Source organism: Saccostrea cucullata, unplaced genomic scaffold (genome assembly GCF_032062105.1).
Source record: "Saccostrea cucullata isolate Sc308-1 unplaced genomic scaffold, CSIRO_AGI_Scuc_v1 ctg525, whole genome shotgun sequence".
NCBI lineage: Eukaryota > Metazoa > Mollusca > Bivalvia > Ostreida > Ostreidae > Saccostrea > Saccostrea cuccullata.
The window spans coordinates 409,202-481,290 of NW_026932767.1; the positions used below are offsets into that span (position 1 = coordinate 409,202).

General features: G+C 32.5%; 2 protein-coding genes and 1 long non-coding RNA gene across 3 annotated transcripts; all 3 read left to right on the top strand.

The window, feature by feature from the left end:
* The first annotated feature begins 13,476 nt into the window (after positions 1 to 13,476).
* On the top strand, positions 13,477 to 15,672 carry LOC134236088 (uncharacterized). The gene is made up of 3 exons (XR_009985537.1): positions 13,477 to 13,801; positions 15,017 to 15,079; positions 15,444 to 15,672. It is a non-coding gene; the product is annotated as an uncharacterized LOC134236088 (long non-coding RNA).
* A 299-nt stretch (positions 15,673 to 15,971) lies between these two features.
* Positions 15,972 to 32,307, top strand: LOC134236071 (uncharacterized). The gene is made up of 12 exons (XM_062718248.1): positions 15,972 to 16,221; positions 16,586 to 16,785; positions 17,753 to 17,951; positions 18,264 to 18,428; positions 18,575 to 18,781; positions 19,320 to 19,451; positions 19,707 to 19,742; positions 19,965 to 20,093; positions 20,337 to 20,445; positions 28,236 to 28,312; positions 29,275 to 29,469; positions 31,879 to 32,307. Exons 1-12 carry the CDS (start codon positions 15,972 to 15,974, stop codon positions 31,956 to 31,958), a joined length of 1,779 nt encoding a protein of 592 aa, XP_062574232.1. The 3' UTR covers positions 31,959 to 32,307.
* A 2,518-nt stretch (positions 32,308 to 34,825) lies between these two features.
* Positions 34,826 to 36,596, top strand: LOC134236089 (uncharacterized). The gene has a single exon (XM_062718272.1). It carries the CDS (start codon positions 35,002 to 35,004, stop codon positions 36,049 to 36,051), a length of 1,050 nt encoding a protein of 349 aa, XP_062574256.1. The 5' UTR covers positions 34,826 to 35,001; the 3' UTR covers positions 36,052 to 36,596.
* The last annotated feature ends 35,493 nt before the right edge of the window (positions 36,597 to 72,089 follow it).

The following is a 72,089-nucleotide window of genomic DNA, read 5'->3' on the forward strand; positions in this document are numbered from 1 at the left end:
TTCATAGGAAGGAAGGTTATGACCAAAAAATCCTGAAATACTGTCAGGGTCTGCATGATAATACTTATTCTGAGTTCTAACCATGCATCATACATGTAGTGCAGATTGTCACTTAGGACCATGGCATGCCTCTTGTGGTTTTTAGGACTTTATTCATGCTTTCGCAGCTGACATTCATGTTTTTTCAGTTTGTCGGAGACTGTTTTTTGTTATTTTTTCATTTATATGTAGGTGTTGACTGTCACTTTTGAATTAAGTCTCAGTCAGTGATGCTTATATGAACATGATCTATTAAGTATATCATTGTACTGAAATATTAATAAATTCCAAATTGAACTGATGAAGAAATTTGGCATATTTACATAATTAAAATATCAGAATAACTAAAATTCAGCTAATAAGGTGTACCTTTCTTCTCAGATCACTTCCTATAGATTTTATCAGCAGTTTTTGTACACCCACCCACCTCAAAGAATTATGGAGGATGTCCTGAATCTGGTCTCTGTGATGCATTTTGTCACATAGAAAAGTGTTCAAACTCATAAAAATGTTTAATATTTATATTTTAAAATTTAAATGTTTATTTTTTTATGTAAATTTGTTGAACCAAAAAGATATAATCTTGCATAAATCATGGAAATTCCTTAAACACCTTTGGAATTCCTGAGTAAATCCATGAAATGAGAATAATTATGCATGTTAAATTGAAATTTCATGGCTAATTTGTGTCTTAAGAGAAAGCCAGTTGCATAAATCACAACAATAAATTACATCTGAATTGTTGTCTCCAGTTTCTTATCATCAAAGCCAGTTTAATGGAGTGTGGGAGCTGTGAAGAACCTCCCTAGATGCTGATATCATTTTGACTGCCCTGAGTTACAACACAGCATTTAGATAAACTTCTGCACAGCAGCTTGTAGACACATACCTAGGCTTTATTTGGAACATAAATTGACCAGATACAGTTTTCATTATCAACCCAGTATTTAACAATTTCTGTATTTTTGTTCATTCTTTGAAGGAGAAAATGCAACTTTGTTATGTAATAATTACATAATGGTCTTAGACTTGTAAACTCTTTTCTGTTTGTGGTGAAGAACAAAGCATATACTCTCCACAGATAAAAAATTGGTTGGCAAGCTTATTCTTTTAATGATGAAATTCTGCTTCAAAAGATGCACAAAAAACTGCTTCCAGAGTGCTCTGTGTGTTATTCTTGACTGCTCTGGAGTAAGGGAGATAAATGCTTCATGTCTTCAGAAATAAGGGGATTTAGATCACCAGACTTAAGGATGTTGAGGACAATTATTTAATGAATCTCAGGTGCAAAAATGGAAAAAATCGAACACCTTCAAAGGTCCTTCAAGGTATCACACCGGTAATTGACCAATCAAAATGAACTTAGTCAAATGTAGGTCCATATATATAAAATTGATTTTCTTTTCTTTTGAGACGTTTTTCTATTTTCTTTCATGCCATTTTTACAACTTTGGTACCTGTGCCTAGTAAAATTTATGTACTTTGTGAATAAATAACTGTTTTTGACAGGAACTATTTTTTTCATGGCATAGGAGGCTACTTCCTGTAGTGCACTCGAGGTGTTTATAAACACAGTGAAAACACGTGGATTTGAGGGTAGCCCTGTTTGCAGATGGAAAAAGTCCGAAAATGCCGTGTGGGTACCCTGTTTTTTGGTGTCAGCTAATGTGACAGGTAATGTTTAACACCTCCTGCTAAATATTTTTTCATGTAAACAAATACCTGATTTTTAACGATTTTTTATTCTATATAGAATTATATATTGAAAACTATTACCGGTGTGATACCTATACCCATTTTCATTTAGACCCCCCCCCCCTTAATTTTCAACAGTTTTTATTTTGTTTCATATATGAAAATCAGTGCTGGATAAAAATGATTACAACATGGAAGCGTTTTCACTACAGTAAAATATATTTTTATAGCCACCTTGTGTTGGGGGGGGGGGGGGGTTAAGACTTCAAACATTAAAAAATTACTCATATCACAAGAACAAGAAATATACTTTTATACAAACATGTACATTTTGAATAATTAAGTTTTAACTAATGTCTTAAAATTGTTTTCCGTGCAATTTGGTATTCTCCAAATCTCAAAAGTTTAAACTTGAATTAACAATACACTCCATCTCCATAATTTACAATTAGAAATTTGAAAAGAAGTGAAGTTTATCATAAAACTGCCCGAATTCTGAGTTTTGTCTCATATTCATACTAGACTTGAAAAATGTTCTATCATTTAATTTCATCGAAGAATGAGGGATAACCCTCACCGGCTAAAAAGACTTCTTTCTGAGTAAAATTCTTACTATATTGAAAATTGAATTAATTTCTATTTCTGTCAAATTTTGCCTATAGATGTATTTTGAATCTGAATGGAGTTTAAATTATCATATTTTTTTATCTAAAAAGGTTAAAAGCAATTTATGAATAAACAAAGGGACGGATTAGTAAGCCTAAATTATTTCATAACACTATTGGATGTGAAGGTCATGATGACTAAAATAGTCCAGGAAAGTTCGAATTTATTTCTGCATACGATAAAAACTGAAAGCTGCTGCATACGATAAAAACTGAAAGCTGAGACCCTGACTGTATAAAGCAAATCTTAGACTTTGGAAAAAAAACCTTCCAGAAACCTATCATAATAAAAATTGCAGTAAATATAAGAATGAAACAAATTTTATGAGTTTGCAGTTTTAGTCTGTCAAAAGATAACGAACGCGAGCATGACAGATAAAAGTAATTAAAGAGGCTGATCAATAGGAATTAAACTTTTAAATCGGACGGTCCCACGAAATAGATCATGGGAATGCAGCTGCTACTTGCTTGTTTATGAAAATATGGATTTGGTAAGGGTGAATAAGGAACCAATGGTATTGAAGTGACCAGAGGTCAGATATTTAAATAAATTAGCTACAACACATAATATTTAAGGATTATGCAAACGATTGGAAATTATTTTAAAAGTGCATTAGAAATTTTAAAAGTACTCAAGGTCAGAATAATAGTAATTAAAATTCAAATAAAAATTTAAAGTAATTATTGTAAATTTTGAAGGAGTTACAAATATGGAGATATAAATCGACAAAGGTACACCTAGTATAAAATGACTGGCCGGGATAGACAGGACTTCAGTGGAAAGCTGAATCTTGACTGTCTTGGTAGCATTTTATACAGGTGAAATTATTTTGTAGACTTGCGCACGTTTTAATCAAAATTATTTCAATTTTCACATGGCTTATTATATTTACAAGTTAAACTTTTTATATTTTAAGTAGTCATATTTCTAATAAGGTTTAGTATATTTTGTAAAATTATTTATTGTAATTATAAATATGAGAAATAGATTGTTTACTTTAATAAAGAGTGGAAAGCTGAATCTTGACTGTCTTGGTTGCATTTTATACAGGTTGGGTAACATCTCCACTCCCCAACCATGGCAGCCGCTCTGGTCAACAAATTTAAAAGGAATTATAGAATAAAAGAGAGAGCGCAATTGAGCCATCCCGGTACCTCCACAAGCCAAGCGAGTTTACGCAATTAAGTTCGAGTCAATGAAATAATCTGATTATGGAAAAAAAGAAACAAGAACAGAATAGCTTTTATTTTTTTTATAATAAATGGTGGAGAAATGGGGTCAGATTCAGAAGGATGGAAATAGCCTTTAACAGTTCTCTAAGTCACCCCCCCAGACGAGGATTAGTGCACAATCCCGCTGGATTTTCGAACAGAGGACTTGAAAACAGGCGAGACACAGACCAGAGCCGTCAGACGATCGACGAGGCCTGACGCTCCCTGGGCAGGACCAACTAGGACTAAGACGTTTTAACAAATTTGTGCCGACCGCGAGTCCATTGAAACAGACGAAAAGAACTAAAAACTCTAAAAACTTGAGCAAATAGGACATTCGATACGACTACTACCATCCCGTCCTTTGGTGGCCGAAAAAAGAAACAATTTCATATACGTATTTTAAAATAACGACTATAATTCTGTGCCGGAACCCCTCCTTCCGAATCCAAGTGCCGATGTGAAGACGAATTATCCAATTGTTGGACAATTTAATTTTCAGTCCTACGAGTAAGACTTTGAAAAAAAAAATTAAGTACAGGTAGGATAGCATTTTTTTTTAAAATGTCTACCTTTGTGATGCAAGAAAATTTTTTACGACGACGGTATTTAGAATGTTGTCACATTGTTGATAATTTTTTTTTACATGGGCAATGTTTTATGAATTACCTGATAATAAGATTGTTGACGCTTATAAGCAAATATAAAGCGACTTGCATAATAAGAGATGAAGTGTTCTTAAAGTTAAATATATGAGACGAAATCAAGAGAAAAAAAACCTATCAATGGGAAGGGTCTTAAAAGTAAATGAAACCCCGTTGACCATTTGTGTAGGTAAAGCACGTTACAAAAATAAATCCTAAATGGGAAGGGCCTTGAACGATAGTAAAGGAAAACCATGTTTCCATTCATTTAGGTTGAAAGTAAAGTCACAAACTCTTGCGAGAGGATCTAATTAAAACCTAAAATGGTAATTTTAAGGGCCTTGAAAGATAGTAAAGGGAAACCCTTATACCATTCATTTAGGTTAAAGGTTAAGTCGGGACTTTATAATAGTCAACCAAACATGAGGTTTGGTGAGAAAAAATTGAAGGAAAATGGTCGTAATGGAAGGGATAAAGTTATTTCCATTCTTCCGAAATAATTACGAGAATCATTCCTCCTTTCATAAAGACTTAACTTTTAAAGATTTTTTTTCAAAGCAGACAAAAGAGCAGAGTATGCGTCAGATGTAGGATTATTATGCATGTAAATGGAAAAGTGTATACCTTTCGGTACTGTGAAAAACATATTTTTGTCAATTGTGAAAAAGGGGTTCATTCAACGAAAATGATATTTTTGTGAAAAGTGTCTCAATCCATACATCGAGTGTTTATATTCCATGAATTGTCAAAACATTTTTTTTTGTGTATCAAGATTTTTTTTACGTTTGTTATCACTACTGTGAATTTCTGAAAAAAAGGTGCCACCACTGCCCAGAGAGAAAGAAAAAACCAAGACAATTGTACATAGTGTTTTTCGTATCTTTTGTTTAATTTTTATTTAGAAAGTGTATTTTGTAATTCTGTACCTTTATGTGTGCATTTAGATAACATAATATTTAGTAATATGCGTCTATGTATTTCATTTGTTAAAGCCATCTGAAAATACGTTGATTTTAAATAAATTTCAAATAAAGATTAAGTCAGTGCGATGATATCAATTAATATCACTTTGAAAATTCAGTTTTATGTGAAATTCGCAGCAAGACAGATTATTTCGTATCATAATCTCTTTAAACAAATCTTGGGGACAAGATTTTCGACAGTAGGGGGATTTATCATAATAAAAATTGCAGTAAATATAAGAATGAAACAAATTTTATGAGTTTGCAGTTTTAGTCTGTCAAAAGATAACGAACGCGAGCATGACAGATAAAAGTAATTAAAGAGGCTGATCAATAGGAATTAAACTTTTAAATCGGACGGTCCCACGAAATAGATCATGGGAATGCAGCTGCTACTTGCTTGTTTATGAAAATATGGATTTGGTAAGGGTGAATAAGGAACCAATGGTATTGAAGTGACCAGAGGTCAGATATTTAAATAAATTAGCTACAACACATAATATTTAAGGATTATGCAAACGATTGGAAATTATTTTAAAAGTGCATTAGAAATTTTAAAAGTACTCAAGGTCAGAATAATAGTAATTAAAATTCAAATAAAAATTTAAAGTAATTATTGTAAATTTTGAAGGAGTTACAAATATGGAGATATAAATCGACAAAGGTACACCTAGTATAAAATGACTGGCCGGGATAGACAGGACTTCAGTGGAAAGCTGAATCTTGACTGTCTTGGTAGCATTTTATACAGGTGAAATTATTTTGTAGACTTGCGCACGTTTTAATCAAAATTATTTCAATTTTCACATGGCTTATTATATTTACAAGTTAAACTTTTTATATTTTAAGTAGTCATATTTCTAATAAGGTTTAGTATATTTTGTAAAATTATTTATTGTAATTATAAATATTAGAAATAGATTGTTTACTTTAATAAAGAGTGGAAAGCTTAATCTTGACTGTCTTGGTTGCATTTTATACAGGTTGGGTAACACCTCCACTCCCCAACCATGGCCGCCGCTCTGGGTCCACAAATTTATAAGAAATTATATAATAAGAGAGAATAGCAGGAATTGAGCCATCCCGGTACCTCCACAAAACAAGCGAGTTTACGCGAGTTCCAGTCAATGATATAATCATCTTATAGGGAAAAAAAGAAGAACAAAGTTCGTTTTATTTTTTTTTTACGAAAAACCTTGCATCCTTGCTAAGTCGCTCTTTGTTTATAAATGCCGTTAAACTGTTTAAAAGGAGACTGGAAAGGGAAAGTGTAGAAGTTCATTTTAATTGTATACTGTATATATAAACCTTTGTTATCTAGAAAAGAAATGGGGCTAGGATTCATGCTTCTCTAAAATCTACATGACCTGAAGCTTGATCAAAAGAACATTTCCATACAATAAGACTTGCTTGACGTTTACAGTGTGAAGGCTTTTATAAACTCTAAAATCTTTTTCCAAAAAACTTCTGTATAAAATTTCATTTTTAGACATCTAAAAAAATCTTTCTTGACTATAGAAAAAAAAATTTAACTCGGAGAAAGTAAATATTTGTAAAATCAATTATATGAACACTAATTTTGTAAATGAAAAAAAAAACAACAACAAAGGACAAGGTATGGTAACGGGCGAATGTGTCCCCTTATTTGATGTAAAAATCAAACACAGTTAAAACTTTGATAGTTTGTAATTATTAAGAACTTAAAATGATGCGTGTACTAATTATATGGGAGATCAACCCGAAATAGCTTTTATCAGTCTCTGTTAAATGTTGTTATTAGGTTCACGCTGTTTGCAAAAATAAGATACGATTCAGTCCAATTTCTTGAAAAGTAGTGAGCTTTTTAAAAATATGCATCCCATTTATTTCACATTAATTTCCAAATCAAGCTCCTTTTTCATACTTGTGTGACAAGGCGATAACATCAGGTAAATAGGTGGAACTTTTATCTTTCAGTCAGACAATCAGATGTTTACTATGCATGCAAATCAGTCGGCAGTCGATTATAAGCTTGCTTATCGATGCTGAAGAACATGATAATGATCCAAGGGGTTTCAAAACTGCTCTTCGCATGTCAGGCAGAAAATATGAACGTCTTATGAACGTTTTACTGATAGATTTAACACATGATACGAAATAAAAAAGCAGCGAAACATTGATGCGGAGAGCCGTGTTACCTACAGCAGGTTGTCTCAGTTCTGACAGGGTCAATTACGGCAAATAGACTGAACATCGGTTTTGTCATTTTCCCTAAAATTGAAAAGAAGTTGGACGTTAATTAGAAAACCGACCCTGTGTCTCTACTTGAAAATTTAAGCAAATAAATGCATGTGTTTAGGTGAATTGGGACGCTCTTGAATCTGGTTAGCATCTTTCCTGACAGACATGGAACCGGAATTTTCTTTTACTTCCGTTCGGATTTCTTTCTTAGTGCTTATGAGTCTCTTCCCGCCAGTTACACGCTGTTCTTTATTTCAAGTTTATTTTCAATCATCATCTTCATACACATCTAAATAAATATTTCTCCAAGCACGCGTCTTTGTTTATTGTTGATTGCCGTCAACTTGCCTGGTATTAGCAAAACTGAAGAATGTACTGAAAGATGCGTTATAGGCACTGTTGTCGCACATTTGCTTGCTTAAATAATTTAACTGGATTACTATAAGTCGGCGTAAGTTTCATCTCTAGGGTTAAAATTTAAACAGAATATTGCACCTGAAAAAAAAAAATAAAAAAGGAACGTATGGGAAAAAAAACAAGACGAATGAGTTTTTCACATAAAAAAGAAATAATTTTAAAATTATTTTAATTCTTTAGTATTTTTTTCAGCTTAAAAGAAATTTTTTTTCAGCTTAAAAAGGATTAAGAGATCTCAACTCAAAACACTTGATTTGTGGCGCAAGACCTAGATCTTTACAGCTGTCGAAATGGAAAAGAGTCCAGGTGTGCAACACAATACGCAGAATACAAGCTGCAGATATGTAGCTTGCTGGTCTGAAAGAATTGGGATGGACGATCAGAGAGTTATAGTGCCACCCAATGAAAAAAAATGTGTATTTATTGCGCGCAAAAAGTTGCGCTCTGTTTCGGATTCATTGCTCCAAATCCTTACCTCAGCTGCACAAATCATGATTTCAAACATCTTCTTAGACCTCTATCAACTACTCTTGTAGTTTACATGTGCACGAAGCGTATTGGACCACATTATTTTGCCACCCAAAATAGTCGATCGCGAATTGTTTTTTTCTATAGTCTCAATTTCAGGCCCAGGAGGGCTTGAATTACAACGGTCAAGGGAAATGTTTGTTGTGAAAAAAGTAAAAGAATATGTTAGGAACACACGGTTAGTAATATTTTGAACTGGCAGTTTAAAAACATGGAGAAATAAATCGAGAAACAGCGCACTTTTTTGTGCGCAACAAATATACACTTTTTTCAGTGGGTGGTTCAGTAGCTCTCCAGTCTGTCAATTTATTGTTTTCGGAGAGCAGCAGTTCTGCATTTAACAGAATACCTAAGTTGTCCAAACGGGAATTTTGTAGATTAAGAATACCAAATACCAACATACATGTAGTTGGTACGAAAAGTAACATAACCCTTCAATGAATTATGGTGCCCGCCTATATATGACTGATTTTTATACATTTGCCGTTGTATCTGAAATCAAAAATCCCCGACGTACTTTTAATTATGCTAAATAGATGACTCCATGTTAATGCTATTCAATGTTAAGCCCAAACTTATGTCATATATTTTGTCATATCGAAACGTGTTGTCTTTCAAATATGCCTATAATTGAGTTATTGATTGAAGGTCATCTTAGGTGAAACGTTGCTTTAAATGTAAACAAGTATTTTCTTAAAAATAAACTACTTTCATTCATTGTTTTAGGCTCTACAAGAACCGCTGCGAAACGTCATCGAAGTGTCAAATCCGACGAATGGTCACACTAATAGCGTGAAAACATGTCTAAGCCCTGCAGTTATGAAAACAGGAGCTGATAAGGTTGTCATATGTCATTCATTTGGATGGAAATTAATGTTTACCTGTAATGTATCCATTATAATCAATTAATAACATGATTTATGTACAAATACATGTATCATCTGAATCTAATTTTTAAAAATCTGTTTTAATGATTTAAAGAACAACATCCCAAACTTTAGAAAATAAAAGAAAGTAAAATTATTCGAACACTCCTGGAAAGTTTTGCTCGTCTCTTGTCTACACTTTTTACAGACATCATTATCCGAGATAAAGAGAATCAAAACCAAGAATGTTATATCTATCCTACTCTATTATCATCTTAAATCAAAGCTGAATGAAAAATTTATGCTGTCATATTAAAGTTTTCCTGGCAAACACTACAAAATTTATTCCTCTGTGCTGACAAAGTGAAAACTCCTTTCTGTTGAATAATTGGTTTCTGTGATTTATTCAAGTACCTCACGTTATAAAGTATATATCAAGTTTTTTAAAACTTTATAATCAACTACAGCCAACTTAATCAGGCTTTTAAAAAATGGGATCGAGAAGTTAATATAAAAAACGATAATGATAATAATAGTCAAGTAGACTCTGAAATAAGGAAACGGCGCATCAAAGTCGTTAAGACGGGCATTCTGACATCCGGCAAACAATCAAACATCCAAATTTAATTGTCTTCGGCTAAAATTAACAAGATAGCACGATGTTATAATCTTAAAATTTGTCAATTCTCCTTTGAGACGCGATTATCCGGGTGTTTTCATACTCGGGATCTAACAGTTTGTGCGTAGTGATTGAGATTTTGATGTTTCAGGTGCCACCTCGATTTGACGTTAGAGTTATAGTGTACCAATATACGTGTCTTGGTGGTTTTTGCCTCTGGTATATAAATATACATGTGTTCAATATTCCGTCAATCAAGGTTTTGTGAGAGAGATAAGTAGTTCTCCTGTGGCTCATTATATTGATTAACTTGGACATGCATCTCTAAGGTAAGATTATGAATTTAATAGAGCAAATATAAAGGACTTGGATCAATTAATGTACAAAATGGACTTACGTTTGTTATTTTCGAAATCTAAACCATCCATGATTTCATTTAATGCACAAAAGAAAAAAAAAACAGAAATAAGAGGTCTTACATGAACATGTACATGTAATTTATTTTTAGCAGAATAAAGAAAAATGTATGCATGTATACGTTGAAATATTTTTATCTGATAAAAAATTTAGATGTAAAGACTATTTTGAAATTGACAAATATTGCGATTGGCGTCGTAAAAATTTTCTATTCTGTTAGCGCATTTTCGTTGTTAGGGAGTCGGGTCCATAAAGTTAATGATACAATCAGCCTCATCTTTTGAGTCATTAACTTTAACGTGTCGCTGTTGTTTCATCTGTAAGAGGCACTTTATTATTCCCGATAAACCAAACAAAATGTTAGAAAATAATATGGAAAAAGATTAATTCATTTGGCATAACATAACTTAATAAATATCTGCAAGTATTAGTCACCTTGCAGAAATTTTGTCGATGACAAACTGTGTTTATGAACATTATCTTTGACTGAATTTTTTTTTTTAGAAAAAAAAAAAGAAATTTGGAAAAGGGCTCTCTTCATACATTGATTATCCCATTGAAACAGTTCGTAGTTTTAAATACTAGTAAACCAAAACGAAAAAAAAAAACATTTTTCGATATCTCCCCAACCCTTTTTTTTTAATTTGAGGGCATGATGATTTAATATGATAGATACAATTGCTGCACCTTGAGAAATATCCTTTTTTATCTTAGATTACGTCTTATCAGATGGACTCTGTTTCTATAAACTTCGCTGTCCTCTTAAGAGCTGTTTGTATATACAAACGGAAGCGTTATCGTTCCCAGAGAGTAGTGTTTTATATACACTTAGAGTAAACTCATTCCTTTCAGTTGTGGAACTGGATTAGGTGATAAATTGTTTCGACAATGCTTAAGATAGCAGAAGACTTGCGGTGCGAAATTAACTGAGCTTTTCACTTTTTTACCTCCTTCTTTTTTTCCCTCCTATTTTAAATGGTTGACCTTTTGTTCGATACTTTCGGCGGAATACACCTTTTCTAGCAGATGTAAAGAGGCATTGCGGTTAATTTGTGCCAGCTCATCTTTAAGGCGACAAAGTGCCAAGGGGATAACAATGCGTAAAAGGATTAGGGCACCTCGTAGTGTCCCCCCGTCCCGGCGTTTGTCCTATTTGACGGTCACTTCGCAGATCATTATCTTTCTATTTTTTTAAATCCTCTATTTCGCCCCCTGAACATATAATTGAGAGGACAGTCTCGGCATATAGGGTCTTACATCATTACAGATGTATGTATTAGATGTCGAATCTAAATTCCATTATTTGGAAATCCTTTTATTATGTTCCCCAAACGAAGTTGGGGAACATATTGTTTTTACTCTGTTTCTTATTATTATTATTATTATTATTATTATTTTTCTTCTCGGGAAAATTTTGTCCGCGAATGATCTTGTAAAGTACACATCCGATTAAGGGGAAACCTTTTTAGGGTAAGTAGGCATGTTATGTAGATTTGCGGAATCAAGGTCATTTTGCGCGCACGTGCTTGCAAGAGCGCGCACGTGCAAAACTTGAAATGACCAATATATAATGGATATAACCGTAACTTTTCTATTTTTAGACGAAATGTTTTGAAACTCATAATGTAAGGATATATGAGTAGTATGCACAAGATGACATGGTCAAAATAGCAAGATCGCACGTGCAAGCACGTGCGCTTCGCTCTGATTGGCTGAAACTAAAGTCTCAATATCTTTCTTGTTTTTTGATAAAATCATTTGAAATTTTGAACATAGTCAAAAAGACATACATTAGGGAGATCTACAGCCCGTAATAAAAGAAATATCATGAAAGCATGTGCATGCACGTGTGCTTCTTGCAACACGAGAAATGTCATTAACTATTTAAATTATTGATGATATGCTTTAAAACTCATATTAGAAGTATATATTAGAAGCATAGACAAGATGACATGGTCAAAAAAGCAAGATCTCACGCGCATGCACGTGCGCTTTGCTCTGATTGGCTAAATAAAGTCTCATCTTTCTTGTTTTTTATCCTTTGAAATTTTAAATATAGAATGCATTAGGATATTACAATAAGATATATAGCAATTATTTTGAAAACGCGTGCATGCACGTGCGCTGCAATCTGATTGGCTTATGCTTTAAATAGCTATAACTCCCTTGGTTTTCCACCAAACAGGATGGGATTTGGAACATAGATAGATATAATGGACTTCTACAAGAAGACATGGTCACCATGCACATGCATACACGTGCATGTACGTGCAATATGAACAGCTATAACTCCCTTGGTTTTCAACCAAAGATAGATTAATATCTTGCTGAAATGCTTTGAACATATGTATATTAAAACATACCGGTATATATTCACATGCGCAGTGCAATGTATGAAATAGAAACGTTGTTAAAGCAAATGTGTGATTTCTTATTTAATGAACAAATTGGCATTGAAATAATTAACAAGTTTTAGATGAAATCGATTTTGTTTTAGAATTCTCATTAGCAATGCCATTAATTAAAAAAAAAAGGAATGGTAAATATATTTTACAATGTCCATACATCACAAATTGGCATTGAAATAATTAACAAGTTATGCCACATTAATAAAAAAAAATTCATTCACAAATTGTTTAAGTCCATACATTTCCTATATACAATAAAATAATGATAATTAACACATGATTTTCCGATGTAATATATCTTTGATGATGCATGTAATGAGCGAATTATTCCTTCTGGAGAAGTTATTAAGGTGTTGAAGGGAGGAGGGGAAATCGCTGAAATCTGGCAATAATTCTAAACTGTCTAACATTGGTGTATACATCTACAAAGCAACAAAAATTAACTTTACTGATATATAGCTATGTCTGTCGACCGAGTGTCATTCAACGCTTGTTTGAAGCTGGCGTAAAATTGATCTATTTTAGCGTCTTTGGCTTAATAAGCAAAAGAGAGGATTGATAATTTTATTTTCTTAATTTCTCATGTCATGCAAGGAATGTTTCTACGGGTCTTTGGTCTCATGCAGTTTTGTAGGCAAGAAAAAACTCCCTTAGAAACAGCTGTTGTTTTCATAAATCATTAAAAAAGGTACAATCACTGTCGGTTACCTTTTCCAAGTTTGAAGTTGTAATCTTACAAAATGTCAGTGGCGATTAGTGGTGGGTGTTTAACTGACCGATCACGTGGGGCAGCTCGCGTGAATGATCAGTACTTTTTTCCCCGTCGCGGATATTTACGATATTTCACGTCAAGTTGCTTTTCATACTTGAGTTCGAGAGCTTTTTGAAAGTACGCAACCAATTCTTAAAACTCGGTCTGTAACTGAGAAATGTGTGTGTTTATTTTTCACAGTTGACCAGTTGGTGACATGCATTCAAAGCATCTTAATTAGCTGTTGCGACGAGACCTCATTCTACACAAGTGTTACAGTGCTTTAGTTGCCCAGTTTGATCATTCAATAGAATAGGATGGAATTTCTAAGTAGAAAAGGAACGCTTATTTTTAATAGGTAAGTATATTGTTTCAATAAATTTTATTTAATAGCCTTTATTGATTACATAACAATATGTACTTTGTTTTAAATTATTTGTGTGGTAAAATATTTATTTAGGTGTGATCATATAAATTATTTTAACTTTTAACGTTAAACAAAATAAAAGTTCAAATATTTTCTTTCTGTTTTTAATAATACACTTTTACACTGTTACAACCTTTTAATATGTTATAATTCGCTAAAATATAAAATATTCAATAATGTCGGTTAGTGGGTTTGCTGAACTATTAGCTCTATTTTTGTATGAATAAACAAGTATAAAATAATGTTAAATAATAAAGTAAAATATTTAAATAATGCAAAGAAATTTTCAAAAAAGGGCCACGGATTCTAAGAGGTTGCTCTATTGGAATTCTTTTGATATGTGAACAATATATTTCATTTCAACGCATTTCTGCCCCAGTGTGATTGCTATTTTTTCCCCTTATCAACATTTCAACATCTTTGTTTTTATAGGAGAGAGAAATTGGCTGAGTGTAAATAAACGTCTACAAATTTAAAAATACTATAATCTAACACAGAGTGAAGAATACTTCAAGCTTTAGTGATGTTTTCGCAGTCGTTTTATTTTAGTTAAATAATTTAAGTGTACTTTTCGTTTCGTATCGCATGTTTGAAATATGACATGTTGTTATTAGCATTTCTTCTGGAATGTTTCTAAAAAGATAAATATTGTTTTAGTTCGATATCTTTGAAAGGTTTATCAGTTCCCAAGCGCAGGTTGTTAGTGTATATACTTTGCAACTGTTAAATAAAGCTTTGTTGTGGTAATCATATTTAGGAAGTAAATTACTTTCATCCCTATACTAGTATTAAGGAAGGAAAAATGGTACCGGGTAAACAGTAAAAATCATCAAAGCACAAACCCAATACACACGCGCTCTTCAATATACAAATATATAAAAAGACAGACGTTTTTCAATTAAATTTTTGTCATAAATAAATAATGAAATTGTGGTAAATGTCAAATAAAAAAATGTGATAGCTTCAAAGAATCTTCCTAATTGTAAAACTTTTAAATTAAAATTTAAATGAGCTTTCTTTATGACTTTAAACTCCGTGGTAGAAAAATCAATTTGCAGAGAGGCGTCGTGTCAGTTGCCATGTATCGCTTTAAAAAATGAGAAGAGATTCACTCATAATCTTTTTTATCTACTTTATATGTTCCAGATTGGCTATTAACTTCCACTTTAATAATGTCAGGGGCCTGTCTTCAGGTCGGAAAGGACAGAGGTTCGTGAAACTCTAATGCATCATTTTGTTTTACTTCAATCAAGCTAAAACGTTGTTATCTTTATTTGTTTATTAATTCAAAGTAACTTGCTTCTTCAGATGCTTGAACACACAGATTTACATGTACTTAGTAGACCACACACCCTGAAGTCAGAACTCCTATAATAAAATCATCAGAATATAATTTATCGTAATTGATATTGTTGATTTTGCTTCATTAAATAAATTCATACTTTAAACTTGTATCTGTTATCAATATTTGGCACGAGGGTCCAGAACTTAATGTAAAACAGTAATACAAGTAATTTTATTCTTATTAAAAGATATCCATAGTTCTTTAATAGTATGCTTTTTGAATTTTCAGGAACAACGTCATGTTTTCAAAATCACGAAACAGTCAAATTTTCTGTGGAGAAAGGAGATTACGGATATGTGACGTCATACGAATATCCTGATAACTACACCTCGGACTTTTACCTCGGGCATTCTTGTAACGTCGAGATCAGAGGCTGTAGCACCTGCAGAGTAAAGGTCACGCTAATTGATGTAAACTTCCCACCTTGTCCAGCTGTCCAGAAATCCAAACATAGAAACTTGTGTATTCCTGGGTAAAAATCAGTTTGTTCTGCAGAAATCTCTAACGTCTATAATTATATTATAATAGTCATGCCTATTTTGATTTGTATATTAGTACATGTACGTGCAAGTCCAAAATTAGAATCCAATAGGAAAATTGATTTGGTATAACAATTATCAATATATCGAATAAATATAATGAAATTTCCAGAGTTTCCTATCGAAGATTAAATTACATGTAGCTCACGTCGAATCTGAAAGTCGCAAATTGGCAAATTAATTGACTTCGAAGTGACGTCTTACATGTATAGTTATAATGTATACATGTATTACCAATGTTCGTTCCACACACTTGTATCTCTTAGTCGGTTTTTTTTTCAGCTGTGACCATCTTCAGATCCATGAAGTTGATCAGCCTTATCACACAAACAATCTGCAGAATTACCATAGCGACGAAAACGAGGCTAAGTACATTTCTATATCCTCCAACGTCAAAATACGTCACTGTATCTCCAACGGAACCGGAATAACCGGCAAACGCTTCCGGGTCAAATACGAGGTAACTGGTACGTAGACGAAATGTTTTTGCAGTTACTAGTATTTTGTTTTAAATGCAGTACTGTAGTGTATCAATTAATATATCGGCTTAACTAGAAACTGTTTTGCTCAGAAGGAGATACGTTTTGAAATTCCTGTTTCCAATTTATCGTACTTGTAATAAACAATAAGTTTTATTTAGTTCTTAGATTTATTGGACTGTTACGCACAAAATATAGTTATGCACATTGTTTTTGAGATAGTGTAATAAGTTTAAAAGAGGTTATATAATGAATCTGATTTTTTTAAAATGAATTTCAAATTGGTTGTAACTTTTCCGTGGAAAATTTAACCAGACTATCCCTAATTTATGAAATTTGATACATTATACAGAAAAAGTCGAACAAATCAGGGGAACGGTTTCCTCCACGATGTTTGGTGGTGACAAGGGAGAAATATCATCCCCAAACTTTCCAGACCGATATGCCCTCAACGGCGAAACGTTTACATATATAATAACCAACCTGGACCCGTATGGCAGAATCCGGATGATATTTGATGATTGGGATTTGGCGTCCGTCAGTACATTACAGGTATGTTCGCCATTTAATGCTGTGTTCTAAAAATTACACTTGAATGCCGGATGTAGCAGTCAAAGAAAAAGGTAGGAGGTAGCATGCAATTGACCAGATTCTGCCGCAAGGTGGAAACACCATCAAAGCCAACCCGCTCCTTGTACCGCAGTTTGCAGACGTCAGTTATAAAGGTACTTTGGTAATACACTAAATGACAGGTAATCTGGGTTAATGCACGTGCCAGCAGGAGGTTAGCTTCAACAAGAGTTGTGCTGACTATGGTTAATTGGTAGGAATGGATTATTAGGACCGTGTACTCTAATCTTCACTGTCACATCCAAAGCTGATAATATTCTGCTTTTGACGATATTAAGAAGTGTCTTTGAAATTCATGTGATTATTTTTTTCCTTTGAGAGATTGCATAATTGAGTGTAAAATTCATCAAAAGTGGAAATAATTTCAAATCCTCCAAGCCATTTCATTTATCTGTAGGAGATTTAATTTTTTATGATATTTATGCAGAATTATCTGCAATTCCTATAGAAAAGTCGCACTGTACATAGTTAAAATATAAATGTTCCTTTATATTAAAACAACGCATATATTTTATGGCTTTTAAATTCCGACTTGAATCTTCCACAGTTTTATGTATTTGTGTCACATTTTACTTACTAGAATATTCAATGAAACAACTTCGCCTTTAGACATTAAGTTTATATCCACCAACAATAAATTTTCCTGGGTATCTACAGTGTAAGCAATGTATGTCACGAAATTGCAATAAACTTCCATAATTACGGAGAATTTCATTCATAATCCCTGTAATAATCGTATCTAAGGATAACATTAGATGGCAGCCAAAAGCTTAAAAAGAAGACATCTTTTTGTTATATCGCACCTTGTCCCTTAAGGTTGGATTCGAATATTTTAGTAATTTTACACCTGAAATAATTTCTAAAAACTGCTGATTTTCTTTTTGTTTAGGTTTATGATGGTCCACGCACAACTTCACCATCAAAGGTTTATACCCGGCATGAGCGACCGGTGCTGGTTTCCAAATCGAGCACAATTATCCTCGTTTTTAACACCGGAAGTTCCAGTCATCGGTGCTGCCACCCAGTGGGGTGGAAGGCTAGCTATCAGTTTGTTTCCAGTAGTCAATGGAACACGATGCCAAGTACAAGTACGTGAAAGTAAAAAGACAAAATTTGAATGCAATTAAGGTTCTCTACCCCCGAAAATGTGGAATATTTTAAATTTTCAATAAGACAAACGTCTTGTCATATTTTAATTTTTTTAATTCTAAAGCTTATTTCTACTACCTCAATCCTTCTCCCTATTACTTTACTTGATTTAAATGTAAAGTGCATATTAAAGAATCAGGGAATGGTTACCTTTCTGGTCCGAAAAAGTTCATGTTATGGATAGCAAATTTTCATTTCTGAACATTATTTTGAGCAATACACAAACTAATGAACTGAAAACTTTCTGTCAGATTGTAGCAAAATTATGGAATATAAATCGGGAGGTGTTATTAATCTGGATTACCTGACCCCACGTTTACCCGGCATGTTTGACTGCATCTGGATCATCAGAAAACCAGCCAAGAAAAATCCAGATGGCATCCTTTTAAGATTAACGGAAATCGTATTTGGTCAAGGTAATTTTTCTGAATTTGAATTCATTCAATTCACATGTATTTCATTATCAAACAAATTGCATTCACTTTAACTTGTTTCTAATTTCTAATTTGCGTTTCTAATTAAGCATTTCTGAACCAATTTCAATTTGTTTTATAACATTAAGGATGGGCAGAGTATCCTGGCAATAGTTTAGAGATTATAAGTGGCACAACATCTAGGGGTGAATTACTGGGCAGATATTCCGCCACGAATATGACCATTGGTCATTGGTTCAGTCCAGGTTCCAGTGTGTACATAAGACTGCGGGGGGCATTGTCAGCCGAAGACCAACTGAACTTCATTTATACAGCTGTGGATAATATAACAGAGGGTATGTTGTTTAAATTTATTTCAATAACAAATAAAATTGATATAGAGATGTATCACAGATTTTTTTTTTAATTTCTTAAGGCTTAATAATTCTAGTTTTATTGTTCCTTACTATGAAGATTAAATGTGTTTTTACAGCAAATGTGTTTTTACAGAAACACAAAGAAAGTGAGTGATATGTGCAGGATTCGCCAAAAATTTGTGAAAAATGTAACCTTTTTCAAAAGCAGTATTTACAATGATTTTATATGAAAAGTCTTTATTTTTCTAAAACACAACATTTTAGAAAAGTATATAAAATCGAGTTCTTTTCACTTTTTACAACATTTTTTACACTTTCTGTAATTGTAATTTGAAAGATTGAACAAATAAATGAATAATTTCTGGATTTTGTTACCTAAAGACCAGTATTTAGATCTCCGTATCACAATACATATCACGCAACAAAAAATCATGATATGACCGATAAAATCTCACATCCCTTCTCGAGTGAGTTCACAATTTTTTTTCATATTGTATGTTTTTTAATCAAATTGTAGCCGGGTGTCCTAGACGTGGTGACTATTTGTGTAAGAATCTGTGGTGTATCGATAAGTCCCTGAGATGTGACTCTGTTGATCACTGTGGAGATAATTCAGACGAAAGTCCTGACAAAATGTGTCAATACGAAGGTAAAATATATTAAATCTTTTAAATTTATTTGCTGAAAATGTTATTTTAGCCCATCGTCTCAAGCCACGGTTCGGAGTCCGCATATAGCTCTCTCTTACAGAGTGGGAGAGGATCGTACATTTTGATCGTGGTTTGCGACGATGATTTTAGCCTTTTCATTCTTTTAAAATAAAATAATGCAACAGTCTAGTATATTCTTATGTTCTTTTTTATGTCTTGCTTAAAATTTAATCTGAGTATTTTCTATGCTTCAGAAATATGGAAACTAGGAATAAGGTGGAAACTTTCAGGTAACAAGTCATTATATATTTGATTGGTGATATTATAGTGATGTTCGTTTAATTCACCTCCGTTTTACATTTTAAATATACTTGGTGTAGCCTTCCTATAAAAGTTATGCAATTATAAGAGTATTAAATCATTTTCTTCTGTCTTTTCACTTGATTCACTCATATCTTATAAATTCTGAGCAATCTATATTCAAATAAAATGCCAGATTTAATTTCTCTTAGATTCATCCACAAATGATCCATGCGCGGGAAATTTTAAATGTGGCGGGAACAAATATGATTGCTTGCCAATGTCACGTGTTTGTGACAGAATCAGTGACTGTTATGACGACTCAGATGAAAAGTGGTGTGGTAAGATTACAAAAATACTTTATTTCATAAAAGAGTGTATACATCATTCTTTATTTTTTCCTGCATTGATAACTTAGATTTTTGTAATATATATGATTTGAGTGGTAACTTTTACCTCAAATATTTAAAGACTCAAAAAAAAAAAAAAAAAAAAAAAAACTTGAGAGCATTTTCAATTTTTCTTGCAGTGAATATTTGAATTTGAATTTTGATTCTTAAATTTAGTTTATTTAATTTTTACAGCTTACCATTCTAAACAAATCAATGATGAAAGTTCCTCAACTTCTTCAAGTTACGTTGCTAACACAATGACAATTACCGTTGGACTTCTTATTTTATATTTCTTTGTCACGTGACCAGTAAAAAACTAACAGTTTGATCTCATTCGATGGTCAGCCCGGACCAGAAAGGTACATTCCAAGATAGTCGGTGCAATTGGAGTTCCTGAAATAGACTTGCTCTGAGTGTTTCTGATATGAAAGTTCATCCAAGTCTACATTATTGAGAGGGAAACAAAATGTGAAGATTTGCTTTCAAGTGAATAAAATACGTGTACAAAATGTCCATTATTTGTATAATGATAAGTTAAACTAAGAGGAAAATGAAAAGTTTCATTATAAAATTCTTTCTAGTTCAATAAATGATTCTTATTATAATTTTTATTTCAATTCAAAATTTGATGGCTTTTCTTTTAATTTTGAAGATTTTTTCGTTTAGTTTGGTCCGCGCAAAAGAACAATAAAAAAAGAATCTGAGTGTGGTTCCAAACAGTGAAACTTAACATGCTAACAATGTAGGCCTGTTATTTTTGTTATTTATAGGCTTCAATAAGTAAACAATCCTTACATGTATAATTATGATAAAAATTACAATAAAAATATATTTAAGGTTGACATACATGTAATTTGAGGTTTTCATATTTTCTAAAAAAAAAAATTAAAATGACGAAGGTCGCAGCTCTTTTATTCTGTTCCATTTTGGTTATTTGTTTAAAAAACATGTCTGTTAATCTAAAGCAGAAATTAAATACTGTAAAAAGGTCTTGATTGTCTTTGAGTGTATTGTTTCTGTCTGTCCATCTGTCATATACATTGTATTTTGAGAACTGTTAGAAGTGCATGGGGATTTGATTTTTTTGATCATATATCGGTTCCATAAAGGATTTTAGTAAAATAAATGTAGCTGGGTACTCTTGGATCTTTGAAGTACCGGGGTACTTTTCAAAATACACTGAAGTGCCTAAATATACGTTGTTGTTTTTTTAACCTGCCATGGGTAAATGCTGTTGCTATTCATTAAGAAGACTGCTTATCACCAGACATTTTTGTTTTATTCAGGTAAAAATATCACAGAATGTCGTAATTATAAATCATTTAAATAGATCAAAAACAAAAAAACAGACATACATATATTTCTCTATAAGTTACGTGACATACAGAAGGAGTACTGATAGCTTATGGCGGCCAATTTGGTCCTTGAATTATAATTAGGTAAGTAAATAAAATACTAGTATATGCATGAAGAACAAGATGTGTTTCTGAACGCTGATCAATTTAATGCCTGTGTATGGCAACTCAAAGACAAAGGTTATGCACATGTATGTCACAATCTATATAAACGTCAAAAGTTCAGGACTTATTAATGATTTAAGGAATCACTGTCTAGTTTGTTGGGCACATATATACCCGAGCCTCAACGATAGCTGGAAACGTAGGATAATTTGCATAATGGACATAAATTATCCAATGTTTCCAATTACTGGTATCGTTGATGTCTCTGGCATACTCTACTAATTAGACAGTGATTTCTTATACATGTATTTCTATTTCATTGTGAAATAAAATTGTAAATTTGGATTCTAAAAATGTAGACCAATAGATTTATATTACACGAAGCCTCTCATGTCAATTTCAATAGTCCCCGCCAATGACGTCAAACAAAGGCAGCCGCACGAGATTTACATGTACTAGCACGTGCATATTATGCCTTCTTACCGTCAGACACAGACAGACGCACGAAAGTTACATGCACATGCCTCTTTGGCTCCTGACATTTCCACTACCTTACTCTCAATTTTCTTAAACTAGTGTTTAGCTAAGTTTTAAAGAAACCATTAAATGCTATTTTTATCAAACTTTATGTACAGTACTAATACATACCAAATAAAAAAAAATTCCACTGCATCAACATTTTACCTTTCCTTTGACCTTGACCTCACTTTTCTTATTTAGTGTTTGGTTAAATTTTTACAGAAAGAGTTCGAGATATTTTATCAAACTTAGTATGCTGATACATATATAAGTGGGTGCTCTTCAACTGTATCAAAAAGTTTTGACCTTGCACTTTTCTGTGAACTTGACCTCAATTGTCTTTAATTTACATTTTGCTTAGATTTAAAGAAACCATTTAAGATCGATATTAGCATGTAAGGTTATAAACTTAATACATGTACATATTAATTTGGTGAGAATTTATCACCTTTATCCCTCTTTTAGACTTCAATTTTAAAGAAATTATTCATGATTTTTCCCATACAGTAATATAAATGTTCATTTTGCGTTACTAATATACACTCTTCGGGGCATCCATGTAGACATTTATACATGTTTAGTTTATTGTAAAACCAGTGAGCGCTCTTTCCTTCAAGCGCTATTCCACCGATATCTCAAACATTAGCTGTAGAACTGTAGCTCTTTGCTTGAGAAAATTCGAATTTTCTCAAGTAGAGAGCTACAGTTCTGCAGTTACACTGTACTCCTTTTTTTTTTGCTTACATTTGCCCTAATGCGCTTAATGAAAATAACGTTAGTGCGACATTATTACATGTACAATGTATAAATAAAAATATAACCAACCCCCCCCCCCCCGATTTCTAGCTTACAAAGAAAAATATACGTATTTAATTATGTTTTCTAACTTGCTGTGTTTAATAAACGGTTTATGCACATTAAAAAAAATCTTAGTCTTGAAGCAACCCTAACTTTATAAATGAGGTACATATATAAAGAATTTTTTTTCGCGGTTGTATCTATCATTATAAAAAAAAAAAATCCTCTAAGAAGTCTTTTGTAGAAAATTGCCAAAAAAAAATATAACATATATTTTTTATTATTTGTTTGTTTGTTTGTTTGTTTTTTTTTTAATTACGCAAAATAAGGTGAATTTGATCAAACACCTCAAGCTTTAAAGAGTTGTCTCTCTTTTGAAATATAATAGTACACTGTACATTGCATAGAATAACAGGTAAACATATCTCGATGCCATTGGGATTGTATTTTTATTTAAATAGGGAGATTTTGCAAAATTTTCGGAGTAAAAAAAGTGGTTGTGGAAAAAAAACCCATAAAAAATGGTGCAATTACCCATCATAGTCAATTTTCCGTCTTTTAGTTTAACCAAGTTTTAAAGCGTCTCGTTAACATTGAAGAAGCGTTCGCAGAACGAAACCGCCATCCCTGAATTTTTGTTTAGTGGATCAAACAATCCACATTAATCATGAAACTTATAAGGTATTGTTTAACACAAATTGTTGATATGTAGATTATTTATTATTTTTGCATCATTGACAATGCGTATTAATTGTCGTTATAATGTTTTATTTGGGTGTTTGTGCATATATTTTGCCGGCAAAAATGTAAACAATAGCGTTCTTGGATATTTTTCCAAGTTTCAGAGTAACAGTGGACATAAGGATTTTTTCCAATTAATTAGTAAACATGATTAAGCTTGATTATGTTTATGTGTGAAAACTGAACGCCTGTTTAGAATGCACAATTGCAGTGAATTTTAAAAAGAAAACTGGTCTGACACTGGAATGGACTACTACATTTGGTCACTATATGCGAAAAACCCTCGATTATGGTCATCTTTACTGTGGCATATTTTTCTTCTTGCTTGAGATAAAGATCTACGATACTCTTAGGGAGATTGCCAAGCAAGGTTTTGATGAAAAATGGATTGATTCAGTGCATGATGCCATTAATGGACTTGTTCATTGTATGTTGATTTTTCCTGATACGAGATTTTTCACCCATTTAGAGAAATCCTATAATATAAAACCAGTGATGGGCTTATTCATTGGGCAGTCTGGATACGTAATCCTGCCAACATTTACTGTGACACGGTCCACACGGAGTCTTGGTTTTTAAGGTCTAATCCGAAAAGGGACATCAACGATAGTTGGAAAGTGGGCAAATTAACCAACGTTTCCAGCTATCGTTAATGCCCTGGCATACTTTACTAACTATACAGTGATTCTCTAAGAATATGCATCATCTGTGCAAGTTATTTATGTTTAATCATTATTGGAAAGCTTTAATGTTCACTAGAGTAGTATTTCATAAACCGTTAGGTGATGAAAATGGAAGAGCTTGATATAGACTGTGGCTGACTGTTTCAGGATATATATAACTGCGGAAATGCTCTTTTGAAGAAAATATATTAACTTGATATATAGTTTCTTTGAAATATAATATTGTGACTTAAAATTGAATGTTTTAAGAGAATGCATTGAATTATCAAATCTACTAACTTAAATTTCACAGAATGTTTACTTATCAATTTGCCCTTCAAAATAGCATTACTTATGATGAAAGGACAAAAATGGCATGATTATGTTCAGTTGATCTGTTAACAATTCTCTCATATTAGGGATAAACATTAACCTTTATATTCACTTCTCCTTTGGGCAAGTGAACTACAATTTTGACTTGTCCGAAGGTAAAACTTGGTTGTCCAAAATTTCTAAAGAAGAAAACTCAGTAGCTGTATCTAAATTTTTTGTAAATATTAAAGAGTAACCAGGGCCGTCACTAGACCCATTCCCAATGGCACAAAGTGCTAGATTTTCCCAATTTCAGACTTAAAAATTACCAAAAACGTGTTTTCTCGATTATATCACCTAATTTTCCACATATACAACCTTAATTTGATCCATTTAGCAGTAATGCATGATAAATTTTAATCTGCAACAACCCTATCATGATCGTTTATTTTTAATTCGAATTTCCTCTGTCATGGAATAGAGATTTATGGATAGGTCATACGTAGATTGGGTTGGGGAATTTATTTTCATTATTAAACAAGGATAACCATTATGAGTTGGTCCATAAAATAAATAAACAATTTTAAAGTGAATTATAAGTTAAAATAAATCTTGGATACTATCTGTTTCATTTGCATGTGTTAAATGACCAGAAAAAAGAAATAAATTGTAGATCTAGGCAACTTTATGATATTACATTTAAAAGGAAAATTTGTAATATTAACTTGATAATTTCAATAAATTATTCTCTATAATCTGAATTTTTTTATTTATTTAAAATGCAATTAAACAGTAAGAAATATCCCCCTCCCCACATTTTTCAGTCTCTGCAGGGATCACTCTGGATTTTAATGTTGATGGGCCATTGGCCCATCACCATTAAAATCCATGGGCCATACGCCGGGGGTATGGGGGCTTAGGCCCCCATTGGGGAGGGGAAACGGTAGGGGGTCCAGGGGGGTGAAGCCCCCCGGGAAAAATTGATTTTCCATGCTATTTTGTGATGAATTTCAAGTAAATATGATGGGCCTTTGAGGGTTTTTAAATGCCATTTCTGACACAACCAATTTAATTTTTTTTTAAATAAAATCAATAATATTATAAATATAAAAGATTTTATTTTAATTTCATCTCAGTACTGAAAAAATATCATATTGGGGAGTTAATTCCTCGCCCCTTGGATTTTATCGATTTAGTTCTCGAAGGTTGTTGAAGAGCTAAACTATAAAGGATGCAAACTTACATGCACATTTCTTTACTGAATTTACCTTGGTCAGGTGGTTCAAATGATAGGGACTGGTTTTGTATGCAAAAAACTCGGAGCAAAATACGCAAAAAACTTAAATGAGAAAATTTTTATTCGTTTGCAAAACATTTTAGTCCCATCTGATCTAATTCCAACCACGGATGCAAAGTTAGCCACTTGGACTGGAAATGACGACCATCGTTGACGTTGACATCAGGAGTCAGCGTCTTGGACTGTTCTTCTTAATCAGAGACCTCTGCCGAGTCTGGGAATTAAAAAGTTTCCGTCGTTTTATTTGTAAAACAAACGAAAGCTTTCGTTGTTTTGGGTCAGTTGGGCCCAATACCGATCTTCGCTTTGGAGGCATTTCGGGCAAGTGTCTGGATACACAATGAGTAACTTGTACTTGTTTTGTTTCGAAATAAATAATCAAAGTTTTAAGAAATATTATTAGGACATATTACGCACTGGAGTATTACTTTCATATGTTTATTATTTAAATCATTACATATCATTTTAATAAATATAATTGACTCAGTATTCGGTAAAAAAAATGCTAGTAGCGTAATCTAAACGAAGGAAATATTCCATGTACAACTCCGATTTTAGTCTTGATCGACCAGACGCTCTGCTGGTGTAAAGAACATACGCGACTACAAAGAGTCTGATTGAACGAAGTAACAGTATATGCTCAGATACGTTATGAATACAATCGGTCAGCTTAAAAACGGTCCTAAAGTGCACCAAGATAAGAGTTTTGACCCACAGTTTTGCATCTTATAGCGCCATATTTGTAAGACATGCGCCAGACTGACCCCTTTCTAATTTTTTAGTGCGCCATTTACAAATATTGAGCGCCAATGGCGCAAAGGCGCAGCCCAAAGTGATCCCTGTCTCTGTATCATAAGAAAAAAAAAAAAAAATGCCTGCTTAGTAAGTAAATGTTTGGTCTGTTAAATATAGATTTTATCAGACCTTATGTCCTGCAAATTTTAGCTTTTCAAAAAAATTCAAGTATACTTTTCAAAGAGTTAAATGGCTTTTATGATTTAATATTTTGCTTGGGGGGAGGTGTTGATTTAATAACTGAAAGTATGTTTAGAATTTTCCCAATTTGACAAAAATGTCGAGGATTTTTCCCAATATAGAGGGACCCGGTCCCTGTACCAAAAGGTGCTGTGACAGCCCTGGTAACAAATTAATATCTATTTTGAACTTAACTGCCAGGGAAAATGTTGATATGGCGGTAATGCTACAATTCTTAAATATATGTTAACCATTGTCCTGTCATTATTATCCTGAAAACACACACAGCAATGCAGGAATATTATTTTCCTACAATTTTTTCCCCCTAAAAAATTGAGGCGTGCTAAAAGGAAAACAGTTGTCATGTTTTGAATCAAGATACGTGCACCGAGAATAATTGGTGTTCTTTATGTTCTGTAAGTGAATAAATAACCTATTCCTATAATAAGAATGTAACATAAATTGTCAGACGGAGAGTGTATTTTTGTAAACTAAGGGAAAAAACAGAATAACAATTCGGAAACCGATTTCTGAACGAAGGTATAATCCAGAAACGCTACTAAGGGATTCCAAATGCAAAAACAATGTCCAGTTCTGAGCAGAAATCAAGTGTTCTATTTATTGTTTTGCTTTATATAAACTAATGTAAGAATTAAAAGAGTGTTTCTATGAGAAATGTCCACTTGCCTGATCGGACAAGTACATTGATGGTTTCACTTGCCTGAATTGAGAATTTACTTGTCCAGGGATTTTCCACACCATTTTGGGAATGAGGCCCAGGCCCTTACAACTGGGAATTTAAAGACATTTTATCACTTTTGGGGAATTTTTTTTGCATGATATTTTCAAGAAATAAAACTATAATGAATAAAATTGACTTTTACTTCATTATTCAGAACTATAATTCAGAGAATAGATCAATTATTTATTTATTATGAAGTTTTAGTCAAATTTCCTCAATTTTTTTCATTCAGATTTCAAACCTGACCATGTTTGTTTTACTTGAATTTTAATCAAGTTACCTTTGTGGAGTTTTTGTGCATTCAAAAATTGAACACCTGGTGTTCATTTTTGGGAAAAATGGAAGGAATTTGCAATTGGGATTGGGGCCCATAATCGGCTCTACATGGGGTAGTGGAAAATCCCTCTTGTCCCGGGCAATCGGACAACCGTTAGCATGTGGTTTGTGTCGATCCCTGCATGTTTTTACCAAATGTTTGGCTTGAAGAAAATGAACACACAAGGTTATGTAAAGTAAAGTTATGATGAACTGATTGTGACTGGGATGACATTGAAGCTGTTAATAGAATTTCAAACTTATTTACAGATTTTTGATGAAATTGAGCCATGAGACAGTAACGATTGAGCTCAAGAATGGTACACAAGTGCATGGAACAGTCACAGGTAAGAGTCCAGGGTTTAGTTAACATAATGTAGCACTTTAGCACTGTGAAACTCAATACATATTTTTGTTAAACTACAGTATATATGTAAAGATAAGGATTTTTTCAGAGGGACCTGGGGTTGTTCTCAAGATGATGCATTTGGTTTTAATGTGAATTTGTTCTATATCTGAATATGTTGTGTATCACCTATAGAAAAAATGGAAGTTCCCAGTCTGTTAAAAATAAGCTGACCTGTACAGAATATCACTTGGGGGTCCCTTATCCCCGAGTGCTAGAATAATGGGGAGGTTAAATCAAACATTATAGACCCCTTTCATATCTGCAACTCCTATATGGCTGAATTAAATTTACTGAGAGCTCAACAGAATATTTCATAGCCCCATTATTGTTTGATCAGACGGCTATTCACTTTCCCATGACAAAACATGGACACTGCCATTCTTTCTATAACATGGGCAGCAACTCCTAAACTGTACCACTGAATAAAATTCAACAAGACTTTGAAAAATAAGAATCTTTCACTCATATGTAGTGCGCACTTATTTTTCATGATTAGACAGATTTTTGGGGTTTTCCATTGCAGAACATCAACATAGCCATTCTTTCTGTAACATTGGAGATACAATCTCATATCTGCAAATTCTCCTTTTCCACCGGGCAGTGCAGGGTATCATTTAGTAAGCTCCGTGCCGAGTATGTCTGGTTTAAAAACTGATACTTTTTCCCCTCAAATTTAATGATATGAATTATGTTCAGACAGTCATGAAAGAAAACACAATTATGAAGACAATAAGAAAATCGTCCTAAAACTAAGCCTTTGGGTACTGTTGAATGTTTCTTTAAAATGCTTTTGATGTGTTTTTCTTGTGCACATGGCTGTAAAAAAATGCTGTAGTACAATTTTTGCATGCTCCTTATATAAAAAATTAGAAATTTTATTTTTTATATTTATATGTGTAGGTGTTGATGTTTGTATGAACACCCACCTGAAGGCAGTTAAAATGACCATCAAGAACAAAGATCCAGTACAAGTCGACACGCTCAGCATACGTGGTAACAACATTCGATATTACATTCTACCAGACAGCTTACCGTTAGATACATTACTAATTGATGACACTCCAAAGGCAAAGATGAAGAAAGGAAGAGATGGTGGTAAGCTTTTTTCAGTTTGGTTTTTTCAGAAAGGCTGAGTAGGATAATACATGTAAAAGGTTGAAGAAAGCTCAACTTTCAGATGTTGCCATTTGAAAGACATACTCATAGAGACCCAAATGGCAGAATTGGTAAAATTTGTAAATTAAAAAAAAGATACAATTCATTTTTAACTGTTGAATGTTTGAATTCTCTTAGCATCAGATTTTAATGTAAGGAAGCACAGACAATATAAAAAATGAAAGCAAAAGCAGGATAGTTTTAGAACTTCAAAAATTCTATCTGAATACAAATAGTTTATAAGTTTCCAAGGGCCATGATGACACTTGTTTTTCAAATTGAGCAGAAAAACTGAAAATAATGCATTTAAAGTAGGGATAAATAATATAATGTACATATGTTAAACTCTGAAAAGAAAGCCTAAAACCCTCCCCAAATTAGAATATATAGAGAAAAAAAATAAGTTCGAATTTTAAGAAAAGCAGTCCAAATATAAGAAACAAGAAATTCAGTTCATGTGATGCATATACAAATAAAAAAATGTAGAAAATAATTTGTTATTATGGATGGGTATCGCCAAAAATTTCGTATCACAATATATCACAATTTTTTCCCAAAATATTACAATAATATCATGATATTTTTACAAGCAATTTTTACAATGAATTTAAATGAATATTCATTATTTTTCTTAAAAATATGCTGGAAAAACAAAATTTCACTTTTCGAAATTTTTATGTACATAAAACTAATGTTTGGATGGTAAGATGCCATACTTTTCACCTTTTACGACTTTTTTAAGTCTTTCTGTAATTATAATTTGAAAGATTGAACAAATAAATGAATGATTTCTTGACTTTATAATATGTACCTAAATACCGGTATTTAAGTCTCTGTATCACGATACGTATCGCACAATACAAAATAGCGATATACCGATAAAATCGCACATCCCTATTTGTTATGATTTATATGTATTAAAATATGTCATGCAACCTATGAGAATTTATCATAGAAATGTTCACATGATGAAAATATACATGTATTGCAGTTGTTTTTATGAGTTTTATGACTCTTAAAGGATGTATTCGCTTTAACAAAAGAATTGACCTATAGGAGAGAACAATTTCCCGGAAAAAGTGACATTTAAAAATCAATCTTTATTTGTTGTTTTCTACCGTATATATGTCTAAATTTTTAAAAATTTGTATTTTATACCTAAAATTTATTATTTACAACTTTACAAAAAAGCTCCAATGTTGATCTAAGCACCATTTTGTCCTTTAAAGCGTTGATTTTTGCATGAATTTTGGCCTTGAAGTCCATCAGGGCAGGCCTGCCCCTAAATAAAATTGTGATATTTTGATAGGTTAGGATGTAAGGAATAATTTAAGATAAGATTTTTTTAGGGGCACCCCTGCCCTGGGGTCGAAATTAACAAAAAACCTACAAAAAATAAGGAAACCAGATTTTCATAATCTGCTTTAAATTTATGCCTTTTCTTCTTATAGACAGACTAGCTCAGTTGGTATACGCTCTGACTTTTATACCTTGGACACTTTCTTTTTTTAAAGTCGGGGGTTCGAATCCACGTGGTACAACACTTATAAAGTTTTAATTTCGCCTTTTCAAAGACTATTTTAATTTTTTATACACTTTTTATACAATTTTCTATCCCTTATGCATGTATTCTTGATATAAAAAACACTAAAGTGATATCAAATCGTAACAATCCAATGTAAAGTTGTCAATCACGCGGAACAAACCTCAGAATAAGCACACTTTCTCCAAGGACAAGAATAACTCGCTGTGTGTTACTCAATACGGGTATTCTTGGTAGCATTGAGCTGCGAGGAATTTCAACTGTATATATTCCTTAGAATTTAATCACATTGATTTTGGCTACATATTTCAGTAAATGCATGATTTCATTTAGGCCTTTATAATTTGCACACATTAATGACAAGTTTTTATTATATCCACGGATAAATAGCCTAGACATAAAGAATAGAATTTCAGAGACAATAGACATTACCTTTATGCACAATGAGAAGTAAAGACAAACATCAATTATTACATTTTACATTGGATTGTTACGATTTGATATCTCTTTAGTGTTTCTTATATCAAGAATGCTCATTGAAATAAAGATGTAGGAAAAACAAATTGTTATATGTATTCAGCCTAATGTCATTAATCAGAACGGAAATCGACAAGCTTTTTGTAGAGAATAAAACCAAGCCCGGTCCTATAGGTCAAATCCCTATTTATAATGAAGTGATCCTTTGTTAATCATACTAAAAATTTTGTTCCTGTCTATTGCAGACAAGTACATGTACTAGTACAAAATGAGGATATTCCTTGTTTTAACAGTGTAACAGTTTTTTAATTCTTATATGTATATTTCAGGTATGCGGGGCGGTCGTGGTGGTAGGGGGAGAGGACGAGGAGGACGTGGGGGGAGAGGCAGGGGCCGGGGGAGACGATAAACTGGTGCTCTGGCAGGAGGTTCGCAGCAGGAGTGAGAGAAAACAGAATGTGTGCTTCAGTGGATGTGAGATACTAATGGTAAAAGAAAGTGTGAGAGGCTTCATAATCATGGAACCAAGACAATTTCATTTTTTTATTTGTGAACAGTCAATCACCTTGTGTTTTCATAGAAAAGTGAAATCTTTTGCAGAATGTACATTTTTCATATACATCCATGTGACTTTTAGATCTGCATTTCTTCAGTTCATGGAGATTTGTAAAATCAATAGGAGTTGCTTTTCTTTGTGCAAGAAATCAGAGTGTATACATGTCATTTTTAAAAAATGTTGTATAAAATTGAAAATTCTGTTTAGTTTTGTTTTTGTTTTCTCATATTTTACACAGGAAAATGATTTTCATGGAGATAATCATATATATTCTTCATGCCAGATGGATTAAAAAATAATTTTAACTCACCTTAGCCAAAGTCTTAACTTGCATTTCTAATCAAAGAATGCATGCACTTTCAAGTGATCCAAGGGTAGTACAATGAATAGTAGGGCGGTATCGCTAAAGGGTATCGGAGATTTATTGAAACATCTTTCTAAGGAGAAAAAATACAAGTTGTATTATCAAACAAAAAACACCAGATAGTGCAGACTCCAATTTATTTATACATTATCATAATAAATGAGAAAATATATCTTGGAAAAATTCCCAATAAGACAGCATTTATATATTTTTGTTCTCTTCAGGAAGTTTAAATTGATAATATTAAATCAAAGCATCAAATTGTTAGTATTAAACATGTCATTTCCATTTTCATTTACATGTGTATGATTCAGGCCATATTTAATAGCAGTGCCTCATCATGCCAATATTTATACTAAGAGAGAAATGACAAGAGTTGGTGCAAGGAGTGTTCAGGACAGGCCCATAGCAACGGTTAATGAAAGGAGGGGCAAGCTCCCCCCCAATATGTCCAAATGCAAACGAATTTGAAAATTGTATTTCATGGGGAGGAAAAGGGTGGGTTGGACCTTCCGCTAATTTTATCAAATGCTTGAATTTTACAGTATTAGAACAACAAAAACTTTGGAAGAGTGGTGAGCACCCAGCATTTAAATAGTATTTGCATATTAAAACTTCAGCAAAAGACTACTCAGAAGAAATGGGGAGGGGCTTGTTCCTGAGTTCTTCGGGTATGCAAGGTACATGTGCTTTGGCAACGCCCAGCGTCTGTGGTCAGGGGTGAACTAGATGAAATTAATTCATCAGATGCTTTACAAGGGTCAAATGAACAAATTATTTTTAATAAAAAGAAGATGGGTAAACAAGACGTGCAGAGTGCCCCTAGCTTCTGATATTAAAAAAAATCATTAAACCCCCCGCAAACGAAGTTTGGGGGGTATATAGGAAACACCTTGTCCGTCTGTCTGTCTGTCCGTCTATCTTTGCAATTGTGTCCGGTCCATATCTTTCTTTCAGAGGGACATTAGAATCTACTACTCCACACAAAGAAAAAAGGTGTGTCATGACCTTGACCTAAGGTCATTTGGGGAAGTTCAAGGTCACTGGAAGAAAAAATTCATAATTTTGTCCATATCTTTTTTATGAATAAACTTGGTAGGTTCTCATTTCACACAAAGATTGCCCATTACCGAAGGGTGTACCCAAGGTATTTCAAGGTAAGAAAAATTTATTATTCGTGTCCGGTCCATATCTTTGTTATGAATAAAAATTATTTCACACAAAGATTGCCCATGACTGAGGGGTGTGTCATGACCTTGACCCAAGGTCATTTTGGGAAGTTCAAGGTCATTGGAAGAAAAAATTTATAATTCGTGTCCAGTCCATATCTTTCCTATGGATAAAAATTTCACACAAAGATTCATGACCCAAGGGTGTGTCATTTAAAAATAGTTCAAGGTCACTGGAAGAAAAATTTCATAATTCGTGTCCGGTCCATATCTTTCTTATGGAAAAACTTACTTCTGATAAACCCAGCGGGGGGTATTCTGTCCCGTTTGGACAGTTCTAGTTCATTTTGTGAATTAAATATTTTAAGTATAGTTCTCATTCTTGAAATTATCATAATGAAAACTTTTATGAGAAAAAAATCAGGGGGAAAATTATTCTTTTATTTAAAAATATTTGCTTTTCGTGAGGTTCGAACCCTAGCAATAAAAATCCAAAGCATCGTATTACTTAAATGCCAACTTGCTAACCACTATACTGCACAGCTCCTGTTAATTATGTCATTTGAAATCCTGTTTGTGATATTGATCCTTGACTTACTGGAGATTTCTCGGAAAGATGTTTTGTCATAAAAGTGGATTTTTAAGGTATAGATGGTCTTTTGCTCCATGTTTTGGTAAAACCAAAAAAGTACATTTTTATGTAAACTATTAGGATTAACTTAAAAAAAGACTGAGCGAAGACCCATTCATATCGAAGAAAAATTCATAAAGTATTAGAAAATGATCATTTTGTCCTCTTTAGTGTGTGTATGTTATATAATGTCAAAGGCAAATATTTTCAGTCTTTGTGAGATTTTTGTACATTGTAAAATTCATTTTATATTTCACTTAATGTTTGTCGCACTATATATGTATTTCGCCCGCCATGTACACCCATGTTTTTGACTACCGACTGGTAAATTCAAACTTAGAGCATGAATTGTACGTAATCTATGCAAAACCAGGAGTTTATAGAATCAGACAATTCCTTTGTTTTTATTGAGTCAGTGATCTTATTTATACATCTCACTAAATTAAGATCCAAAAGGTAGCAGATTCACTTCGATGCATTGACAGGAAACGGAACCTTGTGCACTATACGTAGAATATTTACCAAGTAATTAAAGGAATTCACCTTGAATTGATTTATACCTGCCTCTCTTATATTTAATGGTTCATATATCACACAAAAGGATCCTCTCCTCTGGCTGATATGCATTACAGGATCTTATAATTTTACTTGTGTAAATATAAACAGCTTTTCTTCCTTGTCACAGTTTTATGAGTACTATGTAAACGTGTTAAGGCTGTTGAAGATACAGGCATGGAAATTGTATATGCTGAACTTGTTTTCGACGAGGGCTCAAAGAACTCGTCCCACACAGCATTCTGTGTGTTCGAGGATTTCAGTGATGAGAAAAAACGACAATCTATTTCCAGTGGAGAAATCAACATGTTAGACAAAACGGCGCAACGCCTTTCATCAATTTCCACCTCGTCGGACATGAGCATTCAAACATTTGTGGAAATGGAAGAGGAACAAGATATGGAAGAATGTGTTCATTTTCTAAATGAAAAATGGAAGGAAGACGATCATGATACTTGCACTTATATCTGTTCAGGAATTACGGAAACGGGGGATGGAAAAATCATCATCACGACCAAGAGCGGAGAAATCGCTTTATATGGAGCTTCTGGAAAGTTGCTCTCTTTGAAGGAATTCTCAGAAAATTTTGAAGGTCTAACACGGACATCCAAAGATGAAATTGCTGTCTCTTGTGGCCACTGTATAAGGTTCTATAAAGTGGAGAAGAGCAAAGTACACGAAGAAGCTAAAAAATGCATTGACTTTAAATACACTGATATGGTGAAAGTACATGATATGCATTACAGTGACCAAAGTTTTATAATTCTTTGCAAAATATTCTCCCAAAGTTCGATAAAAAGGATAGACATGACTGGGAATACTCTACAACTGTTTTATCAAACATCGGATTGTGTTGACAGTTTCTGCTATTTTGGGGAAACACTTTTCGTCATTGATAAAGATCAGAGAAAAATAAAGGCCATTAAACAAAATGGTGACCTTAGCTGGGAGCTAACACTTGATTATTCACCACGACATTTGACTATTGCTGGGGAGGACAGGGTCGTCGTTTCTTTACATGCAAGACCAGATCTAAAGTGTTTGACCTTGACCGGGTCTATTTTGAGCTCAGTCGACACTGGCCTTGACCCCTCTCAGACGCCATTGCTTCTGTGTTATTCTTCCGAGTCAAAGTCGATATATTTCTGCCCAGAAGACATCAAGAAGATAAAATCTTCGAAGAAGAACGCATTTTCAAAAATTATTTCGTCTACAAAGTTGGATTAAAGTTTTATTTAAAAAGAAATTTGAATGAGTACTTCCTTGCAAGTGAATGTTTGTGTATGTAGTGCATTTTGAGAAGAGAATTTCCTTTAGATGATATAAATTCTTCCTCTTCGGCACTTTTCCTTCTTTGTTTGACAAGATTTATCCTGAATGCACAATTACTGTCGTATGTATCAGTGTTATAGACACAATAAAGTGTGCAAATAAATTGCTAAATTTGGCGCTGTTTGAAGGTGAAATTGATGATTCATTTTAAATGTATTTATAATGTCTGTAGGGGAAAATCAGATTGTAAAATATAGACATTTATCTTCATGATAGTTATCAACTAAATTCGTATTTTAATATATAAAGTAAGTTTTCCTAAGAACAAAAAGAAAATGTTGACTATCTCCATCGTAAGAGAAAATACTGTATAAGGAAGAAAATTGTGGCATTTTTATTCCTATCCCTCTGCTTTTTTTTTATATTAACTTCCGTATGTTAAAGATATCTGTTTACATAATAAGTTTCCTCTGTGTATAGTAAATATGTGTGTCTGTTTTCTCTTGTCTGCATTTTATTTTATGCATTTGATATCGTAAAATAGTTTTCAATCTGATGTTATAATCAATTTCAGATTGAAAATTAATAAATGAGATCAGTGCTGACATGGGACATGGATGTCAAATTTCTACTTGAAGGTCATATCTATTCATCGCAAAACCTACCTCGATCCATACTAGACAGATCAACATTCTGTGTGTGGAGGAGTGGATCAGACATTTAATCAATGAGACGTCTATATGACCCCCTCCCTCATTTGAACCACGATTTAAACCCTGTAACATCGTGGTTTTTATATTAGTGATGTAGAAAAAACGTTTGATCGAATATTCATAGTTTCAAAACACCTATAGTTTTTAAAATAGATCCTTATTAGGTCATCTGAGTCTTTTATTTATTGCAATCTGTTTTGCCCTTCGTCGTCCTTAAACTTTTAAATCTTTTCAGCTTCATCTCATGGATCAATGTCAATCAATTTTAGTACAGGGAAAATTTGATAATTTTTATGGCCCCTGCCACTAAGGACCTGAGGGGCTAAATTTTCAAACAACTTTAATTTAATTTTCATGAATCAGTCAAACTGTTGCCATAATCATAACGTACAGTGAAATTCATTCATCCTGGATCAGGGGTTTTGGAATTAGGATAGGGCTTTATTGAACGTAAATTAAATTTGAATAAATTATTTAAATAGCTTCTTCTCTTCCCAGCAATAATAATCAACGGAACTGAATGCAAGTTTATGACGAGTAAAGGTGCATCTTTCAAAATTATGAATATCTTGACCCATGGGTCAGGGGTCTTGGTGTTAGAAGGGGACAATGCTGACTAAATATCGAAAGTACATTATTTCTCTGAAAATCTCTGCCCCTGGATATACATTTAATTGGCAGACATATTAAGCACATGGCAATGATGAGCAAGGGTGTCATTTTCAAAACTACGCTATTCATGGCCGCTCGGTTAGGGGTTCTTTTGATTGTATTGTAAAAATATATTTAATATATTTATTTGAAAATCTCCACACCTGAGTATTTGACAAAAATATTTAAAAGCGCATGGTTTTGATGAGCAAGTGTGCCTCTTCCAAATTTTTAAAATTCATGGCCCCTGTATCAGGGATTTGGGGTAAGGACAGAGCTTTTTATTGATTATTTAGTGAAAAACGCATTATTTCTTTAAAAATCTTTTACACTGTCTATGGGTATTTGGCAGACATACTATAAGCACATGGAAATGAGATGCAATGGTACCTCTTCCAAAAGTATTAAATTCATGGCCCTTGAGTTAAGGGGTTCTTGTGTTAGGATTGGGCTCTTTTGATTTAGTAAATATGTATTATTCTTTCAAAAATATTCTTCTCTGACCTTTGGTATTTTGCTGACATGATAATCACTTGGTTTTTATGAGCAAGGATGCCTTTTCAAAAAGTGTTAATGCCCCCAAGCCATGGGTTCCGGTGTTAGGGAAGGGCTCTATTGAATATATGGTAAAAATATATTCTTTCTTTGAATTTTTTTTTCTCTTGTCCTGGAATAATGTATATATGTAGCAATCATTCTAAATACAATAGTGCCTCTTCCAAAATTTATGAATTTCAAGACCACAGCTAGGGTTTGCCTTTTTTTCATTTCATAGTGAAAATGCATTAATTCTTTTCAATCAAATCTTCTTTGTCCTTAGTATTTTGCAGACAAACTACATGTAAGCCTATGGTTATGATGCGTACGGGTGCCTCTTCCAAATTGTGACAATCATGGCCCCTTGGTCGGAGGTTCTGTTCTTAGGGAGAGAGTTTATTAACTATATAGTGAAATGCATTTTTTTTACTAGTAATCTAGGAAGCAGGCATATAGTCACTATCTGCTAAATGTTATGTGATGTGTTTATTGTGTTGGTGCCTGTGTGCTTGTAACCATGCTTTCAGCCCTCACCGCTGACTAGCAGCAATGCGAAAAGGGACATATCAGTACATAGCCTCTCCACAACAAGTCCTATGCGATGCCTCCATGTGGAAGCAGACAAAAACTGGGCACCTTTCTGCCCCAGGCTAACTTTGCAAGGGCTCGAAAGCCTTTGTCGGCAACTCATCTAGGAGAGAAAACTCTGATTACAATCAGGATTTAGTAGGAGACCGTTAGCAACTACTATGTTGACCCACCAGAGATAAACTTGGAGGTTGGACTTGAGGCATTTCACATCCTCCCGTAAAAAAACAATTGGTTACAACATTTACTTACCCTTGGCCTCATGCGTCCTCCGAGGCACGGAGAGGATAAGTAAGTAAGTAAGCATAGTCACAATGTAAAGTTGTAACAAGAAAGGTGTAATTTTAGCAGATTTGTGAAATTCTGAATCATTGGGTCAAGTTTTCTGTTGCTGGGAAAGGCTGTTAATTTTGTAGAAATGTACTGTATACTGAAAGAAGTTATATTTCCTGTTGTTATTCACCATTGTTGATATACCATGACCCTCTTGTTTACGCTCGTGCTCCCTCAGTAATAATGTTTAATGGATTTTTTTTGTTTCTTGTCGGGGAATTTATTAAGTGCCCACCCCCGATTAAGAAAATATAGGTAGACACAATAAATCATGTAATATTTATAAGTTGTCTCGCTTTAGATGAAGACGATGAATACAAGGATATTGTAATGATAAATTATACAAAGTCTGGATAATCATTGAGAAATACGTTTGCATCCATGTCTAAGAGATTTAACACCGGGAATTCACAATGGGACTATGTTATAAAAGATTTTGATGAAGAATTTAAAAAGATGGATGGATAAGGCGGACGAAGTGCCTGTAGTGCGACAGATATGAAGTGAAAAATTAAATCCCAATTATATCCAAATTTTATTTGATATTTCGTCTAATATTAAAATATATTTTTATGGAAAATCTCTACAATTTACAGAAGTCTCAGAAAGACTGAAATTATTCGCCTATGAAAAAAGCATACACAAACTAAATAGAACAAAAAAGACCATTTTCTCATACTTTAATAAAATTTTTCAATATGAGTGGGTCTTCGCTCCATTTTTTTGAAAAATAATCCTAAAAGTTTGCAGTAAAATATACATTTTTTGGTTTTAAAAAACATGGAGCAAAGACCCACTATACCTTAAAATTACAATTTTTTGACAAAACATTCGCATCTTTCTGAAAAATGCTTCAAGTCCATTAAGTCAAGGGTCATATCACAAACATGATTTAAATGCCCAAGTGCGCCATGAGCCATGTACATATAGCATAATGGTTAGCGCGTTAGTCTCAAAGCAGTCTGATACTTCGGATTTTTATTGCAAGAGTCCAAATCCCACGAATACCATCAAGTATCTTTATAAAAGAATAATTTTTTACGAGATTTTTTTCTCTCAGAACATGTTTTTTCTCATAATTTCATAAATTTCAATAATGAGAACTTAATTTAAATACTCAATTCATATACATGTATATTGAATATGATTTCTTAAAGCTGAACACGACTCGTAAATAGGCATACGCCATTTTTGATAGCATTATGTACGATACATCAGTACTAGGGTATACTCGTCGCATTCATTACACCTGACTGCTTTATTGTCACGGGTATCGGCGTGGAATGGCGACCCGTGTTCGTGCTGGTTATCTTGCATTACCTTTGTTTATATTTTTTTTATTGCAGTTACGTTAATCTGTGTTGTTTGTATACTGCACTGACTTATACAACTATAATTGTAAATTTATTTGGTATCTTACTTTCCTGCATTAGACGAAGTATTACGTTATTATTCTCGCTACCGAGTTCTGTATAGCATACGTCCGCCTACACCGGTGTCGACTGATTACACTGAACAGTGACTAAGTTTTGCCCTATTAATAGGGGTCTGCAGAGTAGAGAGGCTCGGGAACAAAAATGGCGGACAGATTCCTTTTACGAATCGTGTTCAGCTTTAATATCTGACGCTATAGGCATTCTGCCCGCCTTGTCCCCCATCTTCTTATCCAGTGGTATAGGAGGTATCGCAGATAAAGAATGGGTACCCCCAAGAATAAGAATGAAAAAGTGTTCATGTTTTGTTATTAGGGATGTCAACAAATATTAAAAGGAGGGGTAAAATCACAAAGAAATTTAACTTTACTGATGCTTCAAGGCAAGTGGATACCATCTATGGTGGACAAGCCTGTAAGGGTTTTGTGAAAGCTAGAAAGATCAAGTAAATATCAAACAGTCAAAGACCCAAAAGACGAGAAGAGATGGAATTAAAGTAAAAACAGGGAGAAAACGGTCAGTTATCATTGCAGTCCATCATGCAAAAAAAAAAAAAAATTACAGAAACATGCATATATTGTTGGCACAGTAGCAGAGGGGACACATGGGCTAAGAAGCACCCACGGAAAGAACTAAATAAAGAGCAACAATACGGAGAAAGGTGGAATGGTAAATGAGAAAATTCGGAAAATGGAAGAACGAGAAAAGACAGACCTATGGAAATGAGAGACCAAGGCGTATGGACGAAATAGGCAACAAGTGACTGAGATAGAATGTTAATATGGTGAAAAATGTGGGGGATAGATCTACATCACATTCAGTTCCTACAAAGAACTCTTATAATGGTCTGCTACCATCACTACAAAACCTGTACAAGAGACAGGAACTCTGGAGCACGTTTTGTCATCTTGCAATATTGCTTTTACACAAGGCAGGTGTCGATGGAGATATGACCAAGTACTTAGAGATCTACCAGACATTCCAGAGAAGGAACGGAAGGTCAAGAATGAAAGGGGACAGAACAGTGATAAACAATTCATCAACATTGTTTAAGAAGTTGAAACACCATGCAGCAGTTGTTAAACCCAAGAACAAGAATCTGTCCGTAACTAAGCAACATTTAGGAAATGCAGGCGGACTTTTGTTGACAACTGATTTTTCAGATATCCCTTCAACCCGACATTTTGTTTTGGGACTTGTACTTATAAATTAACAAGAAGAGGGTGATAATGGTTTAGAGAACTGTACCCTTGGAGGAGAGATGTGAGGAGGCACACCAGAGAAAAAAAAACAAGATATCAGGACCAGACAAATGAACCACGCAGCAAATGATAGAATGTGGGTAATTAATAGTAAATCAAGTTATTCTGATTCTCATTCATACATGTATATTAAAAAATTATATTAAATGGAAATAGTATTTACACGCGAGATATTGACATGTTATTTCAAAACTTTGCATCACTGATATCTAGTATAAAAGATTTAAGAGCAGGAGTTAAGAGTTGATATGAAATTAGTACCCACACCTTGATATTACAGAAAGAATGTCGGTGTCGATGTTTTCCTTTGGAAAAACGGAAATATGTGTCCGATCAAAAAGTAAAATAAAAGATGCACAAGCACAATGGCACTCTAGCTGTTAGCAAGATTCTCTGACAGTCTCAATAAATTTTATTCAGTGATATTGGGGTATTTGAGGATAAGAGGTTCGTTCCCCAAAGCGTAAGGGACAGACCTACAGCTAGACGGACAAACTATTGAAACTAACACTCCATCACTGTACAACCGAGACTTTTCAAGTGGGGTGGTGGAGGTATAATATTTGAAATTGAACAATATAGGCTTTGTGCCTTATCTCGTAGAAACTGGCAATGAATCAAATGTGTGTGAAATTTTTTAATAATTGAAAATATTATCGAATTTCAACAGTAAATTGATATTCAGAGTAAATTGATATTCAGAGTTGTTAATTAAAACTGCAAATTAATTGCTTTTTTAAAGGTTGATGACTTAAATGCGAAAAATATTTTTGCTACTTTTTGTCAATATTGCATGTTTGTGTGTTTTATGACAATGGATATGCCATTGCTATATTGTCAACAGATTATTGTCAGCCAATGACAAAAGACATGCGTGTATATAGTGAGCGTATTTAAACCTGAACAATAGTTAACACTTCATTATTTTTTTGTCATGTTTTCTAATATCTACTTTATATATAATTATAAAGGTATGAATTGTTTTTCTTGCCTTATTATGCTTATAATCACCAACATTAAGGACGCAAAAAATTGTATGAACTATTTTTTTGATGACGGTATGTAGTTATGTCATTGAAATCTTTTTTTTAGTAAAAGCTTGCTCTCTTACAGTAGCTTTTTAGTCATTCAAAAATTATAAACAAACAACTCTTTTTCATTGGTGGCGCATTGAATGTTTCAAACCTGTGATGTTTAACCGCGTAATGAAATTTTCAATTGATACTAGTATATTTTTGTTCATTAGTTCTATCGAAAATATGAGCTTACATAGTTTGTTTAGAATAAATGATGGGAAAAGTTGATTTAAATTAATAAATGTGAGAAATCATAATAACTGTTTATCATTGTATCATTTAGATTCTAAAATTATTTACAAAACAGCCAGAAATATCGTAAATCATTGAATACCGAAACTTCATAAAAATCCTTCCAAATAGAGATAGGAGGCGGATTCCACTAAATGTTTTAGCAAGCCTCTATCTTCACTCCTCACAAAAATATTAACAGTAGTGAAGGAGAAACTTCAAGAGAACTGTTCAACAATTTAATTGTTAAGAGGTATACATAAGATGTGGACACTTAAAAATTACATGGAACATTTGAAATCACAAAAGTTTATCAAAATCAACAACATAAAAATTTACAACTTTTCAATTTTATGTACAACTACTCCCAACGATAAATTAAAATCCAGACCGTCTGATATCATTGACAACTGCTTTTTTCAATAAATATAAAACTCAAAAATTTACTTACCTTGTCATTAGTCATTTGCAAAATTATTTTGTTAATAAATTATTCTGATTATATATACGCACTGGTACTCTGAAGTTGATGCTCGAGTTTCTGATTGACAATATCTATGTGGATTATGGAGAGCAGATCTTCCAACAATCTTTTGGAATTCTTATATGTACCAATTGCGCCCCGTTATTAGCATGCTTATTTTTGTTCTCATATGAAGCAGAAATTGTTAACAAATTTTTAACATAAAAAAGAACACTTGCTGTGACCTTCAACTCGACATTTATATATATCGACAACACATTGTCAATTAATTATTGTTTTTTTTCCATTGTTATGTCGACACGATTTATCCTGGTGAGCTTGAGATAAAAGATACATCAGAATCTGGCACATCTGTTTCATATGTGGATCTTTTATTGATGACTTTATTTTTTCAATCGGCAACTTCCCTGACTTATGCAGCAATATACCTTTGTTGCCTGCATACGGAGTTTATATCTATCAGTAGATATGATACGGAGGAGCATATTCTACGAATGAACAATTTCTAAAACGAGGTAGGTTATTGACAAACAAGTTGATGAAACAAGAAAATCGGCAGTCACATTAAGGTAATCAATTCATAAGTTCTATGGTCGATAGAATGACCTTGTCAGCAATTACAATTTATCATTAAGTAAAATGCTGACTGACATTTTTCATACTGATTGTTAGGCCACTATGTACACACTGATATGTCCACGAATTGATTCCGTAATTTCCCGGTCATGACAAGGAGCACACGGCTGGTGTGACCTGTCGGATGGGTTGCTCACTCCTCCATGGCACCTGATCTCACTTCTGATTTTTTTAAAGTTCATGTTTGCTCCCCTACTATTTTGTTATGTTAAATGGACTTTTGAGCTCGAATACTGTTCGTTTTCCTGACTTATTTAAGGAATGAAGCTAATTTCAACTTATGTTATCCGATATAACATAACTTGGGGCAGTTTACGCTTTATAAACCGCGAAGCGGTTATAAAAAAGCGTAAACTGTCCCAAGTTTTGTTATATCGGATAACATAAGTTGAAATTAGCTTCATTCCTTATAATTTAATTCCAGTGTAGACAATGAGACAATATTTCCTCCGGAAAAAGACTTCAAATTGAGCATTATTTTAAAAGTAACGTCAAGCGGAGTAATACGTTTTTGACGTAACTCATTGTGACGTAGGCAAGTTATGTTATCCAAAATATTATATGTTCCTCTGAGTGATTCAGCCAATGAAATTGCTCGATACAAGTGAAATTAAATTATTTCGGTTCAACGTTTCAACATTTCAGTGGGCTGGATTGGAAACATGATAATGTGTTATCATTAGTATCGAAAGATTTATAATTATGGCTCTCGGTTATAATCCAATACTATTTTAAGGTGCGTAGACCTGTTGATGTGGTTTTTTTGCGGTGATATCGGAAAAATTATAATGTCTCTAGTTTGTTATTATTTCAGAAGAGAACTATGATGAATGTGTTTATTTTGATGACAATGAACGAGCAAAGAACATCACAGGAAAGAAAAAAATACGTTAACTAACTTGGACTGTTTTGTTTTGATACATGTATCATTCTCAGAAATTTTATAAATTCATTAAAAATTAAAAATTGATAAAACAAAAACAAATTAAGATTCAAAATTAATACATGTTAAATACAGATTCCTACATTTAAAAAGACTTGCCTTAAAGTTTGTGTGTAAGAAGTCTTCATCATAGCAGGATCAATTTTTAAAACAACTCGTTGGTTATTTTTTCAGAAGGTTCAGTTCTGAGCTTTTGACCAATTAGTTTTATATTTGGACCTCTATTTTTAAATTTTTGCATCCTGTTCTACCTCTTCTGATAAAGCTTACAACGTATATACAATTAATGCCATGTACATGTAAATACAAAAAAAATCTTGACAATAGGTTCTTAAAAAGTTTGATAGCAGGATCGACTTTGTTTACTAATTGGATGATAGTCTGCCCGGTAGCTCCAAATGAGAATAAAGTCACTGACATTATTGTCAATTCCAAATGAGGTACTACCCTGTGTGTTGTAGCATACAATTGCGAATCTGACCGGGCAACAGGGTATGCTTACTCTTTCTTCGCACCTGATCTTACTTCTGGAATATCAGGGATTGTGCAGTATGCCCTTTTCATATTTTTTGTATTGTTTATACTTTTTTTTAAACCGATCACTGTTCGCTATTTTCACCCTTTACATATTACATTATAAAGCTATTTATATAAAATAAAAAAAATACTTACAAAATTAGATTGCAGAAGAAAACTTGAAACCAATTATTGTTAATTCTGTGTCTTTGTTTTCTTGTGATGATTAGAATGGGACATTAGGAAATAAAAGTACATGCAACAAATTATGATCAAGAAAACAGACACTCAAAAATAGGTCATGTAAATGTATGGGACATCCATCATTTGAGACAGATAACAAAATAACTACCTAGACCGTTCCATCAATTTCTATGAATTTAATTATTCCATTCGATACTCTGTCATTCGAAGAACTGGATGGACCAGTTTCTATAAATGTGCTGTGCTTTCACAAACTAAGTCCATAACCAAAAAAATGTCTCATCCGTCTTATTCCAAAATATTGACCATCCACAATACAATGTTAACTCGGTGCACTTACAACATCACTGTAAACCTCTTTCTCTCCATCAAATCACAACTAAGCAACTTGTCAAATCTGCATGAATGTTATACCCCCGCTTGAGAAGCTGACGGGTATATAGATGTTTAGGATGTCCCTCCGTCTGTCCATCCATCTGTTACGCTTTGGGGTACCCATCTATTATCTGCGACTTCTCTTAAACCACTGAATGAAATTAAACGGAACTTTCACAGAATCTTTGTTATACGAGGGTTGTTCAAAAAGTTCGTGGACAATGACGTTTTTGTTGAAATAAATGTTCTATATAAATCTATTGTATATCAAAATATTTCTTATGAAAAAACAAGTCAGAATGATTTAATTTCTTTAGATGGAACTTAATAATTTTGTAAGAAATATGGGTCTTTAAAGGTCGCAGATAGTGCGCACGGACCAGTCTGACGTTATGCAAATTTCATTTTAACGTCAAACATTTGGATTTTGAATTTTAACACATGTTCATGGCCACTCACTACATTTCTGTTTTATGGCGCCACACTTCCAAGTGCTAACAATAATATTTAAGTATAGATTATATTTTAGTTAATTTTTAAAATTCAAAATAATGCAGAAAAATTTACGAGCGTCATCAATATAAACAGTTTGCATACACAAACTGCACAGACCAGTCTGACGCTGCGCTAGATTTATAACAACGTCATGAATAGACATCTCCATTTTCAGCAAATCAATTTCATGTGTCTTTCAATTTGTACACAACCCCGTGGGGATCCGGGTAAGAATAGGTCCTCAGTACCCCCTTGCTTGTCGTAAAAGGCGACTAAATGGGGCCGTCCTTCGGATGAGACCGTATAAACCGAAGCTCCGTGTCACAGCAGGTGTGGCACGATAAAGATCCCTCCCTGCTCAAAGGCCGTAAGTGCCGAGCATAGGCCTAAATTTGCAGCCCTTCACCGGCAATGGTAACGCCTCCATATCAGTGAAATATTCTGGAGAGGGACGTTAAACAGTATACAATCAATCAATCAATCAATCAATTTGTACACACCGTTGAAAAATCGAACAAACCCAATCTCAAATCAATAAACTAAATATATTTCAATAATTTTGAGTTGTTTAAACAAATATTTTTGTCTTTTACGTCGTTCCAACCGTATTAAAATTTATTTTTATGATTGGACATTGGTCCGTTCGGACGGCCGACGTCGCTTTTTCTGTCAAGTTTTGACACATATTTGTTAGGGTTTTTGTTTAGTATTTTCACTGTCTATCTAGTAAGCGATACTAATGATATCAGAAAATGATTATAGCCTCTTTATTTGTGTTACATATAATTTTTATTAAGTTTTGACTTGTTTTATATAGAAAATAATCATTTTAACCGAACACTTTTTATCAGATTATGACATTTTAACCTTGGTCCGTGCGCACTATCTGTGATCATAAAAGACCCCGATTTTAACAAAAATCTTAAGTTCCATCAATAAAAATTAAATCATTCTGTCTTGTTTTTTCATAAGAAATATTTTGATATACAATAGATTAATATAGAACCATTTATTTTAACAAAAACGCCATTGTCCACGAACTTTTTGGACAACCCTCGTATACTATATAGTGCCATTATGACCTCCTATTTTATTTTTTAATCCAACACATATTTTGGGTTTCCCACAGCAAAACATGGTCACTGCCATTCTTTCTTGGATATTAAAGAGTACCCATCTCTTATCTGCAACTCCTCCTATACCACTAAATAAAATTAAATGACACTTTCATATATTCTTTATTATATAATGCCATTGTGCACATCCTATTTTACTTTTTGATCTGACACTTATTTTGGGTCTCCCATATATACAATTTAGCAAAACATTGACTTCACAGATAATATCTTATATGCATTTGTCATTCAAAAAATGGTTTTTATTTTTTTTAAACGCAGTTTTTAATTTCATTGAGTATATAAAGCAAAGCATGCATACCTCCAGTAACTGATATTCATAATGACTTTTAACTGTCCTTTTTTCATTTGTATGATCTAATTTTGTATTTGTGATAATTATTTTACCTGAACAATGGTAAAAGAAAATAAACAAATAAAAAAGGAAATTTAAATAAAAACGGAATAACAACACACTAAATTAAAATAAAAAATAAAGTTTACAAAATGGAGTATTTTATAAATTGAAAATTATACAAAATGGATAAAGACAAATAGACTCTTCTTCCTTCAAAGTCATTTACAGAATACGGTTGAAATAAATTAAATGCAAAAGGCTAATTATAGAATACCATCTGGAAATTAAGATGTAATGAAAATGAGCAATTATAAAATTACATAAAAAATATAACATCAATGGAAATTTATCGAAGGTAAATAGAAGAGGTAAAATGCAGTTTGCTAACAATGGAATACAAAGAGATAAAATAAGATACAAATGGCCAATTATAGAACGCAAATAGAAAAGTATGCAATACTACAAGAAAATGTACAATTAAATAATCATATTTAGACTACGGTATAAATAGATCTAGAAGGTTTACAAAGGTAACCTAGCCTGGCACTCAGAATGACTCTTTGAAAATAATAATACCTAAAAGTTTTATTCCTATCTGAATATCAAAAATACCTAAAAAGTTTGATTTCGATTTTATTCCCATCGTTATTTGAGCAAAGGTTACCCTGCTTCAAAAAGAGAACAATATCTCCCTTGCTCTTAATTATATTAAAATTCCTCGTAACGAATACACTGTATATATCGTTTAGTCAAATGTTGATTGTCAAGTTTTATACAAATTGTAAAACCTTTCCACAGAAATGTCAACGAATTTTCCCGTCTGCTCGATTATATTATTGAACATAATATGGGCAGACATGACCGGTTGAGAGGGGAAGCTTACTCTTCGGGGGCACTCATCCCTCCTATCTTGTGTTTTTAGAGGTCCATGGTGACTTGTATTGTTCCCATGGACTTTGAGCTTGATTTCTGTTTTTTTTATATCCTCATATTAAATTAATGCAACTGATTTACAACGTTACAGAATAAGTAAAGTGAAGATTTAACGACTCAATGTGATTTCAACATTATATTTCAATAATTTTTGACAATAGTGCGGAAAAAATACTTTTGCTATTGCTTATAATTATGTTACCTTTTCAACCATAAAATAATGGTGGGATATTACCAGGTTTAGGGAAGAAATCCCACCGTTATCCCATGGATTTCATGATTGCAGGTATAATAAATATTGGTTCAAGTGTTAAGACTTACAAATCCCATCAAATGAGAAAAATGGTTAATATGTATAGCGGGTTATTTTAGCGAGGTGTTAATTTTGGCTTATTTTGGCCTTTTGGTAGCCCGCTAAAATGTTAATTGCTAAAATATTCAGTATTCTTAAGCTTTTTAGTGTTCATTTGCATAGAGATGAAACCCTGTGTCCGCTAAAATATAAATTACGTTAAAATAATTGGCATCCCTTTGCGCAGGCAGAACGCTAAATTTTACAAATGCCAAGGAAACCAGCTATCTTTTAAATAGTGGTTGGCGAAAGACCGGACAAAAGCATGCGATCATGGGTATGAAAGGAAATGGATATTTATATGATCATTATTGGCTGTCTGTGTATTTACGTCAAATTCATCTTTCTTGGTGTAGATTATGACATCATACGCGTGTTTTAATGTCACTCATTGTACAAATAAAAGTGGGAATCGTGTTCAGTTTCAAGTACAGGTATAATTTAGTTGTGTGCGTCATGATCCCTTTGCCATTTCAAAGCAGGTGGTATTCATCCACTCAAAGTCCATGTAATGTTAACATGTACATAATATTTTAAATATTTTTGTCAGGAAAAAAAAAACATCAGGTCAGATTTTCATGGTTTGAGGAAACTTTACAGGTTTGTGGGATTTTTTGTTTTTGCGTGGATTGAGAATTGGTGAGTAGTACTGTATACTGTATATGATATTTTTTTCTTTTCATGTGGAAAATGAATTTGGTGTCTTATTCCCACTAAAATAAGTGACTTCACAGTATACAATTAAATATACTCTGTAATACTCTGGCAATTTAGAAAATATGACAAGTGACATTTTAAAGCATTAAAATAGCAAATTTGCCGCCCCCAATTTTGATTGATTGGTTGTATATTGTTTAACGTCCCTCTCGGGATTTTTTTCATTCATATGGAGACGCCACCACTTGCCAGTGGAGACCCCTGCGAGGTGAAATTCATAATTTCAGGAACTTTTATGAATCGTTCATGAACATTCATGATGTGTTCATGAATGGTTCATGACTGGTTCATAAAGATGGCTCGTGAATTTTATTCATGAATATATTCATAAAATGTAGTTCATGAACAAATGATTAATAAATATGAATATTGGTAATTTTCATTTTAAAGACAGAAAAAAATGTAGAGTTCAAGGTATTATGAATGTTCATGAATTTTCATGAAGACTAAAATAATTGACAAAAATGATTGATAGAGAACACTCATTACTCTCATAATACAACTTTCGCATGCAGGTGCAATTGTTGAACAAGCCCCTGGTATAATTTATATTTAATAACATGCTTTCACCAACTATCTGAAAAAATAAATCATAAAATAAACACTGCATCATCATTGACAGCATTTTTTTTCAAATTGATTACTTATGTTCCTTCATAATTTAAATTAAACAGTTATATTGATCATACTGTGCTTTAAATAATCTCGTTTTTCACAACACAACTTTGTTCGACCGAATTTTCTCCAACATCAAACTTTAAACAAGTTGTTAGAAACTTCGTGATCTTCGTAAAAAACGTTTTATATTTTTATTAACAACTAAAAAATTATATCGCTTGTCTGTACTGTACCGTATTATTCCTGGATCGAAACGCTATACATTTTAATTTGGTGCAGTTAAAATGTCAAAATTTTCCCTTGCTTCGTGTGTAAATGATAGAGCACAGACTGCATGGTTGTAAAGTATCTGTGACATAATCCACATTCGTAATTTGTAGTCTTAATTTTCCTATGCGTCTTCACAGCTCAGAATATTCAGTCTGAGGGCGAGAGATTGTTATTATCATGTCGTATGTTCTCCGTTAATGGGGGCCGCCATACTTGCTATGCATACGAAACTAACATGCAATACATGTATAATTGATGACGTAAAAAATTCGAATTCTTCATTGATAAAACTTACATTGATATAAAAAATTGTATTTTCAGTGAAAAATTATTCAGATATTGTTTGTTATTTTTTTTAAAACAGAAATCTTAGAAATTCGAGACTAACGTATTTCTTAGCTCTACCGTACATTTTTGAATAGGCGCAAACTTGAAAACGCGCGAGACGTTGGAAGTGGGAATTTGCAGAGTGGGAGGATCGGTATTTGTGATCTATAATTTGCATAGTCACTGATCTTTGTCAACTTTTAAAGAAATAACAGAATATGAAGAAGGAAGAAAATATATTCAGAGGATCAATCTACTTCATAACTCAGGTGAGTGACAAAAAATGGAGGCAATCACTGAGTCAGAAATCTGTCTGTAAATGTTACTGTCTATATTTGTAAAATAAATTATGTCTTTTTTTAATGAAAGTTTTGTCGAACTTTACTTTGAGTTGGGATCCAACAATATAACATACATTAATTATAGCCTGAGACTCAAAACATGCATAGGCATGATTAATCTACAAAATGGCGGTCCAAGAAAATAGGCTTAAATTCCACTCAGAATGTTTTAATTTGGAAGTGCCTCTGATGCAAAATTATGAAACTAAATGCAAGAAAATACAAAAAAGTCTCAAGTTTTACAATCATTGGTATTTTCAGAAAATCTTTCCTCTTAATCTTGAAGGAAAAAGAGAAGCAGTTCACACATGTTGATGAGCAGAAGACAAGAAACTCTGGCTGCAAAAAAAATCTGAGCTCTTGAAAAAGAAAGAAAGAAATGAAAGTATGAATGATATTCAATCAAAGGATCCAAATGATGAAATTCATGGAAATCCCACCTGGAGAGACAATAAGGATTTTTGAATTGACCATCTCTGTTCGAACTGCTTGAAAGCCCTTAAAGCTGTTGCCCTGGTGCTGAACAAACTTTTCTCCTAGACTGGAATTAAAAACTGTTCAATTTCTGGCATTAAAACACACTTTGAAACATGCTGAGGAAGGATCCCCCTCTCCTCTTGACCAAGTAAGGTTAAACATTCTGCAAAGAGTTGCGTTTGAATTGAAATTTTTCATACTTTTACCAGGAATGAACTACATTATTCATTTACTATGGTTTAACATTGTCAGAATTGTCTGTTTTAAGTTTTTTAACAAAGATTTTGTTGCCATGGTTGGAAAACACACAAAAATTCTGTGAAATCTTTCAAGATGCTGTATTATAAAACATATACTGTTACTGTTTGTAGCATGACTTCATGCATTTTCATGAATAAACATGAATAATAATATTACATTTTTTGTTTACAAATAAGCAGGAATATTCATGAATGCTAATGGTTCATGAATTTTATTCATTCATGAACATTCCTGAAAAAATTCATCAAATTATTCATGAACAGTTCATGAAGATCCAATGAACTTATTATTGGACATTCTTGAAATGATGAATCTTCATGAATATGACTCTTCATGAATTATTAATGAAAAAAAAATATTCATGAATATTCATCAATTTTCTTTCATGAATAAAAATTCATGATTTGAAAATGTCCAATAATAAGTTCATAAGATCTTCATGAACATTTCATGTACATTTCATGAATAAAATTCATGAATTATTCATGATCATCTCGCAGGGGGAGCTGCAAATTGTCCTATACTCGGCACTCAAGGTCATTGAGCATGGAGGGATCATTTTCGTTCCAGCACCTACTGCGACAGAGAACCTCGGTTTATACGGTCTCATCCGAAGAACCGGTCTCCACGTCCCACAGTGGGATTCTTCCAATTTTTAAGGGGAGAATTTGATTATAGTAAGAGTCCACAGGCAATTTTATTTATTTTTTTTAGATGATGTTCAGATAATAAGCATCGAAAAACGCAGGTAGGAACAAACAAGGTTTACCATAATGGAGAGTGAATTTTACAGAGCAAGATATACAAAGCAGTTCCAAGGTTTGCATGTCTTTAACCGTCTTGAATTATAATTTTTTTCTTTCAAAGAGCAAACGACATAGTGATATTTTCTGAGTAATCATACAGGCGCATTTGCAATTATGAAAAAAGGTATTCATTCCATAATGTTAAGAATTCACACACGAATTTTTAAAAAAAGATTCTATTAGCCATAATTTTAAAATTCTAAGATGAAATAGTTGGTATATTGTCTGAAAAAAAAATGAATACGTAAATTCTTTGACGTACGTGCTTAGAAAGTTTATTTCAACAATGATGGAACAATTAAGGCCACCCAGTTTTAAATATTGCTGTCACACTTGCGTGCCAACATATCATAAATGACGTCATTAAAATCAACCAATAAATACAAAGGAGAGTGTAGGCTGCTCATGGCAAAGCTATTATGTCATTTTTTATGATTTTCCTCAAGATAGACTAAATTATTACCAGTATATCAGAAACTTACAGGGTACAGCTGAATTATTTCGCAAAGTGAGGGATTATTTTTTGAAACAAAATAATAATTACTCATAATAAATAAATATTTTATATTAAAATAAAAAATTAAAATGAGGTGTATTATTTTTTAAATGGGAAATTTTTAAAATCGAAATACAAAAGAAATTGATGACTGGAGGGGGGGGGGGGGTATTTCTCTGGAAAGGCAAAATTAATTCTATTTGGCTTTTCTATTTTTCAACATTATTAGTAAAGTTGGAGAGGGTATATAGGAGAAACAGTGTACATTAAAAAGTAAAACTGTATAAGATTTGTGACAATTCATTTTGATTTTGTTATTTTCGATTTTAACACTCAGGTCAATCATAACAAAGTCAAATTCTCATTCATTTACCAAAACCGAACTAGTCTGAATTATGATATTGTATGCATTGACATTAAAGTTTCTGTTTATACAAAATTAATGTCAATGCATACAATAATTTAGACTAGTTCGATTTTGGTAAATGATAAACATAATCTTGCTCAATAAAACATTGCTTGCTGATTGCATGATTATTTTCCTAATTCCAAGAACATGTACATGTAAGGAATGAAATTAAATATTGTTTTCAAACATAATTCTCGACTAGACCTGCTTCTGTTTTTCTTATTTAAATGAACGATTCAACCATAGTTACTAAGAAAAAGATGCCTGAGAGTTTGACTTTGTTATGATTTTGTATATACAGAATCTTAATACTGGAAATTGAATTTGGGAATATATCCCTCTGTGTGTCTGTCTGTTGTTTGTCCGCAAAAAAACTTTAACCTTGCCCGTAACTTTTTAGTACCCATAACTATTGACTGTTTGATGATATGACATATGATTTTCATATTTCACAGATGTATTTCTTTGAGCAAGACCTTCCTAAAACTTTGTATCTTGTTTCATGGCTTTTTAAAAAAAAAATCACACGAGGCCTTCATGTATACCATATAGCGGAATTTTACTTAGCGGGGTGGTGACTTTGGCATACTTTACATGATTTGTGCCAGCTCACCAAAATTTGCAACTTTGCTTTATATACAGTATTAAGTACAAGGCAAAACATTGACCAGCCTCTTGTTATACGAAATATATTTCATTTTTATGCGCCAATCAATAGATTCGGACGTATATTGTTTTGTCTTGTCTGTCTGTTGTCAACTTTTACCTTTGTCATAACTTTTGAATCATGAGAGATAGAAACTTCATATTTGGTATGCAAAGTCCACTAGTTAAGCTTTTTCAAATGACACCAAGGTCAATGGCCTTGTGACTTTGACTGTGGCCTATATTCTAAAACGTTTTTCTTAAACTTTCGCCATAAATTTTGAACCATAGGATAAAGAGACTTCATATTTGGTATGCATACTCCACTATTTCAAGTTCTTTCAATAATCAAGGCCAATGACCGTGTGATCTTGACCTTTATGCTTAAAATAGCTTTTTCGAACTTTGTTGCCGCTTGGCACATAATGTTTCACAAACACATCTTGTTTATTGTTCTTTTTTTTTTTACTAAGCTCATGTGTAAGTAGACATTCAAAGGATATTAAACGTACATGCCAACATTTTCATCAAAAACAGAAAACTATATATCTGAATATTTCAATAAATTACTTTATAATATATCATTATTGCTCTGTAGAAGATCCTAAGGTCGTGGGTCGAAACCCACTGTGCGACGTTGAGCTCGGACCTTTCGATGAGACCATATAAACCGATGCCCCGAGTTGTGGTACCTCACTACTCAAAGGTCGTAAGCGCGGAGCAGAGGTCTGAAATTTATAATCCTAGTGTAAGTGGTTGTCTCAATATGAGTAAAAAATCTGAAAAGGACGTTAAACAAACAAACAAACCTTCTACTAATGGAGAACGTACCAAAACAATGAGGAGTGAAATTTTAAACAACATATTTTAAATACTTGGAGCGTAAATTATTTTCGAGATGAACTTCTTTCATTGCTTATTGCTTTAAATTTGCAACTTTGCTTTTAATATTAAGTACAAGGCAAAATATTGAACAGCCTATCAAAATATTTCAAATTTCAATAAATTTCTTTATAATTTAATATTGTTACTCTACAGTCGCAGGTTCGAATCCCACTATGGGACATGGAGCCCAGTCCTTTCGATGAGACCATATAAACCGAGGCCCCGAGTAGTGGTACCTCACTACTCAAAGGTCGTAACTGTGGAGCAGAGGTCTGAAATTTATAACCCTACAGTAGGAGGTTGTGTCTCAATATGAGTAAAAAAAAAATCTGAAAAGGACATTAAAAAAACAAACAAACCTTCTACTAATGGAGAACGTACCAAAACAATGAGGGGTGAAATTTTAAACAGCATATTTTAAATACTTAAAGCATAAACTATATTCGCGATGAACTTCTTTCATTGCCTATTGCTATAAATATGTCGGCAAAACCTTTGAAGTTGATAACTAAAATGTTTTAAAAAATGAGTATGTGAATAGCTTAATGTTACCTTCCATTCAAAAAGCCTCCCACTCTTGTACAATCTTGAATGGATTTTGAATCTTAGCCATGTAAAATGAAATGCAAGAATATTTATGCCTGTCAAAGTTAATAGAGAGTACTGTGAGTAAGCACATTTTAACTACTTTTTTTACATTCTCAATGAAAAAACGTTTTTTAAAGTAATTATAGATAACTATAGCATCGAAAGTTTTACTACAGTAAACCAAATTTTTACTATTCAAGTCAAAGTAGTTTTACTGTGGATTTCAGAATGTTCTTTTTAAACTTCATACATGCATATTTTTATATTTAATAGACAAGTCTTCCCTGTGGGCATTCATTTGAACAAAAGTGAATCCGCATAGCTAAGGAATACATGAATATTAAGATAACTAAGCCTGGCGTTGTTGTTCTTGAGAGGAACATATTTAACACAATACTCAGGGCTTACTGCAGGTGTAACCGATCGACAGCAGATGCTTACTCCCCTAAGGCAACTGATCCGACCTATGAAATTTTCAGGGGTCCATGTTTCATATGTTCATTTCTATTGTTTGAAGGCTTTTTAGGTCGGTCTCCGTCCATTATCTTCACTAATGACATTTTTCTAAATGAAGCATTTATTGTACGATGCTTTCAGCTGGTAATGCGTGATAAATGTACATTTTCTTCATGAATGCACTGTATATCTAGTCTTCTAGGGCATATATTGTATATGAACCAGAGAAAATCTAATCAAAACACATGAATAAATGTAGATCAGGGTAACTTTGATGTCTGATATCAGTATCTGGTAAGTTTACCAAATGATATTGATTTAATTTCCTGTTATTACTTAAATGTAACTAAAGCTGAAGCTTAAATATGGACTTGTTTTGTCTGTGATGATGCAAATTTGTTAAAATAATCATACTTATAATCATTTCATTTCCTCTTCGATACTAATCAACTGATCTAACTATAGACCTAAATGACTTTGTTTTTTGTTTCTAAGAAAAAATGTTGGTCAGTCAATATAGTGAATCCTTTGCGTGAAATATATGGAGATAACGAATAGTATCCGAGCTCAAAAGTTCATAAAACAATACAACATTGGAGCCGAGGAAACACGTACCTAAAAAGAACCAGAGGTAGGATCAGGTAACATGGATGCTGGAGAAGTGAACACCCCCTGCCATAAAGGATGTTTCAGGATTCATGACGGACTACACAATGACAGACAAACAACAATTGCAAAACAAATATAAAATTCAATTTCCCTTTGTTCAAAGAATCTTATTAAAATCAAAAACCTATATTTACTGTCTGAAAGCACACATTCATTATATATATTTTTTCTCATTCAAAACTTTAAGGAGAAACAAGAAAAATTTCGTTTACAAATACATTTGTAGAAGGTGTCAACCTTTTAATTGTAATAGATATTTTCAAAGAAATATATAATTAACATTTTTCTGTCTACCTTGAGAATAATGATTTGGCAAAAGAAAAATTATTTATTAGAAAACGGGGTTTATATATTTCATTTGATTCGGTAAGCCAGAGTATGCTCTACGTACATGAAAAAATTCTTAAACTATGTTAGTTATTGACAAACGAGTTGATGAAACAAAAATACCAGCAGTTTCGTCTTAAATCATCATTTTGGAAGTTCTATGGTCGATACAATGACCTTGTCAGCAAATAAATCTATAATTAAGTCAAAACTAATGCTGGCTAGTGTTTTTTATACTAATTGTAAGGTCATTATTTACACGCTGATTTATAGACGATTTTTCTGTTAACTCCCGATCATAGAAAGTAACACAGGGTGGATGTGCCTGTTCGGCAGTGGAAGCTCACTCCTCCATGGCACCTGATCCCAACTCTGATGTTTTGGAGGCTTGTTCTGGGTCCTGTTCCTGATTTGTATTGTTTTAAGGACTTTTGAGCTTAATTAAATGTTGTTTTTACCTCCATATATTTCACTTTAAAACAGCTTGAATATTTTTTGAAGAATAATATTCTGACAAATGAAGAATACCGTAAATCTGGAAATTTTTACGTCGATTTTATTTTGCGAATTCGGGTCAAAATGCTGTTGATTAAGTTTTACGTTTCAAAATTTTGCGAATGACCACTGCTTTGTTTACATTTTCGTATTGGTAATTTATTTTTAAGAAAAATATTTTTGCGAATGCAATGAACTTGCAAATTTGCTAAAAATTTATCTACAGCAAAAATTTCCAGATTTACGAGGTTCACTTACTTTATAATCCGTGGACATTTCATTGTATTAAATGTAGTTTAAAGATTGAGCACTGAGATAGGACAAAGAATCTTAATGAACACGCCTGAATATATTAGGAAATCATTTCTCCTCTTTCCGTCTTTATTTTTCATCAATTCCTAAAAGCGATTCTTTATTTTTTGTTATCCAACCTAACACACCGGAGAACACCTATTCACGTCACGTCAAGCTGCGTGTTTTCTGAGAAGAGAATATTTTAATGTGTGGTCGTTAATCGCCATTGTCTCCCACTCTCATTTACTTAGCAGTTAAATTGTCATAAGACACTTGGGAGACCTCGTATTTATTTAAAATTTTACCGATTTAGAAACTCGATGTGAAGGAACTGACTCGCATAAGTTATGAAACATACTTTTGTATATACTTCTTTAACTTACTGTAAAATATCATAATAATAAAGAGATTGGTAGGCAAGGATATTGAATAAAAGATAAACAACATTAAAGAGGCTGGGGGTGGCAGCCATTTTCAGACTATTTCGATCTCCTTTAAAAGAAGAGCTCCATATAAAGATATACAAAACTGATATTATTTTAAAACTAAAATGTATGAACTTTTTCTTTGCCAAATGATAGTTGACAGCTTAAATTACCGTATCTAAAAAAATAAGTTAAATCTGGTGATTAATTTTTGGTTAATTTGTTGACCCCCCCAGCCTCCTTAAGGACTATATTTGTTTACAAGTCAAATTTATTATTATCGTTTTACAAATTGCGTGACAGTTTGCTTGATAGGGCGTGCTAAAATTTCGTTTGCTGATTATCATTTTACTCATCGATTGGATGTTTGATTTCAATAGAATCAATAATATTTTGCATATGAAACATAGAACCCAACAATACCACTGACAATACTGACCAATCGTACTGAATGATATGTTTACTATTATGCAGTTACTTAAACAACAATTACATGTGGACGGACAAAGCAAGTTTTACAACCGATAATGATGATATTGATAGCTACATAGTACAAAAGTAGCAGAGTAGCCTTGCTTACTAATTCCATTCTTTGAATTTTCTTAGACGTATATAAAACCCCATCCGGTCAAATCACAACAATATAATTCATGCTTTTTTTGAGTACAGAAAACGGGCTTTGAGAGACCACGTATTGCTGGTGAGTACAAATGCTGCACTGGTGAACAATCATTCAATGTGATTGGCCAGTATTATCAGGATATTGTTGTATTCTGAGTTTCATATGCAAATTATTATTGATTCCATTGAAATAAAGCATCCAATCGATGAGTAATATTATAATCAGCATACAAAATTTTAGCACGCCCCATCAAGCAAACTGTCACGCTGTTAGTAAAATGATAATACACGAACCAAAAGGAAGACATACAGTATCATGATTTTTTATAATAAACAAACATAGTTTAAGGGGTTTTCTTTTGTACTGAGTTGACAATAGTTCCATGAATGAAACAAAATTTGACTTGCAAGAATAATAATTGCATAGGTTTATTTTCTTTGCATTATCTAAAGCTTTATATTTTAGGGTATCATGAAATTTGTCAGTTTATTTTGAATCATCTAATCGTGTAATGTTTGTTTTACAACAAACATAAATATGATTCTTGGAAAAAAAAATTATCAACAAGGAATAAGATCCATCCATCTTAAAATTGATGTAACATGTGCATACAAAACACGTTTTTTTCTGTCGTGTTAAAACTGTCAACCAATATCCGTAGTGGGGTGTGTAAGCTGCTTATTATAAAACGTAATCAAACACGTCTGTACTTTATTTCTTCAAAGCCCCATAAATAAATTCGCAAAAATAAACAAAAAGAAAATTAAAAGAAATAATAATTAAAAAAAATGAATAAATAAACCAAAACACACACACACACACACACATACACACACACACACACACACACACACACAAAGAGAACAAGATACATTTGGATCTAACAGCGTTCTACATGTACATTCTATATTGTTATTGTTGTTAAGCACTTGTGGGACCTGCTCATTTTAATTTTACGTTCAACTTGCTTGCTAAATGGCCATAAATAGTGATTTCCAAGCGCGGTCACATCCTTAGGTCTTAACCCTGGATGTGTCAATGCTAGCAGACGGTTAGCTTTTTAGTAACTAAGAAAAAGTTTGCCCACCAGATGTCCAGATAAAAAATCAAATTTGAAAAAAAAAATTCAAAGTGCTTGTCCATTTTAGAACCCGAACCCTTTACCAAGAAAACCTTTTTCTTAAAATGGCTATTTGCTTATCAATAGATACCCATTAGCATAAATATGATTTTTTTTATATAGTTTTATAAATTTTCATCAACCAATAGTGATCACTTTAGCCTGCATTGAAATAACGAAGAGTAATCAAGCTCAGCCATCTAATGAAGCAATTAATATACAAACTGGGAGCAGAGTAAACATCGTCCTATTTAAAAAAAAAACATCAGAGGTGAGATCAGGTGCCATGGAGGATTATGCATCCCGTATCGACCAGCAACACCTAAAGTGTGTTCCATACTAGAACCGGGAAAGATGAAAAAAGTATATACTGTGTAAATAATGGTCTAACAAATAGATTGAAAAATGGCAGTCAGCATTGGATTAAATGATGGATTGTCTTTGCTAACAACCAAATCTTTGTATCAACCATAATTTAAAATTGACTACGAGCCTCGAGCTCTATATACTTGTCTTTTTTCAATGGCCTCTGTTTCATATATATAGTAGGGCTGCAATATGGGGTGCAAATTTCTAGATATTAATTAATAAGTAGTCCCAAGATATCTTTGTGATCCTTTGACCATTTGTTCTCGTTTATATTTATCAGTAATATATATTGAAATGACATTTTGTATCAACTGTAAAACAAAGAGACAGATTTAATTACATATTTTATCATATATTCTTTGTTTTGATAAATTTAAACATATTTAATTCATTCTTATAGAGGAATAAGATTAAATGTAAGGAATTAAGTGACTGGATAGAAGTTTTATCAATCTTGGTCTCTCGATACGATATGTACACTCATTGCCTATCATACTGGTTACATATTTATATTGAAAAAAAAACAAAATGTTTAAAAGAAAACTACTGTATACAGGGAAATTTTCGCCCCCGTTTTATTTTCGCCCCTTCCGCCCTATCCTCATTTGGGCGAATTTAAAATGGGGCAAACTCAAAAAATACAATATAATTTGTTAAACAAAACTATGCCTGGGCGAATTTAAAACGGGGCAAAATTGTTTGCAAGTGTGGAAGGGCGAAAATAACACGCGGCGAAAAAAACCCTGTATACAGTATTACAAAGACCACACGCTGACTTATCTAGATAGAGTGTTAACTAATTTTTTGAAACAAATTTTCGATCAAAAACCTACTTTGCAATCAGTGGAGGTTAAGACATCTTTCCAAAATGATTTGAAGTAGACTAAATAATTGTAGGTCAGGTAAACAAAGAAAAACTTTATGTTGTTAAAGTGCCTGTACACTTTTTCTCTTTTTTTTTATTGCAAACGGAAGTGGAGTTTTGTTTTGTTTTACATGAGACTGCCATTAAATCTATAATCTTGCTGGACCTGCTACTAGACAACTTCAAAGGCCGGATTAAAGAAACTTGGTTTGTGTGACTGATGTTTATTCTGAATCTTTTGATTATTTATTCATGTAGTTCTTAGTTTAGATTATGAATGGAAAAGCCCTATTTATATTGAACTCTGCAAGAAAATTTTAGCTGCTGAAATGTCCTTGCAGTGTTAAATACAGATCGTTGTTTCAATATCTATGCTAATGCGAAAACTCTTTATTTAAAAGAACGAAATTGACATTGAGTAATACTCAATAAATTCACTTACATGTATGTGTATATATAATGTGATCAAAATCAGGTATTAAGCTTGATTTCCTATGTAGTTACACAGTGGAACCTAGTTCTTGAAATTATTCTATAAAATGATGAATGAAAAAATATGAAGATACACAAGCCCAAATTAAGAATGGACCAAAAAGATCAATGTTGAGAAACCACAAAAATAAATGTTGTAAATCCTAAGTTACTAACATAAAAATGTTAATATATCATATGAATTGTTTACTATGAGAAACTTTTCTTCTAGGGAGCACAGTCATACACACATTTATATGTTTTAGGGTGAACGTCTCATTGCGATAACTATTGCACAAGCATTAATTAAAAGGACTAGTGTGATGAATATTTTTCATATCCTGATATAACTAGCCCTTTTCCGCAAATGTTCACACCAGGGAAGATCGAAATAAACTGTTGGTTTGTTTGTAGTAACGTGACGTTAATGAATCTATGATATTACATCATCGTTTCTTACCAATCAACAACGCTTGCTCCACTCGAACGAAAATGATCCGGAAATCCAGGAACATTGAACCTGTTTCAAATTAAATATTTTCATAATGCTTGACTAAACGTTGTAACAAAGACAACGATTTAAAATGAGATATGTCACTTTTCTGAGAAATTTTAATGGTTTTTTTGGGGGGATGGAAAGACATCCCCAGAAATATCATTAAGGACATACATTTACAACAGAAATTGCACTTTTGCAGTCATTATACATAAGATAACTTTTCAGGTTATTCAAAAGTTATGGGCTGATTGATTAATGGGCTGAAATTCGACTAGAACGTACAGTATGCATTTGTACAAAGATTATTTTCATTATCAATTTTTTGTATCGTATGATATAATTCCTCATATCCTAACAATATTCAAATAGACTTAAATTTGCTTCATTTAATGCACAATTTTAAGGGCATTGTAACGAGATCAATTGTTTAACTAATTGTATGTTGGTTTACTTCCCATCGGAGAAATTTTCATTGAAATAGAGAGGTCATCATATTCCAGTAAAGGCTCAAAATGTTGATCATTACTCGGCACTTGGGGTCTTTGATCCGTGAGGGATTCATGGCAAAACCTGCTGTGATACGGGGCTTCGCAACTTCCACTTCGAATGTCGAGCACATGTCGAGAAGGAAGATTTGGGTAGAACATTTGCTATAGAACATTTGCTACCCAATTTTTATCGACATAGGTCAGTCACGGTCGAGATTTGAATTCAAGATCTTCCGATCACGAAGCAAACGCTCTACCGACTGAACTACCAATGACGGCCTAATTGTGACGAGAATAATGCATAAAAAGAAACTAAAGAACAACATAATGAAAAAATGTCTTCGGTTTTAATACCAAAAAAAATGTTCAAATAAAAAAATCAAACAATGAACTTTCAATAAAAGCCGTATATGGTCTTGAAAAATCTGAAATATAAGTATTTTTAACTTTAATTTTTATTACCATTTTATGAATTGTTAGAGAGTTCAACAGAAAAAAAACTTCTTACCTTGAAGTATAGATCGCAATGCATTTAAAAAATTAGAATTAATGTTAGCCCTAAATACGTTAAACTTTCCTAGCTGATTTACAACCTAAAAATATCGTTTCAGATATGAAGAATTTACATTTTAAACTATCATGACAAAATATCACAGAAAACGAATGCTATGCTCCATATTTTGAGCAAGCAATTGGTTTTTTTTTCTCATTCGTTCTTTATCATAGTTTTAAACACACATTTATACAGTATTTACAACTTAATTGGTTATTGTTAATTTATCAATTTTATATCTCAAGTGATAATTATTCCAGATTTTTTTTTATTTGCAAACAATATCAAATGATAAGACACATGCCGGTGTGTACATATGAGGGGATTTATTAAGTGTCTGATTTACGATTCATTACTTCATTACACTTTTTTGTTATTTTTGACTAATTTTGAAAAAAACAAACAAACATGTTTGTTGGCCTTCTCCCGACTCGGGATAAAAAATGGGTCGGTAGATATGTGTTAAATTTTTTCCAGGAAATTACAATTTAAATAAAAAAAATATTAGAATTTATTTGTTAGAATACTTTAAAAAATTATTGCCTTCTGAAGGTTTGTTTAACAACAATTTAGGAGCCATTTTTAGCAAGTCGGTCTCTGGCCTTATGCAAAAACTTAAAAGACGTTTGTCAAAATTTAAAAGAATTATGCAAAAGAAAAAGTGTCAGGTGTGATATATATATCTTTAAAATTCTTAATGATTTAAATAAAGTGTCAGATGTGATATATATATATATATCTTTAAAATTCTTAATGATTTAAATAGTATACCAACATTGTTTCTAGAGCAAGTTAAATAAAGGATATACAAGGCGTAAAGAGTATCAAAATTATTTTTCCTTTTTTTATAGACATATAAGCTGTATAAATATGTTACGCTTAAAGAAAAAATACAAAGATCCTATCGATCTTTTCAATGTCTCCGATTACTAAGAAACATTGGAAATTAAAGGATGCGTGGGAATTAAATTAAGTGTACGTGTCTACTTAATTAGAAAAAACCGAAAGACACTTGTCTCAAATATCATAGAGAGAAATAAAATTGCATTCACATGCTGTAAAATGTGTTCAGATTGATTTAACTACGCCTTACTGCATGTATACTTTACACCCATATAATAATGTCTGGATTAAAATAGTCGTATCTAACGCTAATAATTGGTAAGCCATTAAATACACACTGAATTATCGAAGGATTTTACCGTTATTTCCCGATCATGACAAGGAGCACACGGCGGGTAGGACAAGTCGGCAGGGGATGCTCAATCCGCCATGGCACCTGATCCTAACTCTAATTGATGTTGTTCTGTACGTATTGACCCCGCCAAGGTTATATAAATATATCTAGGTACTTTCATTTAGTCATTTCATAATTTATAAACATTGTAAACATTAGCAATAAAAATATTTGTGAAAATTTTTTTTTTTTTTGGGGGGGGGGCTAAAAGACTACTGTAATAGGTGAGATGAAACATGGAGATCACGAACAGTATGCAAGATCAAAAGTCCATAAAACAAAACAAAATAGGAGCAGAGCAAAAACGGACTTCCAAAACATTAGAGGTGGGATCAGGTGCCATGGAGGAGTGAGCATCCCCTGTCAACCGGTTACATCCAGGTGTGCTCCTTGTCATGATCAGGAAATAACGAAAAAATCCGCCGTCAATTCAGTATAAATTATAGAACATACAAAATGATTACTTGAAATGAGACTGCTGATATTCTTGTTTCATCAACTTGTTTGTCAATATTTACCTCGTTTTAGAAATTATTCTTACGTAGAGCACTGACTTACGAATCGAATCAAATGATATATATTAACTCCGTATGCAGGTGATGAAGATATCATGATATTGCTGCATAAGTGAGGGATGTATGAGTGACTACTTCTCGTTTTTTATTAACCTCCTAAGAATTATTTCTATGTTTGCTTTAAAGGTACTTGGACACAGATTTGAAGTTAATATTTTCTGTATAATATCACGAATTATATATCTTAATAGCATTTCACAAAAAAATTAATTAAAAATCTTATTTCATTTAAAAGTTATTAAAACTTGAATTTTTTGGCGGATTTTTGCGCTTAGGACAACATCCTTGCACTTTGCACACAAAAATTTTAACTTTATATTTAATCTAATGTTGAAAAATGGCAATCTTGTTGTATATCAATGAGAAATATTAAAACTTTAATCCAGAAAAATAATTTTATTCAAATCAAATTACACGGAAACACAACTCCTTCACAAGTATCGTCATTCCGAGCTAAGTGTTGTGTACAGAGGTTTAGCAAATAACGATCACATTCATCTTGTGTTATGTACACAGTTTTTGATAAAAAGGGCTAAAACGAGCTAAAGTACCCTCTCTCTCTCTCTCTCTCTCTTCACTGGGTGCGTTCAATCGTACATAAAGTATGTCTTCAACCACAACTGCACGGACTGAGAGAATATATTGTGTGTTTGTTTTGCTTTTGCAAAGTCATCAATATTTTAATTTTCTGGATTATAGTATTAATATTTTTCATTTATACACAACAACTGTGTTCTACTTGTCCAAGAGACCTCTATTGAAGAATAAAATTATAAATTTGTGAAAGTGGATAAAAAATCATGTAAATTGACATAAAAAGATACCCACCAACAAATTTGCTAGTTTTAATAACTGTTTTCCCGATGGGTAAATTTGATTTTTAATTAATTTTTTTATGAAATGCTATTAAAGATATATATGACTCGCTTATACTGTAGGAATATAATATTTCACGTGAAAGGGAAAATAAAAATACATAACACGGCGTTAGTGGTTTAATTTCTTTAAAGTTTCACATTTTGTGAATAGTGCACCTTTTAGAAAATTCAAGTAAGCCTGGGACAATGGAACGAATTTATTTGTTTTTAGAAATTATATTAAAAAATAATTAATAAATTTCGTGTGATTTTAAACTTATTTCTCTCTGATGTTATATATTGAGTAATATGTTAGGCGTTTAAATGCCTGAGTTGTTAAAAATGCATTTGGACATCGAAAACAATGAATAACATATGTACATAAAACATTGTGCATATTTTAATGAAAACAGAAATGTACTATAAATGTTGCTACCGAAACGAGGGAATTTTTAGGGAATTTCACACAGTGGTTTTAAAAATCTTATTTCATTTAAAATTTTAAAACTTCAAATTTTTTGCATAAGTTCTAAACGAAAAGGAGTTAATTTTGACCTGTATTTTCTTTAACAATGTATCTTTTGTCTGGCATTGGTTTTAATCAATGTAAATTGGAAACGAAAAAAAATTATTGGTATACCTTCGGGTATGCAAAACTCCAAATTTTGCACCCGTTGAAAAAAAAAAACGCCATATGGTATTAGTCCATCTCATAGAAACTAAAAAAAGGATATCCAACTGCAGTGACAATATATTGTGTGTTTGTTTTGGTGCAAACTTTCAGAAATATTGGATTATGTTGACATATTTTTCACGTTATAACAAATTATAAAGAGATTGTGAATAAAATTAAAATTAAAAGAGAATAATGAACAGATTATAACACTTCAACTTAAGAGTAAGTTACATAATCAATAAAATATCTTTTGGAAGGAGGGAAACAAACATTCATGTACTTTAAAACTAAAAAGGCATGTCATCTTACAGAGAGAGGATTGATAAGAAGAAGGTTAATTAGGATTTTAAATAGACTTTTCTTGTCAATGAATGATTTTTTTTTCTTGCATCCCTTCAGCTTAAGCCTCCGAATGATAACCAGATGGCAACAGCTGCAATATGGCGGCACTTCAAAGACATACTGAGCAGATCTGCATCCTTTACGAATGGCAGTTTTAAAACGTTCTGCTGTTAATTTTCATTCCAGAATTATTTTTTTTTCATTGTGTAGCTTCGCTGATGAAAATGATAACCTGGATGCGGTTGAATAAGAAATTATTCCGATTATCGGTATTCAATAACCTTTGCGTCATTTTTGAACTTATTTGAATATTAAGGTTTCTTTAATTTGTCATATATAGGACATCTTTGATCAATTTGAATCTATAAATGTAATATATTACGATATACAACGTAAACATTGCGATATTTTTATCGGCATTGAGGAGATCTGTGTGTGTGAAATTGTCTGTCAAAGATTTATAAACATTCGATAATAATGAATATCCCTAGGTTAGGTACCTGATCTACCTCTGGGATTTCCAGGAATTCGTGTTTTATGCCCTCAACACATATTTTTATTGTTAACTTTATTTTTTACCTAAAGAGTGAAATATTTTTTTTTCTACTAACAATGTGCATAATTAATATAATTTTTTCTTTGTTTACATAAACCTAAAAAATGTTCTTTTATTCACAACGGGTATGACTGGTCGGCAGGGGTTGATCACTCCTGCATGGCACCTGAATCTACCTTATCCTGATGTTTTAGAGGTCGTGTTTGCTTTGCTCCTAATTTGTATTGTTTAATGGATTTTTTAAAGCTTGAATACTGTTCGTTATTTTCATATATTTCATTCAGAAGTTTTATTATTAACAGTCGATATTTGCTACAACTTTTTAATACGAATTTTGATTTATCTGAAATTTAATTGAATTGAAAATAAAGAAAATGTAAATATTTACTTTGCATTTTCAGACTGCTTTAACAAGCAGGCATCATTGTTATAATTGGAACTTTCTTCAATGTTAAAAATAAATTTTATCGTCAAAAGAAAAAAAAACTAGAAAAGACCTAGAAATGGATTACAAAATCGCCAAAAAATTGTGAAATCCCAAGATGACTAAATGCAAGAGAAAAAAAAACAAACGAAATATTTTAAGCTGTACATTTATGAGTGTTGTGACAATGGTTTCTAAACAGGCAGATATAAAGTAGAATATGTAGATAAACAGTGGGTCTCAAGGAGCCACTTCTAGTTTATGAAGTCATTGCACTGCTGTGCATTATTACCTTCCGAAGTAGTCTGGCAATAGTAAAAAAAATATCTGTCGAAATAATTATCTAATACAATGATTAATTCTCATAAGTGGCATTGTGCAACTGTATATGAGTTACAATATATAATACATCTGATGCATTGGCTGTAAATTACAGACGGTTCATTTAGTAAGGTTTGCCTCTCACTAATTTTGATCGTAACCGATTTTAAAACTTTCGATGTGGTATTATATACACCACTGTTTTCAATATATTTAGATCTAATGATTATTCATTAAAAATAGTTTTTCCTTCATCTTCTTCATAATCATTTTACTACCTATTTTGTTTTTAAAGATCAGTAGATATGTAGGAGAAGAGTTTGGAATTCAGATTTATTTTCTTAGTTTCATCATTCAATAGTGACATACTACTAAAGAATAAACTTATAAGATTATTTGTCTTCCTTCAAATAAATCACATGATTTTAATAATTTATTTTTAAAAGAGAACAAACGTTTTTATGCATTAAAATGAAATAAAATTAAATCCTTTTAATTGTGCTTCTTAAATTTCTATCTTTACTTAATTTTCTTTTCTAAAACATTGTTTTGACAAAAGGATACATTCGGGTTCTTCAAAATGTTTAATTGATGCTGGAAGAATCCTTGCATGTTTCAGTAGAAGAATTTCCAAGCTTTTGCTTTTTTAGAAGAAAAAAAAATAAACGTTCGGTCAAATATGTGGAACATTAGTATTCGGTCAAAACTATTATCAAAAGGGTAAAAAATTATGTGCTAACGACACCCTTCGTACTGTGAATATTTAATAGTAACATAATAGCTAATGACTTCACGTGATCGAAACACATATACCATTAAAAATGCCTGACACAAAAGCAGTATATTTCAGAACAAAATGTCAGACTGATTCTCTGTCAATGAACTCTACAACCAATTATATATTACAGAAACACATTAAAAGCAGTCTCAATTAATGGGTTGGTAAAGCATAATCATTTTAATATCATACATTTTCAGAAAAATGCAAATGTTTACTGTTTATATGTATATTCGCCTCTTAAAATTGAGACTGAAAATATTTTCCAGGACATTTACTTGTTTATTTTCGAAAATAAACATAAGGAAGGGAGGGGCATGTTTAAAGCGTTTTCTGCAATAAAATAACAACTTTAGCCTCACTAAAAGCTTTGGGATGTATAATTTTTTATGTAGGATACGATCAGACATGTTTCTTGACCCTGAGCGTAGGTCAATTGGGCAGAAGTTGGGAGAACTGGAAATGAATTTCTTGTATGCTTCTAAATTTATTTAAAAGTTAGATGCTAATTGAGGCAATGATAAAAAATTACAAGACCTTATCAAAAGGTATTTTAAGAGAAGTGAATTAAGGAAATAAGACAGGTATATTTTGTTTTCTTACCCAGGGCTTTTTCATAACCAATTTTAATAAAAGAAACAAAGCACGCTGTTATCTGATGGTGAGAGGGCATTAACCGTGATCCAAATTTATTAAATTTAATTGGGCAGATTAAAGTTTAGTTTGAGTTTGTGGACCGATCAATGACTTTGTTACAGTGAACAATATCATGTATGCACTTTATACTTTGTAAAAAAAGAAATATGGAAATAACGAAGAGTATTCAAGATTGAAGTCTATCTACACAATACAAATCGGGACAGAACAAGTACGGACATCCAAAAAACATCAGAGATAGGATCAGATGCCAAGGAGGAGGAAACACTCCCTAACGACCAATCACATCCGCCGTGTGCTTTTTGACATGATCGAGTTAGCGGAAAATCTGAGAAATTTCAGTGTTTAAATGAGTACTTGAAGTATGAAACAATTAGTATGAAAAACATCATTCAACATTTAACCTTATGATGGATTGTATTTGTTGTATTAGCTTTTATCAAAGTCTCTTGGATGATATGAAATCGGATAAAACCAAATTAAAATTTTCAGCTTTGAAGCGTCCTTGTCCCTTCTTTATGCTAATCAATTAATCTTTTTAAGATGTTGAAGATTAAACATTAACTGCGCAATTATGAGCAAGATTTGCAATAATATAAAATATTTTTTCTTTACAACTGCATATATTGATTTTGTGTTTTCTGCTGAAACATTGCATCCTTGGAAAAATAAAATTTGCAGAAAAATAAAGAAGCAATCTCTGAATCTGTTTATTTTATTATTTGACAAAGTTTCTTCACAAACAGAACTACACTATATACAATACTAATGTGCAAATGTATACTGACTTGATCTGCTGTTGTTTTTGTGATGCCGCTAAAAATGAAGAGAGGTATTAATTTTTAAAGTACATTTCTTTACTTAACAAAAAATAATGTCATTGAAAACACATATTTTAATTTTCATCGATGTTGTGACGTAAATTGTAAAAAAACAAATACAGGAAAGAAAATGAATTATTGGTAAACAAATTCCACATACACGGATATAAAGTCCATGTCAATTAAATTAGATTTATAGCAAGACATCATCAAGTGCAGTGAACAATATGTTTGACAGAACCATTTATCGACACCAATATTTTGTAAGTCATTACTTGGCATTGCCATTTATACAACTACAGTTGGATGAAAAAAGAGGGTTTTGACGAATAAGAGATGATATTTATTGAGGTTAACAGCTCTCCCCCACAAAAAGTCAATACAAATTGATGACGTCATAACATTTTTCAGAAATCAACATTAGTGAAAACGAGGGATTACTTGTTTAGTCTTTCACACCAATAAATAAATAACTTCACTTATTTGACAATTATATATCAAAATATAAACATTGATATCATATTTTTTTTACTTGCTCTATACATGTACATCACTAAACATAAAATCATAATAACCAAGGTATGAGCATCCAACAAATAAAATGTTTAAAATGAAAAAAGAAAAAAAAATTAAGATGGAAAATACCAAAGTTTTCTTAAATACTGTGGTAGGAGTAAAAGGATGTATGGATTTAAAACAATGGAATTATGAACGTAAAATATTTTTTAAATGGTCTTTTTAAAACATGACCTTATCAAAATTATTACAACCACTTCTACAACAGTATGAAGGTCACTAATTACAACTAGTAGATGAATATGAATACTTTGATTTAAATTAATAATTTCTTAAATATATTTCAAATGCAAACAAATTCAGACCATTCAATACATGGAATGCACATTATTACTGTGCAACGCCAACCAGTTGGTGTATATGCATGTATTATATTTAAATTATATTGGTCTGTTTTTTTTTCTATGAACGTCAATTTCAAATTGATGAAAACAATTTTGACATT

Coding starts and splice junctions, on each gene's coding strand:
- LOC134236071 (XM_062718248.1), top strand. CDS start 15,972: ATGTATACATGTATTACCAATGTTCGTTCCACACACTTGTATCTCTTA. Junction 19,452..19,706: donor CAAAATGTGTCAATACGAAG/GTAAAATATATT, acceptor TCTATGCTTCAG/AAATATGGAAACTAGGAATA. Junction 28,313..29,274: donor AGTGCATGGAACAGTCACAG/GTAAGAGTCCAG, acceptor TTATATGTGTAG/GTGTTGATGTTTGTATGAAC.
- LOC134236089 (XM_062718272.1), top strand. CDS start 35,002: ATGGAAATTGTATATGCTGAACTTGTTTTCGACGAGGGCTCAAAGAAC.